We start from the raw sequence: 72,089 nt of genomic DNA on the forward strand, positions 1-72,089 counted from the left end.
TAAATTTATTTTCAAGATCCCACTTTACAAACATATCGATATTTTCAAGAAATAAATTCAATGATTTATACTTGATTCCCAAGAAAATAAAATTAACAATTTATTTCTTTTTTCGCAAAGTAAAATCATACTTTTTTTTTTCAAAAATAAATCCAAAGATTTATTTTCTTTTACAAAATAGGAAAATAAATCCAACAATTTATTTACTTTTACAAAATACCAAAATAAATTCAATAATATATTTCTTTTTACAAAACAGAAAAATAAACTCAATAATTTATTTCCTTTTACAACATAGAAAATAAATTCACGGATTTATTTCCTTTTACAAACCAAAATCATATAAAATTCTTAAAAAAATAAATTCAATGATTTATTTCCTTTTACAAAATAGAATCCTTTAGGATTCTGAAGTAAATAAATTCAACAATTTATTTACTTTTAAAAGATAGAATTTTCCATGATTCTCAAGAAAATAAATTCAACGATTTATTTTCCTTACAAAGTTAGAATCAACGCAAAGATGATGAAATAAATCCAGTGATTTATTTCTCTTTTTTTAAGTTTATATATTTGGTTAAACGACGATATTAGTAGCACTAAAATTTGAAATAGATATATCACAACAACCCAATTATGTTTAACAAATAGACATCAAAAGGAATTAGTCCTTTAATTTTAGCAACTTAATAATCAAAATGAACTAATCCTTTGATTTTAATTTTCAAAGCCCAATATTCAAAAACCTTGAATTAAACTTTGAATTCGTTTGTGCGTACAAAATTTCTCAAAATAAATTATTAATATGATAATAAAATTTACACTGTTTCCAAAACACAATCAATCATTATTATAACATTTAATAATAATTATAAATATCAAAGATATACTTTATTCATGTCATATTTAAAATTATATATTAAACGACCAAAACAATTATAATGTAATAATATCGTAACCTTTAATTTGATGACCAATATCATGATACACTTTTATAGATGAAATCTTATCATAATTTTATTATTAAATAATAACACAATATAGAAAGAGAGACATTAAATTTTTAATTGCTCTACATTTATAGGCAACAATTGTAAAATCCTAAACCAGTACAACACACAGTCAACCGATTAGAATGTCACATACTAACTTTAGACATACTTTGCACTCCATTGGTCTAAACCTACATCACTAACAAGCTCCTCGAAAGCTCCACCTACTAATCTACGTAAGAAAACAAATTCCAAACGCTGAGCTAACTAGCCCAGTTCCACACTAATAACTAGATCATACTACAAGTGTATCAGTAGAATGCTCAAGCTATCAATTCTAGTGCATTAGTTAGTATACTTGTATACTCACTCTCTGCTCTGTGGTATACATCATTATGCGGTTGAGGTTTTATATCTCGAAGTTCACGTACCCCTCTAGTCTACCGAGGATGAAACCCAAAACTCTGCATTGGTCAACTCCCTCGACTAACTCACCCTTGCCAGTGTCAAGGCTTGGCCCTAGTTAGTTAGTTTCAAGTGCTTTGTGCAGTACCTATGGATATCTTGATTGAATCTACATATTGATACTAGTATAATCTACTAAAGTGACTCAGGTATCCTGATTGTTTCCCGAACATTCAACCCAAGCTAGTTTTATGTCACCCTAATTGATTTTGTTTCTAATCTAATTACACATTATTCTTGTTCTCACTTTTAATCTTATTTGGGAGTAATTATAAAGCTTTTGGAAACCCCGTCTCTTTTAAAGTCCCTTAAAATTCATGCTCAAAAACATACTCTGATATCGATATTACTCCTTTAGTATCGATACTCTCTTAAAGGTATCGATACTCCATGGCTAATCCATATTGAAAACAAAGGAGAAGTATTGATACTTCAATGAGAAGTATCAATACCCAACCCTGGGTATCGATACTCCCTTAGAGTGTCGATAAAAAAAAATATACACTGGAATTTTGGTTTCGATACCCGCTTGGTTGGTCTCGAAACCTGACCCTGAGTATCAAAACCCTTTAAATGATTATCGATAATCCCATAACAAATCACGTTATTTTTTGCCTTTACATTGAACAGTAACAATATTGTTCTTACAGTATCGATACTCACCCTCGAAAATGCCCTATCTGGGCAGGAATTAGCCACTCAAACTCCTCAAATTTCCTACCTTAGGGTTCCCCATTTATTATTAAGTCTTAAGTGGTCATAGGGGTCATAAATAAGGTTTTTGAGCATGCTAAAGGAATCAATATGAAATCTACCATGAAATGCATCACTAAGTTTCATAACTCAACTTCTTAGCTATAATACATTTCCAATGACCCACAATTGGTAAGAGGAAGTTGTGAATGTATTATCTGCTTTCTTTGGCTTCTAAAACCTCTCTCAAGTCAACTAGGAGTCAACTTTTCTTTCCCTTTGGTTTAGTACATTCTCCTACTTCTTTTGCTAAATAAGATAAAGAATAGATTTCTAACTCAATTAGGTGTTGGATAATAATTAAATATACTCTCTAAAACTCAAATCCTCCCAAAAATAGATTGCATCACTTGATTTTTGTAAACCTCCCTGAAACCAATTTCTGCAAACTATGACCAAAACTTGAGATTAGAGGCTTGAATTGAAGCTTGAGGGATGGAGATAAAGTTCTTACCTTGGTTGATTCAATCTAGGCTTAGGATTTCAAAAGGTTTCACCTTTTTTCTTACTCTTGGAGAGAAAAATGAGAGAGAAAATAAGAGAAATGGAAGAGTGTTTTGTAGGTATTGGCTCACAATAAAAACACTTAATATAAGGGGGTTTTATCCTTTAAAACAAGAATGGTTAAAGTATCCTTTTGGGCCATCTCCTTTTATCCCATAGTAAAATCACCATTTATCTTTAACTCTTGGGCCAAATTTAAGCCCAATACAATTTAATTTGATCTAAACTATCTTAAGAGATCTAATGTGCTCGACTTAAGGGTCTCGAGTTAACCCGAACTACTGACCCGGGATTAGAAGCATTACAACTCTCCCCTCCTAATAAGAAATTTCATCCTCGAAATTTACTTGGACAAAAGAGATATGAATGTTGCAACTGCACGTCTTCTTCTGTTTCCCACATAGCTTCCTCGACCCCATGGTTCCTCCACAGAGCCTTCACTAAAGGAATCCTCTTGTTTCTCAACTCTTTCACCTCCTTGGCTAAGATTCGGATAGGCTCTTCTTTATAGGTCATATCTAAGCTCAACTCAACTTTCTCTTCCGATAAAACATGCAAAGGTCATAACGATACCTCCTAAACATCGACACGTGAAATACATTATGAATGTGTTCCAATTCTAGGGGTAAGGCTAAACGATAGGCTACAGGTCCAACTCTCTCAAGAATCGTGTATGGCCCTATGAAATATGGAGTTAACTTTCCCTTACGCTCGAAACAGAGTACTTTTCTCCATGGGGACACCTTGAGAAACACCTTGTCATCCATGGAAAAACTCAATATCCTTACATTTTAAATTTGTATAAGACCTCTGTCCATCTGATGCCCCCTTTAATTGACTCTGAATTAACTTGACCTTTTTCTCGGTTTCTCTGATCAAATTCAGTCCTACTAACTTTGCCTCACTAAGCTCAGTCCAACAAAGAGGAGTCTTACATTTTCACCTATACAATGCTTCTTTTGGGGCCATCTGGATGTTGGATTCATAATTATTATTGTATGCAACTCTACTAATAGCATATGGTATTCCCAACCACCCTCAAGATCCAAACTGACAGATCTAAGCATTTCCTCAAGAACCTAAATAATGCGATCAAATTGACCACCAGTTTGAGGATGAAACGTGATACTATAATGGAGCTTGGTACCTAAAGATTCTTGGAGAACCTTCCAAAAACAGAAGGTGAAACCGGGATCTCTGTCTGAAAAGATCAAAGTCGAAACTCCATGTAACCTAATTATCTCACAAATGTAGAGATACGCTAACCTCTCTAGGGTAAAATAAGTCCTAACTGATAAGAAATGGGTCATCTTAGTTAACTGATCTACTATCACCCAAATTGCATCATGCTTGAACCTCGTCATTGGTAATCTGGTCACAAAATCAATAGTGACTCTATCCCACTTCTATTACGGCATCTGAATCAGCTGAAGTAAACCTGAGGGAACCTAATGTTCTGCCTTAACTTGCTAGCATACTAGACACTTCACAATAAACTCAGACACTTCTTTCTTCATGCCTGGCCAAAAATACAAGGGTCGAAGCTCTTGATACATCTTGTTGCTACCAGGGTGAACTGAAATGGACTACAGTGAGCTTCATGAAGGATATTTCTATGCAACTACTCGTCTGCATAACTACTCGTCTGCAAGCACATATAGACATCCCCTAAAGAAAAACCCCTCTTCTTCTCATAACTTAAACCCTAAGGCCTAGGCTTTGTTAACTTGCTCCGCGCGAGCCCTCAAATAAATGTCTCAACTTTGCAATCTCTTAACTTCACTCACTAGCTCGGGCTCTACTCAGAGTTCGGCTAATAATCCCCCATCTCCAGATAGACTTAGGCGGATTAACATAGCGCATCAACTACAACGTTTGCTTTCCCTAGATGGTAGTCGATCACACAGTCATAGTCCTTTAACAATCCGATCCATCTACACTGCCTCCAGTTCAAGTTTTTATGTGTAAGCAAATACTTTAAACTCTTCTGATCGGTGTAGATGTGGCACTTCTCACCAGATAAGTAGTGCCTCTAAATATTGAGCGTGAAAACTATAGTTGCAAGTTATAGAACATTAGTAGGGTAATTCCACTCAAGAGATTTATGTTGACGGGATGCATACACTACTACTTTTCCTTCTTCCATTAACATACACCCAAGGCCATTTAGTAAGGCATTGCTAAACACGATAAACTTCTCACCCTACACAAAAAACACTTCTTTATAAATCAACTTAGTCATTGGGGTTATTATCGTCGAAACACCTTTTACAAAATGATGATAATAGCCAGTAAGACACAAGAAATTACGCACCTCGGTTATGCTCTCAGGTGGTTCCCATTCAAGTACTACTTGAATTTTTTTAGGATCAATTCAGATTACATCTGTTTCCACAACATGCCCTAAAAATGTGACCTCAGTAAACCAAAACTCACATTTCCTAAACTTGGCGTACAACTAATGTTCTCTGAGGGTCTAGAGAACTATACAAAGATGTTGATCATGCTCTTCTTCTGATCGTGAGTACACTAAAATATCGTCTATAAAAACCACCATGAACTGGTCCAAGTATAGGTGGAACACTCGGTTCATGAGGTCCATGAATTTCAACGTGGCGTTAGTGAATCCAAACGAAATTACCAGAAACTCATAATGGCCATAATGGGTTCTGAATGTCGTCTTTGCTATATCAGCTTCCTTAAATTTCAATTGGTAATACCTGGATCGCAAATCTATCTTAGAGAACACACACGCACCCTTTAACTGGTCGAAGAGGTCATCAATCATATGAAGGGGATAACGGTTCTTAATGGTTAACCTAATTAATTGGCAGTAATTAATGCACAACCTCATCAATTCATCTTTGTTCTTAACAAAAAAAACCAGTGCTCCCAAAGGAGAAATACTTGGTCAGATGAAACCTTTATCCAACAACTATTGAATCTGGACCTTCAACTCCTTTAATTCTGTCAGTGCCATATGATAAGGAGTAATGGACACCGGAGTGGATCCAGACATTACCTCTATACCAAATTCTATCTCTTGGTCTGGTGCTAACCCTATCAACTCTTACAAGAAAATGTCTAGGAAATCTCTCACTATTTAGATGTCCATTAACATCGGAACTACTACTCTGGTGCCGACTACGTGGGGCAAAAAGGCTTTGCAATCATTCTTCAACATCTTTGTGCCTTAATAGCCGAAACAATCCTTGAACCCTTGGACTTCTAACCAAACATCACTATCTTGGTCCTATCTTCTTTTCAAAGTTTAAGACGTCGAAGCTTACACCTTAAATCAATACCCAAAATCATGTAAAATCTCTAAAAGATAACTCCAAGAAATCGATCGAAAATGTTTCAGTATGAATCTCTATTGGGCATCTACGATGCACCTTTTCCACTAAAATATATAATCTTAGAGGACTAGATACTTGGACCCTTATATCAAGATCATCGATTGGGATATCTCTCTCCCAGGCAAGGTCATAATAGATATAGGAATGGGTAGATCCTAGGTCGACCAGAGCAGTTACTAGAATAGAAAATAGGGTAAAGTACCCGAGATCACATCGACGGTGACACAATCCTCCTAAGCTTGTACTACATACTGAAGGAAGGTGACTCTAGGCTCTGTATTACCCATATCAAGTTGCACCCCTACTGTATTGACCGAATGAAGAACTCCCTCCACTTTAAAATCTTCTTCCCCTCTGAAGTGATGAAGCTAACCATTAGGTCAACGCTGGAGCTACATCCTTGCCTCTGGGAAATCTCGAATAAAGTGGTCCAGGGAACCACAACGATAACAACATCTAATCCCCTATAGAAAAACTCATGGGTGCCTCTTTCTACAAAGAAACAAATGGGCTGAGAAGACGCCCTTGATAATCCCCAAAAACTCGATACTGAGGCAGTCAATAATAGCCTCCTACTCTGATTGGACCTACCACCACCATTTCTCAAACTCTATGTCGATATGCTAGACTGACCTGATGGGGCCTTTCAATACCCTGAGAATCCCTCGCCCTCTTGGATGATTAGGATGGTCGTAATGACTCACGTTCTCCTCTACCCTGACCATAAGTATCACCCTCTTCCATCGATTTTCTTTCCAAAACTCTTTCTACTGCATTTTCTTTCCTTACTAACTCGACTAAAACCTATGGTGGATCAGTTTCTAGATGAGTTAAAATATCTAAACAAAGGCCCTCCTTAAACCTCCTGTAGTGATGATACTCAAACAAAACTAGCTCTGGCACGTGCCGGTTCAGTTGGAGAAACTCTACTTTATATTCAAAAATGGATTTTTCCCTATTTGACAACTGAGTGAACTGGTCCCTCGATGCATCCATATGAGCCTCTCCAAAATTGTTTTGGGCACACTCCTCTAAGAATCGATCCCTGATGGGTCGCTCAGGCTCTAAAATGTCTCAACGGTCTCCCACCAGTCTATAGTGTCACCCTTCAGCAATGATGTTACATATTCTAGCATACTCTCATGTATGAGGTGTATCTAACGAATGGTTCTAAAGGTCTCTCTCAGCCACTGATCGTCTACTACATAGTCATCATATCCTGTGCTAAAGAAATCGATGGTTTGGTATCTATGGAGCCTCTCAATTGGAGATTCCTGAGGTGCTATGATGGAAGGAACTAGCCGAGCTTGATGGATAAGGGGTAGCAGATGTCTTAGGGATGGCTCTAACAATAAGCCTCAAGGTAGAAGTCAAATTCCAAAAGAAAGTCACCTCGTTGAACTTCGTGTCTCTAGGCTCTCCATACTCTGAGTTTAGGATGAACTCATCACCAGAATCAACGGCTAGGGAATCTCTACTCACATGCCTACCCTCTTGACTATGGCTTGGGCTCTCATCCATGTCTAAATTTTGAGATTAAGATGAAAACGAGGAGTACCTATTACTATTTCATATGCATAAGTGCTCTTTTCTCCTTAGTGGCATATATGCTCATAGACTCTTTACTGACATTAACCCCTGGGTCCTAACATAATCAACCGATTAGAATGACCCAATGAACCATAAGAGTGGCTAACCCATTTTTTTCATTTTCTTAATTTGAAACGATAATTTGAAAACCATTTTCATAAAAAAAATCCATCTAGAAAATATAATTGAAACTTTTACATCAGGAAACTCCAAAATAAATATATACATCAAAATATATATACCAACTTTCTAGTTAAAGTTATAATTCAATATACAACTAGGTCTATAAATATACATGCCCTTCAAAAAAAACTTGATATGTACTCTGCTCAACACTGGTCTGGACCTCGGTCACTCACAAGCTCCTCAAAATCTCCACCTACTAATCTGTGTAAGGAAACAAATTCCAATCGCTGAGATAACTAGCCTAGTGCCACGCTAACAACTAGATCATACTAAAAGTGTATCAGTAAAATGCTCAAGCTATAAATTCTAATGTATTATTAAGGTACTAAAAGTATACTTTTATGCTCACTATATGCTATATGGTAGACATCATGGTAAGGCTGAGGGTTTTGCATCTTGGATCTCACACACCCTACTAGTCTATCGAGGATAATGCCCGAAACTTTGCATCGGTCAACTCCCTCGACTGACCCACCCCTTGGGAGTGTCGAGCCTTGGCCCTAGTTAGTCAGTTTAAAGTGCCTTACGACTACCTAAGGATATCCAGACTAAATCTACACATCGATACTAGTATAATCTACTGAAGTGACTTGGGTGTCCTGATTGTTTCCCGAGCATTCAAACCATGCTAGTTTTATGTCACCCTAATTGATTTTGTTTCTAATGTAATTAGACATTATTCTTGTTCTCACTTGTAATATTATTTGGGAGTAATTATAAAGCTTTTGGGAAACCCTATCTCTTTTGAAGTCCCTTAAAATCCATGCCCAAAAACATACTCTGGTATCGATACTAGCCTCTCGGTATTGATACTACCCCTTTAGTATCGATACTCTTTTAAGGGTATCAATACTCTATGGTTAATCTATTTTTAAAACAAAAGAGAAGTATTGACACTTGTATGATAAGTATCGATACTCAGCCCTATCGATACTCTTTAAATAAGTATCTAAACCCAAAAAATTCATTGGAATTTTTGTTTCGATACCCTTTAAATTAGTATTAATACTCCCCTAAAAAATACCATATTTTGTGCCTTTACTATGAATATTATCGATATTGTTCTTACAGTATCGATACTCACCCTAAAAATGCCCTATTTGGGAGCAAATTTGCCACTCAAACTCCCCAAATTTCCTACCTTGAGGTTCCCCATTTGTTATTAAGTCTTATATGATCACAGGGGTCATAAATTAGGCTTTTGAGCATGCTACAAATATCAAATATGAAATCTACCATGAAATGCATCACTAAGTTTCATAACATAACTTCTTAGCTGGGATACATTTCTAATGAGCCACAATTGGTATGAGAAAGTTGTGAATGTGTTACATGTTTTCTTTGGCTGCTAAAACCTCTCTCGAATTAACTAGGAAGCACATTTTTTCGTCCTTGCTTTAGAACTTTCTCCTACTTCCTTTACTAAACAAAATAGAGAATGGATTACTAACTCAACTAGGTGTTGGATAAAAATTAAATATACTCCCTAAAACTCAAATCCTCCAAAAAATAGCTTGCATCACTTGATTTTCATAAATCTCCCTAAAACCCATTTTTGAAAACTATGACCAAAACTTGAGATAGGGGCTTGAATTGAATCTTGAGGGATGGAGATTAAAGTTCTTACCTTGGTTGATTCAATCTAGACTTAGGATTTCAAAAGCTCTCATCTTTTTGCTTACTCTTGGAGAGAAAAAGAAGAGAGAAAAGAAAAGAAATGGAAGAGTGTTTTGGTGGGTATTGGTTCACGTGAAAAACACTTAATATAAGGGTTTTATCCTTTTAAACAACAATGGTTAAAATGCCCTTTTGGTCCCTCTCCTTTTTTTCCCATAATAAAATCATAACTTATCTTTAAATCTTGGGCTAAACTTAAGTCCAATATTATTTTAAATTAATCTAAACTATCTTAGGAGATCTAGTGGGCTCGACTTAGGGGCCTCTAGTTGATCTATACTACTGACCCGGGATTCAGGGTGTTACAACAACCACATATGGAAGAAAGTTCATAGACAAAGAATCACATTTATTCTTAATTTTTGAATTTTTACTAGACAAAATAAACATTTTGAAACAAAATCAGTAATCAAGATTACTTTTGAGTTAATCGATCGACGAAATAGCCAAGAGGGGGTGAATTGGAAATAAAATTTTAGGTGGAAGCTTTTGCAGAAAATATAAAATATTTGCACAACGATTTAGAGTGGTTCGACTTTCTCAACCAAAGTCTACGTCCACTACCTTAGCTATCCACACTAAGGATTTTCCACAAATTCACTAATTTGTCTTTCTTTTGAGGACAAAGAGTAACCTTACAACTCCTTCAAGAATTATACCCCAAATTCTTGACAATACTCTTTCCCAAAGAGAAATACACAAATTTTTCAAACTTACAGAAAAACCTCACAAGGCAAGATGTTTGCACAATTCTAGAACAAAGAAAGAACAGTCAAGAATGAATACAATTGAGTACAAGTAGTGTTCTTGAAAGTAAAAATGAATATTGAATGGAATAGGCTTGAAAATGCTCAAACGATAAGTTCAAGGCTTTCTCTTTGATTCTCTCTCAATTCTTTTTTATTGTTATTGATCAATGGCTCCTCAACTTGTTTAAATACACCTTGAATTGATTTTGAACATTGGGGATCATTGGTGAAGTCAATAGAGTCGTTATGGTGTAATTATCATTTAAAAATCTGTTGGGAGTGTAGGTGCATCGGTACACTCTCAAGGTGCATCGGTACACTCTCAAGGTGCATCGGTACACTGTGTGTAAAATTCAAATATTTCGACTGTTATAAGACCTAGTGTATCGGTACACTCCAAGTGCATCGGTACACTAATTGCATTCGATGTTTCAATAGAGCCAAGAGTGCATCGATGCATTAGCTGTGCATCGGTACACAAAATACATTTGAAGTTGGGTTTGCATCAATACATTCAAGAGTGTATCGGTACACCCCTTTGTAAAAATAATTTTTGGCCCAATTATTGTTCGAAATACTTTGTAAAAATTGTTTCAAAAATATTTTAAGTTTAAAACATAATTTTACACTTTAGTAAGGATTGAATTTGTCCTTTGAAAAAACTTGGAGTAATATTTTGATATTCGAATAATTTAATTGAATATACTTTAAAATTGATTATAAAATCTTAAAATTCAATAACACTTAATTTGTTATATCGAAACATAAAAATGTTTTCAACAATCTCCCCATTTTTTATATAACAAAACATTTTAGTAATTTTAAATTTTTTCTTTGAAAATCGTTTTTGAAATCAATTTTGAAAATTATGAAAATTACTTCCCCTTACTTTATTCTCCCCCTTTTTGTTAAATCAAAAAGACTCTAAAAACGTTGTTAAACAAGATTTTGTAAGAATATAGCCAATTGATATTTATATAGTTTAAGCTGCTAAGATCATAATCAAGAGAAAGATTAGCCATTAGTTCCAAAATCAATATTCATAATCAATGTGAAATGGTAAATTGGTCATAATAAGTCTAATATGAGAATGATACAAAAAAATAAATTGAACCTTAAATTAATCAAACCAAATTCAATCATCCAAAACCAAATATAAACATTCATGTTCAAATTAAAATTCAAATCATTCAAACACAAATATCCAAATCATTCAAAACACAAATCCAAAAACATCCAAAATGTTTTAACAATTGACTTCTAAATCAACCTAAGAAAACAAAGCAAGGAAAGGTCTAATCATCCATAGATGGATCGGGAGGAGGAGGATAATGTTCTCGCATCTCGAGTGTAAGCGAATTTATTCATTCGTTTATAGCTTCATTGTTTACACGCATCTCTCATTGAATTTCTAATTATTGAGCCCCTATAGAGGTTAAATGGGACTATGGATGCAAACCTCATATCAAATGACTCCAAAAATGATCGAAAGTATGGAGGCATTTGATCCTCTTGCTGGATCGGCTCGTTATCGGGTACGTGATCATCTATATCGTACATAAGTACTTCAAGCTCTGGATCATCATCCACAGCTGGTGCCGGAGGAGCTCGTGACGAGCTAGCTCCCGATGTTTTCTCGGGGGATCGAACCCATTGATCCTTGTCCCCAGACCATCCTGACTTTTTCAAGGTTGTGAGATTAATTGTGTTCTTAAGTGGGATGCCTACGTCAAGTGAGACCCTAAGATTGGATTTGATAAACAAGTTGCTAAGAAGACAACCGTAAATTAAAGTTTCTACATGTTTGGACGGGACATTGTTCACGGTTTCAACTAACTCGACGAAAATAATTTGTGGCAAATTTATTTTCATATCCTTTTAGATACAATGTATCCACCATATATCTATAACTCTAAGGGAGGAGTATCTACCTCCGGATGGTCTAAATCACCAAGATATTATCAAGTGGACGAATGACAACTGTCGTTTTGGATGTCAAACAAATTCCTTTTTCTCAATTAAATAAATAAGGAAATACGTATTATAGAGAAATAAGGGTCGAATCCTCAGGGACTTAGCAAATCACAATTTTATGTTTGAATGGTTCTAACCAGGCTTGAATATTAAAAAGGGGGTTTGTAATATAAGATTTAAATAAAAAATGATTAAATAAATAAAAGTGATTACAGTAAAAATAAGAGGATAATGATTGAGAATAAATACAGTAAAACTAGCCTCAAACCTTGCTTTGACTCAATTTCCTTCTGATCATCGAATAAGATTTTCTCTTCGGGATTCACGTCGGTTACTTTGTCTACAAGGGCTATCCCTGTGACTCTATCTTGTATACCGGATACCCAAGGCAACCTTTGATTCCGGCTTTGGGAATTGATTCTATCAACATCAATTGTCGTAGATCAATTACCGTTTAAGTTCGTAGTGACCGACTCGGATTGTTGCTTCAATAAACGTTAATTTCTATCTCAATTCCCTCTTGGTGAAGCCATCTCTCCAAGTGTGTTCTCAGGAAGTTGAATTTGCTTTCTATAAGCCGAATCTTCCTCTCACACATTTAATCGCAACAACCTCTTAACAAAAGTCGATCTTTGATTTTGAAAACTGTTTTGATTTTAAAAAATAAGCGCAGAGATTGAGAGAGATATTCCGAAGATATTAAGGGCCTGTTTCAATTCACTCATTGGAATTGAGTCATCGCGACAGCTCTCAGCTTATGAAAAGTTTAGCTAAGCATGACAAAAGTCATACTTAGCATATTAAAAACAAACTTGAAAATAAAGAAAAGTAAAAAGAGAGTTTTTATAAAAAAAATCTAGAGAGAAAAGAAGAATGTAATTCGAATGATGAGTTTAGGCATACCAAAAGTGGGTATTTATAGCCTCTCAAAGACTAAAGGATAAAAAAAGAAAATAAATAAAATAATCCTAAGATATTGTTTTTTCAAATTTAAATTCAAACTTAAACTAGTCTCCTATTTCAACTCTGCTCGTCCATCTTCCAGAAGGTGTGCGGAGAAAGTCTTCTAGAAACTGTCGCTGACTGGACCTTCTAGAAACCGCCACGTCAGCCTGCGTCGTGCCCAGAGTCGTGCCCATGTCTTCAGCCGTGACCAAATAAAAAAAATGCAGAATACGCCCGTTTTTTCATTAATTCTGGAAAGTAAGAACCTGCACGAAAACAAACATAACATGACCAATTTAGCAGCAGTAATTCCATAAAACCGAAGAAATAACGAGCAAAGATTAATGATTTTGAACACTCATCAAATTCCCCCTCACTTATCTCATGTTTGTCCTCAAGTATGATTAATCAAATCAGTCAAAAAATTCATTTACTGTTCTTTGTCAAGTTTCATATCCAAGGAAGCAAGGTAGAGACCACAATAACAATTCAAGTCAAGAAATCAATCAATTGAACATCATCAATTGGAACAAGTCAAATGCAATCGTAATATCCATTTATTCATCAATCACAACGCTTATAACTCAATGCCTTACCAGGATTCACTTAAATCACTCAATGTGTTTGGGTAAAGAAACACTCAATGTCATAATCGACATGACATTACCCTAGGCCTACAAGTAAATCAAATCTCTACTACTAATGAGAACATGATGCATAAATCAAAGGGTCTTTTATTGGTTGTAACGGGCTTAGGTAAAGGTGGGAAAAGGGCTAAATATATGGCTAAATATTCAAGGCAATGAACTAACAAATAATAATTTCAACTCCATCAAAACATTAAGCACAACAATATAAAAAGACGACATATCAAACAACAAATTTCTTTTTGAAATGAATTTCTTTGTTGTTGTTTTAGTTTTCCATTTTTTCTCACGTCTTTTTTTCTTTCGAACAACTTCTTTTATTCCTTTTTTTCTTTTTTTCTTTTTTCGAACTGTTGTTTTTCTTTTTTTTCTTCTTCTTTTTTCGATGGAGCATACAATGGTTAAATTATTCACTTGCCCTGAAAAAGGTAGAAAAAAGGGATAAAATAAAAAAGGCTCGGGTTTATGAATATGGTGAAAACAAAGAAGCAGGAATAAGCTCAAAAGTGGTTAACTAAGGGGAAATGCATGGGTAGGTAATTTAGTGGGGGAACAGAATGGTTAATCCTAGGGTGCCCAAATCATCTTTAAGCATCATGTTCATGTGTAATCTCGACAGTATTTAACATGCATGTTCTAGAATATCAATGCCAAATTCGACACACTCAATCCAACAAAATGAGAGCGAAATGATATGCTCGTAAAGGCTCAAATCTCACCAAATTGTTTCATGCATTAAGATAATCATATTTCAATCAAAAAATCATGGAATATCACAAAAATACCAACTTGATCACAATTCATGCTATCCATTATCAAGAACATTCTAACCTAAACAATCATGTGTTCCCAAACAAGCATAGCATTCCAAAAAATAATCAACAAGGTAAAGAAATTCAATGAAATTTCCGTAAATTCAACCAACACATACTAGATTCAAAGCATAAAGATAAGCAAAGGGAAATTTAATCTACACTCTACTCCCCCTCATTTAAAGTGTTTTGCCTCAAAACGTAAAAATAAAATGCAAGAGAAGGAATAGAGTACTCCCTGAATTTACTGTCGACCACGGTGGGAGGCGTTGGGACGGAAAAGCGGGCTATCTAGGTTGATGTCGCGAACTGAAAACATTATCAGGTGGTGTCGTTGGTGGAAAACTAGCATCAAAATTCTTTGTAAAACCACAAACGATATAATACATTAGTAATAGTTGAACGAAAATAGGATATGAGTTTACCTTAGGAGTATTATCCGATGTCACCGAATGATTGGAACACAATAGGAAATCTAATAGGAGTGGATGAGAGAAAGAGGAAGCCACGGATGGCACGGAGATGGAAAGCATGGAAGAGACAGACGAAAAACAGTGCTCGGCTTGGGGCAGAGAGAGGCGGTGGTTTTACCCGATTGTGCGTACCATTATGAGTGGAGAGGTTGAAAACACGTTAGCAAGGGCGACAGTGAGGAGAGAAAGAAAGGATGATGGTCTCGTGCTTTTGGGGAATGAGTGATCAGGTTTGAGAAGATGAAGAGGGTTGGGTTAAGTTTGGTTTTGTCATGCGTTTGAGGGGTGGGTGTTTGAGTTTGAATGAAATTTGGGGTTTTGTTTTTAATTAGGATAATGTGTGTTGAAAATTGAAAAAGGTGGGTGAATGGTGATAGGGTAGGGTCCATAGCATAAAAAATTGGATGGGGAGAAGGTGGGGCGGCAGAGGAATCAAAAAGAAAAAAAAGCGAGGGAAAATTATTTTTGGCTTAGCTAGCGTGTGCCGAGCCTCCCTTGGGTTTTGCTAACATGCGTCGTTAATGAAACAGTGCGAACAGCTGGGCCTCTCCCTTTTTTATGCTTTGTTCGATGTATTGCTCTGTAGGTTCTTAAATTGACACTGTTCGAATGAAATTTATGCAATTCTTCATCGTTTAAGTTTGAATAAAAATATTTGGTTCCTGCAAAATAAAAATAGAAATTAAATTAAACATGCTTGAGCGAATAAAAATATAAAATAAAAATGAAAAAATAAAAATATAATGGAATTAAAAATAATGGGTTATCTCCCATGAAGCGCTTTATTTAACGTCATTAGCTCGACGACCTGGTTCAGACTACAGGTACCGTGACAAACACTTCCACTTCATTCTCTTTTTCCAACTAAAAAATTCCTTATGAGAAATTTGAAAATTCTCACAAAGATTTCTTCGGATATTTCCCAATTTTAAAATCTTGTCTAAAAGAATGGTCGTCAAAACAATTTTTTTACCAAAAAATGATTTCTTCAAACGATTCCTCGATGGTTTCAACTTATTTTTGGTGCCTGCAAAAGGGAAGGTAAATCTTTAGTGTTTAAAGGAGTTAAGATCAAATCTGAATCAACAATTGAAATATTTTTCAACTCCCTTATGTCGTCTCTTTTATCATTTGATTTCCTATATAAATCATCAAAAAAAGTTATATTCATCATCAACAAGCTCAGTAACGCCAACAAAATTAATATTATGCACGTTATCCGGATATCTCATTGCTTTATAAACCTTAAATTTTACGATCTCACCATCGAACTCCATAGTAAGAATACTGCTTCGAACGTCAATTTTTGTATTTGTTGTGCTCAGAAAGGGACGACCGAGGAGGATTTCAAAACCAATGTGGCTACAATCATTTTCCATGTCAATCACATAAAAATCAGCATGGAAAATTAAGTCTTCTACCTCTACTAGAACATTTTCTATGAGTCCTTCAGGATGAATAATTGATTTGTCGGCAAGCTGAAGTGTAACTCTTGTACCCTTCAAAGGCTCGGTGGAAATTAAATCATAGACGGAGAGAGGCATTACATTGATAGAGGAACCTAGATCGCACATGGCTCGATTAATCCTAACTTTACCAATTTTACAGGGTATTGCGAACATACCTTGGTCTTTCAGTTTCGGCGGTAACTTTCATTGGAAAATAGCTGAGACATGCTCTCCCAAATTTACCTTCTCATTTCTGGTCAGTCGTCTTTTATTAGTGTAGAGATTCTTAAGGTATCTGGCATACCTCAGTACTCTCCAGATTATATCGAGAAGCGGAATATTTATTTTCACTTTCCGTAATACATCCAAGATTTCTCTCTCCTCTGATTGTTTGTCTCTTTTAATGAATCTTTCAGGAAACGGAGGTGGAATGTCATAGGAAAATAGCACATAATTAGTTTTCGATTCATCTTCATTCTTTTCTCGGGATTCTGTGCCAACTGCTTCTTCTTCCCCCTAGGAGTTTGAATTTTCTTCTTTCTTCCGGGATCTTGTGCTTACTTCTTTTGGGTCTAGTTGTTCAATAATTGTACCTCTTCGAAGGGTGATGGCGCTAACATTCTCTATATGATTCGGATCATTTTGTGATGATGGCCTCCTTTGTGACTCTAATCTCCCCACGATTTGAGTCAGTTGGCTCATCTATTTGTCAATTTCTTGTAGGTGGGCTTCGATACGAATCTGGAATTTTTCCTGAGAAAGTGCTAACCTCTCGACAATCGACTCTAGTGAAGTCTTTTGTGGCTGTTGTGGTGGTGGAGGTGGTCTCGCTTGATAACCTTGATTCGGTCTTGAGTTCTGAATATAACTGAAGTTCGGATGATCCCTCCATCCTGTGTTGTATGTATTGCCATAAGGATTGTAAGCTCCTTGGGGAGGTCCCAGAAAATTTTTGACTGCATTGACTTGAGCTGTTGTGTCATCTTGAATCAGTGGACAATCATCTGTCGGATGATCATGTAATGCACATATTCCACATAATCAGTTTTGTCCTATCTTTCTTGCAACAAGAGAGTTTACGACTTCAGTTAACTTATCTATTTTATTTTCCAAGGAAGATGAACTTATCTCATGAACCCTTCGAGAAGGATCATTATTTGCACGAAACTGTTGGGAATTTGTGGCCATCATCGATATTAAGTCCCTAGCCTCAGTAGGAGTCATGTTCACCAAGGCTTCACTGCTAGCAACATCGATCATCTCCATTTCCAATGGAGATAATCCTTCATAAAGTATTGAAGGAGTGTTTGTTCGGTTAACCAATGTTGTTGGCAACTATAACATAACTTCGTAAACCGCTCCCAGTAGTCGTAAAGTAACTCTCCATCAAGCTATTTGATTCCAAGTATTCTCCTTCGTACTTCACTTACTTTCGCCGTAGGGAAAAACCTGTCAAGAAAAAGATGAGTCATTTGAGCCCATGCAGTAATAGAATTAGGGGGAAGATAAAATAACCACTTCTTAGTCGAATCGACTAAGGAAAAAGGAAAAGCTCTGAGTTTTATTTGGTCCTCGGTTGTGGTCTCATGCTGGAGCAGACCGTATGAAATTCCTTGAGATGTTTGTGTGGATCCTCGTTTGGCAATCCACGAAATGTAGGGATGAGATGAACAAGGCCGGTTTTCAACTGGTAAAGAGTTTTGCCTTGGGGAAAATCAATGCACATAGGCCCTTGTTTAGTGGGTGCCGCGACTAACTCCCAAATAGTAGGTTCGGCCATCGGAATTGTGTTAATGGATTTACCTGAATTTGATTCTTCTTCTGGATTTGATTGTTTTCTTCTTCTTTCCCGAAGTGTCTGTGCGTGGGGTCTCCAAACTTTTTCTTCGATTTCTGGGTCGTACTCCACTAATGCGCCCGGATTAGTCCTGGTCATAAATCAAAAACAGACAAAAAAATTAGTAACTTTGGCGAAGTCCCCGACAACGGTGCCAATTTGACAACTGTCGTTTTAGATGTCAAATAAATTCCTTTTTCTCAATTAAATAAATAGGGAAATATGTAGTATAGAGAAATAAGGTTCGAATCCTCAGGGACTTAGAAAATCATAAATTTGTGTTTGAATGGTTCTAACCAGGCGTGAATAGTAAAAACAGGGTTTATAATATGAGATTTAAATAAAAATGATTAAATAAATAAAAGTGATTAAAGTAAAAATAAGAGGATAATGATTGAGAATAAATACAGAAAAACTAGCCTCAAGCCTTGCTTTGACTCAATTTCCTTCTGATCATCGAATAAGATTTTCTCTTCAGGATTCACGTCGGTTACTTTGTCTACAATGGCTATCCCTGTGACTCTATCTTGTATACCGAATACCCAAGGCAACCTTTGATTCCGGCTTTGGGAATTGATTCTATCAACATCAATTGTCATAGATCAATTACCGTTTAAGTTCTTGCCGACCGGCTCGGATTGTTGCTTCAATAAACGTCAATTCCGATCTCAATTCCCTCTTGGCGAAGCCATCTCGCCAAGTGTGTTCCCAGGAAGTCGAATTTGCTTTCTATAAGCTGAATCTTCCTCCCACACATTTAATCACAACAACCTCTTGACCAAAGTCGATCTTTGATTTTGAAAACTGTTTTGATTTTAAAAAATAAGCGCAGACATTGAGAGAGATATTTCGAAGATATTAAGGGCTTGTTTCAATTCTCCCGTTGGAATTGAGTCATTGCGACAGATCTCTTCTTATGAAAGTTTAGCTAAGCATGACAAAAGTCATACTTAGCATATTAAAAACAAACTTGAAAATAAAGAAAAATAAAAAGTAAAAAGATAAAGTTTTTATAAAAACTGGAGAGAAAAGAAGAATATAATTTGAATGATGAGTTTACCCCAAGTGGGTATTTATAGCCTCTCAAATCCTAAAGGATAAACAAAGAAAATAAATAAAATAATCCTAAGATAATTGTTTTTTCAAATTTAAATTCAAACTTAAACTAGTCTCCTAATGCTACCCTGCTCGCCATCTTCCAGAAGGCGTGCAGAGAAAGTCTTCTAGAAACTGTCGCTGATTGGACCTTCTAGAAACCTCCACGTCAGCCCACGTAGTGCCCATGTCTTCAGCCTTGACCAAATAAAAAAATGCAGAATGAGCCCGTTTTGTCACTAATTCTGGAAAGTAAGAACCTACACGAATTTTGTCTATGACTAGGCTCATTAAAACAAGAGTTTAGAATGGTTATTTCTGGTTCGTTCGGGTTTGGATTTGGATTGGGAGGTAGAATAGGAGGTCGATTTTGAGTTTGGTTTGAAGACCGACTAGAGGTTGACCTAGCGCGTTTAGATATGATTAGAATCAGAATGTATAGGGTTACCTGTAATTTTGAAACACATGTATGCAATATAATCAATCCCAAAACTCAATATGAGTCTGCAATATTCAAGGTTCTCTAATTAATATCCTAATCGGCAAAATTTGAAAACTATTTTGAAAACAATGTTTGAAAAATCATATTATGTATAGTTTTCATGAAAACAACATAATTAAATCAAAAACATCAAATTTTAAAATCAAAACAAATTTTTTATTTCAAAATTAAAAAACAATTTGACAAAATTGTGTGTTTTTTGATGAATTTTTTTTGTAGAATCTAGTTTATAATTAAAATATAAGAAATGCCCGATCTTTATTTAACACTAGAACTAACTAAAACTAGTCCTAAGTTCAAAATCAATAAAATAGTGGTTTTAGAAAAATACCTTGAAAATTTTCGGATTTTAGTGAGAATAGATGTTGTTTGCATGATTGTGTTGAATGTAGTAGGATTAGGAGTTGAATTACGAAAGAAATCTGACTTGTAATCGTTGATTTGAAGCAAAGTGGAGATTTGGGCGATTTTGAGAAGGAACGGTGCAAGACAGAGTTTTTAGGTTTTAGCCAAAAATGATAATTTTTGAGATTTTAAGCCTAAATCCCGACGAGTGTATCGGTACACTCCTGAGTGTATCGATACACATTCAATGAATGCATCGGTGCACTTTCATAGTGTATCGATGCACATTCAATGAATGCAACGGTACACTTTCATAGTTTATCGATGCACTTTGCACAAAAATGTCAAAAATATGTTTTAAACAATTAGAATGCTAAATTAATTAGCTCTAGTGGTATTGGTAACTCATATATCGAAAATTAACAATGTTCAATCAATCAAATCTATCATTAAATTTTATTTGAACATATAATTAATTTTCACTAAAGAAACATAAACTCCCCCTAACTATTAGCAAAGAATGCAATCAAAAATATTATTTTTATAAGCATTTTCAAAACTAATTAAAAATGCTAAAATTATTTTAAACACTAAGTCAAGGTAGGTTAATTAAACCTAATTCTCTCCTAAATATCCAAAATCTCTCTTTATCTAATGGTTTTGTAAAAATATTCGCTAATTGATGCAAAGTATCAACATATTCTAGAACTATATCTCCTTTTGTGACATGATCTCTAATGAAATGATGTCTAATTTCAATATGCTTAGTTTTAGAGTGTTGGATGGGATTTTTAGTGAGACAAATGGCACTAGTATTGTCACACTTGATAGGTATGGTACTAACTACAATTCCATAATCTAAAAGTTGTTGTTTCATCCATAAAACTTGTGCACAATAACTATCGACTGAAATGTATTCCGCTTCAGTGGTAGATAATGCAACACAATTTTGTTTCTTTGAAAACCATGAAATCAGCATATTTCCTAGGAATTGGCAAGTACCGGAGGTGCTTTTCCTATCTATTTTGAATCCTCCATAATTTGCATCAGAGAAGGCATGCAAGCTAAAGCTAGAGTCTCTATGATACCAAAGTCCTAAACTATGAGTTTCCTTAAGGTATCTAAAGATTCTCTTAATGGCTTTTAGATGTGATTCTTTAGGACATGATTGAAATCTAGCACATAAGCAATAACTAAACATTATGTTTAGTCTACTTGCAGTTAGATAAAGCAAAGAGGCAATCATAGACCTATAAAGTTTAACATCTACACATTTACCTTATTCATCTTTGTCAAGCTTTGTAGATGAGATCATTGGAGTGGCTTGGGGTTTTTCATCTTCCAATCCAAACTTTTTGAGCATATCCTTGACGTATTTTGTTTGATTGATGAAGATACCATCTTTTCTTTGCTTGATTTGGAGTCCGAAGAAAAATGAGAGATCCCCCATCAAGCTCATCTCGAATTCACTCTGCATTAGCTTAGAATATTCTTGGCAAAGAGCATCATTTAATAGAACCAAAAATTATATCATCAAAATAAATTTGAACTACTAATAAATATTTATCTTTTCTCTTTAAAAACAATGTAGTGTCAACATTCCCTTTTAAAAAACCTTTTTATATTAAAATTTTTGACAATCTTTCGTACTAAGCTCTAGGAGCTTATTTTAAACCATATAAAGCTTTTTTCAATTTAAAAACATGATCTGGAAATTTTGAATCTTCAAAATCAGGAGATTGTTCCACATACACTTCTTCTTTTATAAAACCATTTTAAAATGCACTTTTAACATCCATTTGATATAATTTAAATTCATTGAAACATACAAATGCTAATAACATTCTAATTGCTTCCATCCTAGCTACGGGAGTGTATGTTTCATCATAGTATATGCCTTCTTCTTGAGTATAGCCTTGAGCAACAAGTTTAGCCTTGTTCCTCGCTATATTACCACTTTCATCAAGCTTATTCCTAATACCCATTTAGTACCTACAATATATTTATTACTAGGCCTTTCAACTAATGTCCATACTTTACTTTTCTCAAATTGATTTAACTCTTCTTGCGTAGCCATAATCCAATTGTCATCTTTTAATGCTTCTTGAATATTCTTAGGCTCTATGCATGAGATAAATGCAACATAATTACATATATTTCTAAGAGAAGATCGAGTTGTTACTCCTTTAGATGGATCACCTATAATTTCACCATCCTTGACATAGTTATATTCTCTTGGGTAAGAGACTTCCCTTTCTTTAATGGTTGGATTCTCGAGAACATCATGAATTTCCTCATCTTTTACTTCTTCCTTCGATGATGGTTTTCCAACGTCATGTGTTTTTACAATACCTACATCATCATTCACTCAAGAATCCTTCCTCGAAAGGGTATTATCATCGAAAACAACATGTATAGACTCTTCTACCACTAAAGGTCTTTTATTAAATACTCGATAAGCTTTAGAATTTAAGAAATAACCCAGAAAAATTCCTTCATCACTTTTAGCATCAAATTTACCAAGATTGTCTTTATCGTTGATTAAAACAAAACATTTACATCCAAAAGGATGAAAATAACTAATATTAGGCTTTTTATTTTTGAAACGTTCATATGGAGTTTTCTTTAAAATTGGTCTAATCATTACTCGGTATATAACATAACAAACGATATTTGTGGTTTTCTTCCAAAAATATTTTGGCAAATTGTTTTCACAAAGCATGGTTCTAACCATTGCTTCTAAAGTTCAATTTTTCCTCTCAACAACTCAATTTTGTTGAGGGGTTATAGGTGCTGAAAAATTATGGCTAATACCATTTGAATTACAAAAATCAGTAAATCCAAGATTTTCAAATTCAGTACCATGATCACTTCTAACATTAGTTATGGAGTAACCTTTTTCGTTTTGGATTACTTTTGAAAACATGATGAATTTTTCTAATGCTTCATCTTTAGTACTTAGAAATAGAACCCAAGTATATCTAGAATAGTCATCTACCACTACAAAACAATATTGTTTTCCACCCAAGCTATCAGTTCTAATTGGCCCAAAAAGATCTATATGGATCAATTGTAATACTCTACTAGTCGATACATCATTAATGGATTTAAAGGAAGCTCTTCTATATTTTCCTTTAGCACATGCATCACAGATTTTATCATCATCAAATTTTAGTTTTGGCAATCCTCTTACTAAATCTCCTTGCATTAGTCTTTGTAAAACACTCATGCTAGTGTGTCCTAGTCTCCTATGCCATAACCAACTATCATGTTCATCCTTAGCAACTAGGCACAAGTTAGTCATATTTATTGTATCTAAATGCACCATGTAAATGTTTCATATTCTATGACCAACAAGCATAATTCGATTAGATGCAATGTCAATAATTTTACAACCATTTGTTTCAAATAAGACATTGTATCCTTTATCGCATAATTGACTAATACTCAATAGATTATGCTTCAACCCATTCACATATAAAACATTTTTAATTTTTATGGAAGAGGTATTGCCTATAGTACCTATACCTTCAATGTGACCTTTTGAATTATCACCAAAAGTCATCGCTCCTCCATTTTTGTCGTTAAGCTCTATGAACCGGCTCTTGTCTCCGGTCATATGTCTTGAGCATCCACTATCAAGTTACCATGAGTTTGAACTTGTTTCTCGTGCCTTGTAGCAATGCTCTTTCTCCTACAAACATAGATTAATTTTTTATTTTTGGTACCCAAGTTATTTTGGGTCCATATTCATTAGTTTCTATAATTCTAGTCCCCTTGAGTATCCACTTGTATAGGATATCCTTATCTTTAGTAGTACTGAGTTCTTTAGAAACCCTATCTTCTAACGATTTTTCCATTAGAGGTTCTTCGGGGACCTCTATGATTGTAGTTTTTAAAACTTTTTCTAACAAATTTGGATTTTGAACTTTCTCCATTTTTAAAAAGTTTTGTTCCAACTTTATCAAAAGAATCTTTAATATCATCAATTTCTTTTTGATGATTGTCACTAACTCTTGAAAGTAAATTATGCAAATCAGTGTTTTTCTTTTCAAAATCTTTAATTTTGATTTGTAATTCTTTAATTTTACTTTCAAGATCATTGTTAATCTTGGATAAGAGATTATTTTCGTTTTTCAATTTTGAAATATCCTTCTTATATTTCAAAAATAATTTCTCATAATCCGAAGCCAACCCTGTATATTCCTCTACTAACTCATCAAAAGAATAATCTTCAAAATTGGATGAGTTAGAGGTTACCTGAGAGTTTTCCTCGATGGCCATCAAGCACAAGCTTGCTACTTCTTGTTCCTCTTCATCGGATTGTTCATCATCGCTTCATGTAGCCATGTATACCTTGTGTTTTTCTTCGATTGACCCTTCTTCTTCAATTGTGGGCAATCGTATTTCACATGCCTAGGCTTTTTGCATTAATAGCAAATAATAGGGTCTTTCTCCTTCGGTTCATTCTTGAAGCCTTTATTTCGTTTGATTTTTCTTCCTCGGTTGGGCTTCATCAGTTTTCTGAACCGTTTGGAAAATAATGTCATTTCCTCGTCATCTTCATCTTCATCCGAATCACTCTCATCTTTTGTAGATTTAAGAGAAACTCCAACGGTTTTCTTCTTCTCTGTCTCCTTCTTTGGCTTTTCCTTTTTCTCGAGGTCTACCTCATCTTGAATCATCATTTCATGCATGAGGAGAGAACCGATGAGTTCATCGAGAGTTAAAGACTTTAGGTTTTTAGCTTCGATGATCGTCATCTTCTTTGATTGCCAAGCTTTAGGAAGAGAATAAATTAACTTCCTTACAAGTTCTCGTTTGGAATGATCTCTCTATATGATTTGAGACCATTGACAATCAAGGAAAATCTATTTGTCATATCTTTGATGCCTTCATCTGGTTTCATTCTGAAATTTTCATAGCTATGAGTTAGAAGACTAATTTTAGATTCTTTTACCTCGTTTGTGCCTTCATGAGTGACTTGTAGTTTATCTCATATCTCATTGGCGGTTGTAAAAGATGAAACTCTGTCGTATTCATCTGGTTCAAGAGCACAAAATATAATATGGATAGCCTTTGAGTTGAGCTGGAACATTCTTGTTTCTTCTTCACTCCACAATCTTGAATGAGTGGAAGGTATGATGTATCTGTCTTCCACGATATTCCATGCTCCCATGTCATTTTCTTGAATGAAGTACCTCATTCTATTCTTCCAATAAGCATAATTAGCTCCATTAAAGAAAGGAGGCTTGTTGACAGACGTTGAATCAAGGCCAAATTCGAAGTTTGAAGTGGAGGCCATTGATGACTTGAATATCGATATAACTCTTCCCGAATCGACTCAAGAGGTGGTTAAACCTTCAAATGAGTGTAGCTCTGATACCAATTATTGAGTTAATCGATCAACGAAATAACCAAGAGGGGGTGAATTGGCAATAAAATTTTAGGTGGAAGCTTTTGCAGAAAATAGAAAATATTTGCAAAGCGATTTAGAGTGGTTCGACTTTATCAACCAAAGTCTACGTCTACTACCTTAGCTATCCACACTAAGGATTTTCCACAAATTCACTAATTTGTCTTTCTTTTGAGGACAAAGAGTAACCTTACAACTCCCTCAAGAATTATACCCCAAATTCTTGAGAACACTCTCTCCCAAAGAGAAATACAAAAATTTTGCAAACTTACAGAAAAACCTCACAAGGCAAGATGTTTTCACAATTCTAGGACAAAGAAAGAACACTCAAGAGTGAATACAATTGAGTTCAAGTAGTGTTCTTGAAAGCAAAAATGAATATTGAATGGAATAGGCTTGAAAATGCTCAAACGATAAGTTCAAGGCTTTCTCTTTGATTCTCTCTCAATTCTTTTTTATTGTTATTGATCAATGGCTCCTCGGCTTGTTTAAATACACCTTGAATTGATTCTGAACATTGGGGATCATTGGAAGTCAATAGAGTCGTTATGGTGTAATTATCATTTAAAAAATCTATTGGGAGCGTAGGTGCATCGGTACACTCTCAAGGTGTATCGGTACACTGTGTGTAAAATTCAAATATTTCGACCGTTATAAGACCTAGTGTATCGGTACACTCCAAGTGCATCGGTACACTAATTGCATTCGATGTTTCAATAGAGCCAGTAGTGCATTAATGCATTAGCTTTGCATTGGTACACAAAATACATTCGAAGTTGGGTGTGCATCGATACATTCAAGAGAGTATCGGTACACCCCTTCGTAAAAATAATTTTTGGCCCGATTATGGTTCGAAATACTTTATAAAAAAAATCAAAAATATTTTAAGTTTAAAACACAATTTTACACTTTAGTAAGGATTGAATTTGTCCTTTAAAAAAACTTGGAGTAATATTTTGATATTCGAATAATTTAATCGAATATACTTTAAAATTGATTATAAAATCTTAAAATTCAATAATACTTAATTTGTTATATTGAAACATAAAAATGTTTTTAACAATTACTTAAACGACAATTTCTATTAAATAGATTTTTTTCAATTCAAGATTAAGTAAACACGTTAAAATGACAGGATAAACCTCGAAAATGAATTTATTTGCTTAATACGATTTTCCCAAAATTTCTGAATCATCTCAAATTTTTCAAAAAGGTAGAAGATGGAATTTTGTCTTAAGACAAAACTTTAATCCAAAATGAATCAGTAAAATAATAATGATAATATTCAACTATTATTATAATTGAATCAAAAACTTAAAAGAAATAGTTGATACCAAAGGTATTCAAGTTTCATAAACCTTGTGTACTTCAAACCATATGTGAAATTAGAGGTGTATTCAGTTCAGTTCGGTTTTTTACTAAAAATTGAATCAAACCGAAATAAATAGTTATTTAAAATTTAAACCGAAACCAAATGGTTAAAAAACCAAAAAAATCGAAATCGATTTTTTCGGTTCGGTTCGGTTTTTTAAACAGTTCGGGTTTTTCGGTTCGGTTTATCAGTTTTTCAATGATAAAATCACTTGAAACTATAAATATTTTTAAAAAAATTGCCTATTCGGTTCAATATGAAACAAATGGGTTCCATATGGAAAACCGGAACCGAAACGATTCAAAAGAATTGAGACTTTAAACCAACCCAAAAACCAAACCGTTTAATATCAAACCGAACCGAACCGTTTTACTCAATTCGTATCGGTTTTTCGGTTTTCTCGTATGTGAAATCACCTTGCACCGCACACAAGTCCAAATGAATCGCAAAGGACAAAACCAAGCAAATTTTTAGAAGCCAACAAAAGCATATTCACGTATGGATGGAATACCCTTGCTTGTCCCAACGATTCGATCTCGCAGCTAAAAAAAACGTTAATAAAGAACAAAATAAAATAGTATGTAGATATTGAACAAGGTCGTATGAATTACAACCACAGCTACACTTTTTACATTTATTTGATCGATCGCCTTGGATATAAAAATATGTCTTAATATTTGTTAGGAAATATAACAATCTAAGATGATAAAATAAAATAAAATAAAATATTTTATTAAATAATCAGAAAATAATGGTCAAGAAATATAAAAATCCGATTTAGACATAATAATCGATTGGAAATGAGTTAAGATAGATTTTTAGCCACTTCTATGGTGCTTGAGATCGTTGGTCGTCTATCTTCTAGGATACAACAATGAAATGATCAGCGTTTAGTAGCACAACTGCAGAGATCACGAAGTATATATTGCTTAAGGCTATCTGAAAACTGGAGAAGAATAAAAGATTTTTGAGTTAAGTTTAACTTAGTAGGTTTACATAGTATTTATAGAGTTTTTCAAGGGAGAAGAATTGAAAAAAAAAATATTCTGAAAAGTAAGGTCATAAATGAGTATTTGAATAAATTCGGAATAATCAATTAATTATGCACTTCATAGAATATATTCGTGAATTGAAAGATATATCATGTTAATATTCGAATTAAAAGAAATCATATAATATCCTTTTTAATTCAAAATATCAAAAAAGATGTCACATTTAAGAAAAATAATTAATTCATACTGGGTAAAATATTTTTAAGCTCCCCCAGAGGGCCCAATCAGTCTGAACATTCATGTCGCCCCACATCTTGTAGGTGCGCTCCCAACCCCTATGGGTTTAGCAAGCTTGAATTTGTACCCTCTTGAGTTTAGGCATAAAACATAGTTTCAACCTAAATCATTCAATCACCAGCAAGTGGGTTGGTGTATATAAATCATTCTCATGATTTTTATCCCATAAGTTCTGGATATGGGTTTTCTTATTTTCCTTACACAATACAATTCGAATGTATCCTACTTTGAGCATCAACTTCTCATTCATCACTCAACCGTTTCGAGCATATGAGATATTGTTGTAAGAATCTCTTGGAATAGAATATGAGTCAATAAATTCATTATTCGAATCTCCATCTTTACCCTTATAAAATATGACTCAAATTTTTCCAATTTATCACAATTTTTCCAACACTTGACACATGGCCTCATCTTTGATGTCTATATTATAATTATAGTATTTTCCAAAAAAATATTATAATTATAGATATGCATGGAATATATAACATTGCTTCTTTGATTACACTTTCTAGCATGTTTATATTATGAATGCATATAATATAGTATAGTTATTTATGTGACACTGATCTTATTAACTCAACGTTTAGAATGTGTTTTTGTTTGTAGGTATTTAAGAGTGGATCGAGAAGCACCATCATCAGGTTAAAGTTACAATTGTTATTGATTTAAGTGTGTCTTGATTTATTGTAGCGAACATATATATCATAGACCTTACACTATAATATTATAGTTGTAACTCTATTTTGTAAACTTAATATGATTATTCAATCTCGTAGTTTTTAGAGCTTCACGTTTTGTAAACTCAAATTAAATTTATTTATGTTGGATTTAATGACTATTCCTTTATGAATTGGTAAATGGTTTCAAGAAAAATGGAAGAAATGCTCGCTCACTGAAATGATTTGGTGTGACACTTAAGTTCTCCGAATCTAGGTTGAGTTAGATTATAGCGTTATAGGAGGCGACCGACCAATGAAAGTTCGACAAGAAAAGAGATAACAAACGGTGGTTGATCAGCGATGGCATGTGGGTTTTAGAGTTTGAGTTTTAAAGAATTTAGGGATTTTGATTATTTTAGGGGTTTTAGAAAATTAATAATTTTAATTTTTTAGAAAAAAAAAAGACATGTTACATGCCAACCACCGATTAGATAACGTGTTTTTTAACGAACTTTAGCAATTACACACCTTAAATGGCAGTAGAATAAAAGGTTAGATAACTAGTTTAATAAGCTTCAAAAACCTAAAGAAAATAAGAGGTATAGTTTTGACATTTTGAATTTTTTATTTTTTATTTAAGCTAACAAGTCTTAAGTTAATGATAAGGTTGAAGTATCACGACTTTTAATAAGAATTTTATTCTTAATGGATATTCAACACTCAATTTAAGGGAGAAGGAATATGTAACTGAGAGCTTTTTAACTTCTTACTCTAGATGTTATTGACAACATCCTAAGTTTTTTAAGTTTTAGTTACATCATGCAAATATTATACATTGTTCTCGATTCGTATTTTATTCGATTTTAAATCTCAGTATTAAATTTATATAAAATCAATTTCGGTCAATATGCACGAGATTAATATATATTATGTTTGTTTAAGTCTAATTGGAAGTATGAACTTCAAATTTTATCTAAATCAATCAATGTAAGCATCTAACTTAAGCTTGTTTTTTACATGTCCGTTTTATTTTTTAAAATTGTTTATTTTATATTTAATTTAGTTCTTAATAATTTAATATATATATATATATATATATATATATATATATATATATATATATATATATATATATTATTATTTATTTATACTATTTAATACACAGACAACTTAGTATATTTTTAATAAGTAGAATATAATATTATAAATTTAGTTTTATGTGATATAAACTATATAAATAATATAAAAATGGGTTGGGTCTAGCTTTGATTTTGAATGTTAGAGCCTAAATTCGTAATTTAAATAATTTAAATTTTTTTACGAGATTATTTTTTTTCGAACCCTTTTGAATTTTGAATAGGCTTTTAGGTCTCGACGGTTAATCAATTTTTTAGGGGAAAAAACTGATAATCGAATTCTTGAATTGGTCTATCAACCTTGTATATGCCTTCTACAGATATATTTCGATTATTAATCTAATTGTAGTACGTTATTGTAAATTTTTATGATAATTATTTAGATATTATTTATTTACGTTTATAACTGTGATTATGATTATAATTAGGCTTAAACTAAAAAAATTACTCGAACTATGTCATTTTTGTGCTTTAAGTACTTAAATTATTTTTTGGTCAAACTAAGTCATTAAAATATTATATGTAACCATTTTAAGCACCTAAATTGTTTCTTTGGTCAAAATAGGTCCCTAAATTATGAATTTTTTTTTTGCTTTAAGCCCCTAAATTATTTTCTTGATCAAAACAAGTACATAATATTATACGACGTGTCAACATCTTACTGGTCAAAAATTTTCAAACTAAAAAATGATAAGACTTAAAATGATTAAATATAATAGTTTAAGGGCTTAATTTGACAAAAAAATAGTTTAGGTCAATGTTGGCTTCCCCAGTCCGGCATACTTAAGGCCCAATTGAGATTTATATAAGAATTTACAGATTGTCAATGACAGTGGTAAGATTCAAACTTGGTCTTACAAACTTAAATTATTAAATTTCAACTACTTGTACTAACACTCGTTGACATAATAAAATCATATTTTGAATTGAAAGAAAAAATAAGAACACTCAAATAAAATATAGCAAATGTAAACGAGCTACTACAAATGGAATCAATCACGACCCGTGACATAGACCCAACATGATTTTTTCTTGTCGATTAGCTGAGAGGAAACTTGTGGTATAAAATCAAAATGTTAATAGAGGAAGGAACAATTGAATGATTGGTTTTGGCCCTATTTTCGTTTCTTGATGAAGGGGCACTGTACGTGGCTGCTAACAAAACCTACCACCAGATTTGTGGTCCTTCACATTGCTTGGCTGTCAAGTTTATATACATATATATCAACTACACATTGTAAGATTTTTTTTAGTTTTACTCATATTTAAGACCGTTTGATGAATAGAAAAAAAAATTAACATTCAACGGTCTTATATCTATATAAAATTAAAATAATTCACATTGTGTAATTAGATCTGATCATATATATATATATATATAACTAAAAGATATACTTAAGCAACACAACAATGTTTTCTCCAAGTGAAAGCTAGATTTGTCTTCAAAGAATTTCTTACAGTTGGAGTCTTTGTAGCCTCACAAAATTCGAAGAGTACATGTTTCTGAACTCGACAAAGAGTAATTTTTAACGATTGTAAATGTTAGACCGAGATGAACAAGTAGGTGTGAATATAATGGAAAAAATAAGTGCCAGATGGGGAAATGAATGGGTTTGATGCACGTAGAACATAAGGCTCTGATAGAAACTAGAAAGTTATGGGACCACTGCCAATGGTTATGGCGTTAGAATTTGGAAGTCTCTATTTATGGAACGTTATCCTCATGTTGACCTTTTTTACTCCTTTCTTTTACATCTAGGGATGGCAAGCGGGTACAATTTCGTGGATTCCGTACCGTATCCGCTCCAATTGGGGCGGGAATGGGTATAATTTCAGTAGATAGTGGGCGGGTGTGGATTTAGAAAGTGGTACCCGTCGCGGGTAGTGGGCGGGTAATGGGTTTGAGACCTTACCCGCCCCGTATCCGCACCGCATCCACCCGCCCCGCATCCGCCCTCCTCACATCCGCCCGCCCAACTAAATATCCATTAAATTTTGGATCATCATGAATTTAGATGTAATTTTAAGAGACTAGTTTATAAATCCTAATATTGTATAAGATATAACTTGTAATTTAACCAAGTATTAGGGATAAGTTTATGCATAAATTTTTTTCTTTCAAATCTCTTGTCTTCACTCTCCAGCTTATTCATGTATGTTTCATCCCTTTTTACTTGAAATTTATTTTTTGTAAGAGTCATTTCCGTAGTCATTTCGTTTTAAGCTCATCTGTATTTAGTTTTAAGAGTTTAATTTTTATTTGCTCGTACTGATTTTTAATTATTTTTTAGATTCATCTTAATGTTTGTTTTAAGTTTAATTTCTTAATATTCTACAAATCAGTATCTTGTGACTGAGCACCCACGTTTTTGGCTAACAGAGTCAGATCGTTGTTTCTCAAATCTCCATTTATAACGCCACTGAATAGAATTAAGTGTTTCACATGTGCTTCTCAAACCTCCATTTTTAACGCCATTGAAACTGACTTTTTCAAATTCAAATTTCAACCGAGTATTTTGCAATACTGGTGTTTTATTATGGTGTTTTATGAGAATGATGATTGTAATACTAGAGTATCAGATGTCACAAGTATTGCTTGAAATTTTAGAATGTTGTGCCAAAGAACAAAAACATTATGTGTTTGTCATTTATGTTTCTAGACTTTAATTATGTCTTTTATTATGATGTTTTATGTACTTTAAGATCTATATTAACACTTAACTCAGATAATCATTAGTTTATTTTATTATGTTTCTTAATAGATGTGTTTGTTTTATGTTTGTTGCTTATGTATAACTTAAGTTTGTTGTCAGGCGGGTCTAGCCGGGTACGTCTCTAGTGGATAATGAGTGTGGGGATGAATTTGAGAATGTACTCGGGTGTGGATTTAAAAAATTTTACCAATCATGGGTGGTGGGCGGGTGATGGATTGAAAAATATTAGGTGGGTATGACGATGGGGAAGGGGTATCCGTACCCGACCCGTCCGTTTGCCATCCCTATTTACACCCAACCAGAACCAGAAACTGAACAGATATGTTTCATGTTAGATTTCATGTGTAGAGAGAAGAAAAAAAGAGTCTTGAACGTGTTTGACTTTTTAACAGGACCCTGCAGGAAGCTTCTGCTGCTTCATTTTCCTCATCCATTGACCCACTTGTTGTTCAAGTTTGAGCTCGTTTTCTTCAGAAAGTACCACTGCAGTTTGCTTGTTATCTAAGTTTCGTCTGCTAAGGTCATTACCACTGTAAACTCTTTTCAATTCTCCAGCCACAAGCTCCCTTTTAGATTTACTGTTTGCTCCGAATTTCGATTTTTGTCGAGAGTTATTAGTAGATGGGTTTATATGTTGCAGAACTGAATCAATGTTGCATAACTTTTCTGCATATCTAGTTCTGACCCTAATACTCATTTATACTGATTCTGACTCAGTGTTATACGCAGCCTCGCGTTCAATTATTCACCGAAGAGAAGTAGGAAATAGAGGTACCAATGGCCGGGGGACAGCCGAGTTCATCCGCAGGTACTCAAAATGCTGGACAATCTAGTGTTACAGTTGAGGGTTCCCGTACAGTGGCTCTGGAAGGATCATCGACCGACACTGTTTCTGAAGCAAGGAAAGAGCCTGCGGACAAGTGGATGGCTTTCGGAGGAGAGGTTGTCGGCAAGTCCAACATCATGAGCTTTGACGACTCCGTCAAAAACTTGATTGGTGGTGGAAAAGATCCAAATGAGAAGTCCTCTCATAGAATTCTAACTGAAGCCAGCATAGCTGAAAGAACTGCAGAATGGGGTCTTGCATTGCAGACAAATGCTGGAGATGGTAGCTTCAAAGTGATCAGCAAAACGATGAGGCAGAGTGGAGAAGGCAATCCCAACAAATACTCATTAGACAAATTTTCGGTGGGATCGGCAAGGACATCAGATGAACCAAGTTGTGGATTGGAACAAGTTCCTAGGGTGTCACAGGAGCTGAAGGATGCTTTGGCATCCTTGCAACAAACTTTTGTTGTATCCGATGCCACGAAACCCGACTTCCCTATAATATATATGCGAGCAGCGGATTTTTCACCACGACTGGTTATTCCGCAAAGGAGGTCATAGGAAGAAACTGGTAAGTTCTTGCTTCTAAATATGTACAGATATGATTGGAGAGTCTTCCAACTTCCTAGGGGACAACCTGCAATCATTCTACAGCACAGAATCATTGCAATTTCATATGCTTGTCCATAACACATGATTTTTCATTTAGCCGTTTTCTACAAGGACCGGACACGGACCAGAATGAGGTCGCCAAGATCAGAGATGCAGTTAAGGATGGAAAAAGCTATTGTGGCAGGCTCTTGAATTACAAGAAAGATGGAACTCCTTTCTGGAATCTACTCACTGTGACTCCCATAAAAGATGATAATGGGAAAACCATCAAATTCATTGGGTTAGTTTTCCTTAATTTTTCTTCATAATTATCTTCACACGGATATCGAATTTTGAACTACACTATTCTTTTTTTTTTTCTTTCCCAAATGCATGCATAGCTATTAAGTGCTGTTTTATGCAGAATGCAGGTGGAGGTCAGCAAATACACAGAAGGTGCCGTTGAAAAGGCATTGAGGCCTAATGGACTGCCACAGTCATTAATTCGTTACGACGGTAAATTATACTCCAGTTGTTGGGGGTGTTTTGTGGTGTGATTTCAGTTCTGATATGTAATAATTCTACATTTTGGAACAGCTCGACAGAAGGATAAAGCTTTAGATTCCATCACAGAGGTTGTCCAAACAGTGAAACGCCCTCAATCTCACATTCAAACAAGCAGCAATGATGCGACTAACAAGCTTGAAGAGCCTGAAAAATTCAACCTTGATTATGTTCTGCCTAAATCTGCTGAAATTGAGAACAGCAGTGCCCATGGAAGATATACTCCTCGGTCCGACTTCAGTGCTGCTACTCCTATGCAGGATATTGACAAGAAAGATCGAAAATCAGTGCGTTTTTCTTTAGTTGGGTGAGTTTTTCTGGCTTAGGTTCTCTTAAGTATGCATTACTTTGCCACTCAAATTCGGTTTAACAATGAGTGCCATTGCGAATCTGAAATCGGTATATCTGATGCATGATATCTTCCCCCAGGTCAAAAGGCAGGTCTTCTAGCTCTGAAGCCGCGCAGGAAAAACAACCAATTGTTGAACAAGAGGCATTAATGACCAAAGACATCGAACGCACCGACAGTTGGGAACGTGCTGAAAGGGAAAGGGACATACGCCAAGGAATTGATTTAGCAACAACATTGGAACGCATCGAAAAGAACTTCGTTATCACCGATCCTAGACTCCCTGATAATCCCATTGTAAGGAAGACTCTTTCAGTATCATTTTCCTCACCCAACTCAATCACAATTCACAAGGTAAAGCACATATATTGTATCTGAAAACCACTACAATGTTGCAGATATTTGCATCTGATAGCTTTCTTGAATTGACTGAATTTACACGAGAGGAAATCTTAGGAAGGAATTGCAGGTACATAATATGTACTATAATAAATTTGACATCAAACTACATCAATCAACCGTAAAATATATGTTGCTTTCCATTGTTTGTTAGATGAATCGTATCAAACCAATAACATGGCATTTGTTATAACAGGTTTCTTCAAGGACCTGAAACTGATCAAGCAACCGTCTCAAAGATAAGAGATGCTATTAGAGAACAAAGGGAAATCACTGTTCAGTTGATCAACTACACAAAGAGCGGTTCGTGATATATATATATATACACACATATATATGTATGTATGTATGTATGTATGTATGCATGTATGTGTGCATGCATACTGACGGAAACATCCTCTGATTGAATTGTTACAATTTGTATGACTTGCAGGCAAGAAATTTTGGAATTTATTTCACTTGCAACCTATGCGTGACCACAAGGTGGTTACAGTTACATCTGGCAAGCCATGTATCTATGTCATGTTTGTGTTTTCTTTACATGACATGATGCTTTTCACATTTTCGCGTGATTTTTTTTTAATGTTGTGTTTTAGTTATTCTCCTCGGTGACAAATTCCCGGTGATTACAGGGTGAGCTTCAATATTTCATAGGCGTCCAACTTGATGGAAGTGATCATGTCGAACCCCTACGAAACCGCCTCTCCGAGCAGACAGAGCTACAAAGTGCAAAGTTGGTCTGTAATCATTTTCTTCTTCTAATTATATACATATTGGAAATGCCTGCCCTATAGACTCTTATTTTTTCGTAACATATGGTCGATGCTGAACTAGGATATCATTTTCTTTAAACAGGTCAAAGCCACAGCAGAAAATGTCGATGAAGCAGTTCGCGAACTTCCTGATGCCAATTTGGTAAGGTATTCTTTCTTTCTCGTAGAAATATTTAGAGCATTGTCTTAATTATAGATGTAAAGGTAACAAATATGTTTTTCCAATTGGACTGAGAACTCAAAATCTAAGTGTTTACGTTGTTAATTATCGTTGTTAATATTGTTAACATTGTCTTAATTAACGTTGTTAATAGTGTTAATACTGTCTAATATGATCATAGTTGATGAGACTTTATATATATATTGATAAAATGTGCAGAGACCAGAAGATTTGTGGGCAATCCATTCTCAACCAGTCTTCCCAAGGCCTCATAAAAGAGAGAGTCCTTCTTGGCTAGAAATTCAGAAGGTACCCCTTTTTCCATTTTCTCAACTCATTATTTCTTCTTGGATGTGGTCTCTGATATTCTATATGTAATACAGATCACTTCTCGTGGCGAAAAAATCGGGCTGCATCATTTTAAACCCATAAAACCTTTAGGCTGGGGTGACACTGGCAGGTAGGGTAGGTCCTTCATGCCACTGTTTGCTTTTACCTCAAATCATTAGTTATGCCATGAATTCTTACTTCATTTCCCTGTCTAATCTAAATTGGGTTGCAGTGTCCATCTGGTGGAACTGAAAGGTACTGGAGAATTATTTGCTATGAAGGCAATGGAGAAGTCCGTGATGTTGAACCGTAACAAGGTCTGCGTATTGCATAATTTCTACATATAAATACTCATCTCGAATCCGGGTTGGATTATGTATATGAATATTGATGTAAGCAATTGTACAGGTTCATCGAGCATGCGTTGAAAGGGAAATCAGCTCACTCTTGGATCATCCTTTCCTTCCCTCTTTATACACCTCTTTTCAGGTTTTCCTGTTCAAATTCTTAGCTTATCCTGTAGTTTACAAGTTTTCTGGATTCTTAAGTTGTAATTGAGTACCACTAATGATTTCTTGATCTCCTCAGACTCCCACACACGTTTGTTTGATAACGGACTTTTGCCCTGGTGGCGAGTTATTTAACTTGCTCGACAAACAGCCTATGAAATTATTCAAAGAAGATTCTGCAAGGTACACCTAATTCTCACTGGCCTATTACCCTTATTTCCTCTAGTCAAAATCAGTGGGATATCTGGTATTTCTTGTATGTTCAATTCTTATGCAGCAGAGGTTGTCTAAGTTCACGTTGTTTTTTCAGGTTTTATGCAGCAGAGGTTGTCATTGGTCTGGAGTATCTTCATTGTCTAGGTATGTATAGTAAATCTACTATCTAAATTTTGAAAACTTATTCAACTCACAAAAATCGAATCGAACAATGCCTCTATGCAAGATTTAGCAACTGTGATCTAATACAATGCTGACTGTGGTTTCATTTGTAATGGCTTGTGATAGGGATCATATATCGAGATCTGAAGCCGGAAAATATTCTACTGCAGAAAGATGGACATGTTGTGTTAACAGACTTTGATTTATCATTTATGACTCCCTGCAAGCCCCAGGTATGTCTGTTGTCAATTCTGGGTTAGAATTTGGATATATGGGGCATTTGATAACATATTATATAGTTTTTGCATGGAATTGAAGGTGATGATGGTTTTTACAGGTTTTAAAGCAGCCCTTGCCTAAGAAGAGGAGATCCAAGAATCAACCTCCTCCAACGTTTGTTGCAGAACCAACCACGCAGTCCAATTCATTTGTTGGAACTGAAGAATACATTGCTCCGGTATGCAGTATTCGATTTCGATCGAACACGATGAGTACCGGAAAAAGAAAGAGTTTCGAAGCAAAATAATGTTTAGTCCTTACTTGTAGTGTTAAAACATGGTTAGATTTTACAGGAAATCATTACAGGTGCTGGACACAGTAGTGCAATCGATTGGTGGGCAATGGGTAAGTACAGCATAGTATAGAGGGTGAAGACATAACTTGTTATTTTGAAACTGCATTCACGTGTACATTGATGGAACTATATAGGTATTTTGCTGTATGAGATGCTGTACGGGCGTACGCCTTTCAGAGGTAAAAACAGGCAGAAGACATTCTCCAACATCTTGCACAAGGACCTCACCTTCCAAAGCAGCATCCCCGTAATATCTCTACCCCAATCTTAGTATTTAAATTTTTGGTCAACTATCATTTTTGTTCCATTTTAGTTCACTCGCCAATTTTTTTCTTTCAAAATCATATCTAACGTTTAGTTTTGGTTTCATTTTATTCACCCACCATTAAAAAATTTAACTATGATTTTAACATACAATAAGGTAATGCTAAGTCATCATTGAAAAATTTTAAAAATATCACATCAGTAATTTTGTTAATTTTTTTAACAACATATGACTAAAATGTAACATTTGATATGATTTTAAAAAAGAAATAGTAGAATGATCAAAATGGAATAAAAGTGATAAATATGATACTAAAAATATATTTTCTAGTTGTAGCTAAAAACATAGCTACTTTTGCAGGTTAGTCTTGGAGCGAGGCAGTTGATTAATGCATTGTTGAACCGAGATCCACGCAGCCGGTTGGGATCGACCACAGGTGCCAATGAAATAAAAGAACACCCTTTCTTCCGGGGCATCCATTGGCCTCTAATACGCTGCATGGTAATACATATATACATCCAAAACATTCTCATTCACTAACAAGGAGGGATTTAAATCATAGTTATGATTGTGTTTATAGTTGTATATATAGCAATTTTGACAATAACAAATCATATTGTGATTATTATGAGTATTGTAGTTAGGGAAGGACGCATGATTCTATATTAGGGGTTAAACTTGAACTTATGGGACGAATTTGAATTTATAAAATTTCAAGGGTCGAAAACAAATTATTAATAGAAAATACATAAAAAAATTAAAATATAAAGTAATTTTAAATTCCTAGGAGGGCGCCACCTGCCTATTTGGTCAATTCCTGATTGCAGTTATAAAATAATAATTTCAAATGACATTTTACTATTATATAACGGCTGTTATTCTAATAATATACCGTTATTTAAATCCTGACATGTTCTTTGTTTTTCATTCTTAGATGTTCCTTTTGTTGTATTCTATAATGATTGTTGTGTTTTATTATTTTGGTTTGCAGAGTCCACCGCCATTGGAGGTACCTCTTGAATTAATAAGGAAAGACAGTGAAGCCAAAGACGTAAATTGGGAAGATGATGGGGTGCTCCTTACTTCTGTTGACATGGATCTTTTCTAAAGGTTCCTGTGTTGGCATACCCACTAATCTTCATTGCTTCAAATATTGTTAATTTTCTAAAAAATAAATACACGATAATAAATTTATCTCTTCATGTTATAAATTTTATCAATTTCGTATTTATTTCTTATTTTAGTAAAGTTGACTTCAACATTAAAAAAGAGAATGAATCATCGTTTTTAATATAAATATTAATTAAAATATTAAAATTTTAATATTATTATGATACTTACACAACAGTTTGTTTTGTAGTTCATTTTTCTCGAATGTTGTACGTTTTTAAACATTTGAATAATTTTAAATTATTTATTGATATGAAATATGAAATAAAGAATGTTATTTTAACATAAAATATATGTGAATTATTATGTATATTTTCAGTTCAAAATTATTAAAAAAATTAACGGTCTAATTAATATTTTATTAAAAGATTGATTATTTTTTAAAGATTTAAGGTTAAATTTAAATAAAAAATATAATTTTTTGAAAAAACAATATTTTATTTTTGAATAATTCTACATAAAAACTTATTCATTATTTGATAGTTTTACAAATAATTAGTACTAAATAGATTTTAATTATTTTTATTGATGATAATATTTTTTTACGAAATAAGTAAAAATGATGTTATGGATAAAGAAAATATACATGTAGATTTACCGAACTTGGTTGCAAAATATTGGCAACAGGATAAGCTATAGATTATAGTGTACTGATTAATGTTCCATCGAGGAGGAGGGTACAGACATCGACAGACAAAATGCTTCCAAAGCGGTTTTCAGGATGAAGTTGCCTTTTGTCTTCATCCAACTCATTTGGAGGCCCATAGCCCATAGCCATTGTGTATTATTTTCATAGTGAAGTTGTATTCTAAATAAAATGTTTTATTTGGAGAATAAATCACTGTTAAGATTTCTTCGTTTTCTTTACACTAAAGCTCTCCCGGATAAATTTAATGCTACAAAATTTTGTTTCGAAATAATCATATTTGCACATAAAAAAACAATTTCTCTTAAAAATAAATGATATTTAAAAATATATAAATATAATACTAATGAGAAAATGGATCAAATTGAGCCTTGTAATGCCATTAAGATGTGAAGATATAAAAACATGATTTTATTCTCCATATGATTTAAGACTAGAATAACAAGAAACTATTATAGTTAAAAGAAGGTGAAATAAAAATTTATGTACTTAAAAGTACATTGAAAATTTTGGTTTGACTCATGTAAACCAACTTCGACCATTCCTGTATAATCATGCTTTATATATTATAAATTATATAAATAATTATTTAGAACTGCCATGTTCAAATCTTATAGCCAACAGATTCATACTTAAAACCAAAATGTATGATACCTGTCATTTTACAGAATATACTTCCCTAACATAGAAATTCAGTTCTCAAAACAAGAATCGAAAAGAATTTGGCAGATATCCCAAAATCAACGAAGACAAAAGGCAGGGCAGGTATAAAACTTACTTGGTGGCCTGTGCAATTATATTACTAATGGAACTGGCCTGCTCTTTTGCAGTTTCCACCAGTGAATCCTACAACTCAACAAACTTGTTCCCTGAGAATTACACCAAAACAAACAGAATGGGACAGTGAAAAATTATATTTTACCTGTGCAGACACTAAACGTGCAACAGTTTTCTTGCCCGACTCTTGAAGTTCACCAGCAAGCAAGAGTTCATCCAATATAAAGTAGGCCTTCAATGTCAAACAGTTAAGCAACGACCCTAAGTTCAGATCCGTGCTCTATAACAACTGATAACAATGCTGTTTACTTGTCACATTTTGATATGACCATTAATAACATAACTCCGTCTTTAAGAAAAAGGGTAAACAAAAAACACAACATAGTTGGGTCGATATATATGGATTACACATGTACATCCTACTTTCAGAAACACATTTTCCTCTAAAACTAGAGCAATTATTTGGAAACCAATACTTTTGCTGACAAAACCATCATAAATCAAGTTGATATAACACACAACTTGCTTGGATAAACCCAAAAAACCCACATGTAAATATTGCTACATAGCAACCTGAAGGATAAAGGTGCCAATCAATACAAGTATTACACTTTTTGGACAATGAGTAAATTTATAAGAAATGTTTTAAAAAAACAACAGAAAATATTATTTTTCTTAGATATACCAGACTCGGAAATTCCCAATTGAAGCAGCTAACCAATACAATTCTCAACTACATAATTCTGCTCCTCAAACAAGGTTAACAAGCCACAAGCCCTTTTTGGGGAATCATTAGAAACGTGGAAGAAAGTTCATGGTGCCAGTCTAGAAGAAAAGGCATATGAACCACTCAATAACAAGCATTATGCACACTCAATTTAGAAAGATATAAGGTAAATTTCTTAAAAATGATTGAGACTGGAGAGATACCCTGGAATGGGAGCATGGAGAGTTAATAGTTTATTGTTTCAAGAAATATAAAGGGAAGAAAAGGAGGATACAGATAGTGTGTTAAGGGATGGGAAGAATGGAAAGGTAGTGGAGTGGGATGGTAAGTTCTGCTAACAGTTGTACAGAATGAGAACAGAATGACAAATTGAACACAAGAAAATATGTGTCTTACCGCTAGAAAAAAAATGCACGCCTAAGGCCCAAGGATTTAAATTGCGGTTGCGGTTGCTCTTTCGGTTACATTGCGTTTATTACGATTGCTGCGTAGCAGACCCTATTGCAGTGACTGTGGGTATCGCGGTCTTGCAATAACGATTTCGGATGGAACCTCTCGTAGTATTAAATTGCGGCCGCAACGCAGTGTAACGACCGCATCGTAACATTTTTCAAGGTCAATGCGACACCGCAAACCGCATCCGCAACATAAAATCATAATTATATTTAGGAAATAAATCCCACCACAACATCCGCAACACCCGCAACCACGATATCGCAGTCGCAATTTAGTATTGTGGCACCGCTACCCCTATATAATGGGTGCTATTGTGGTAGCAGACCGCTATTTAAATTCTTGCTAAGGCCATATTATCTAGCACCAAGAGTACATCTTGTGCTCTCAACGACACTAACGTACCTTATGAAAGTTATATATCAAGTCCAATTCACAAACCTGGATATAAAATGAATTCACAATCAATTGTCAATATAAAAGAGCCATTAATACTCCCAGGAAAGGCCAAGTTTAATATTCACTCACACTGCCAAAGTATCGATCGAGAACTTCCACATAGTGATGAATAATTTCTAGAATCTCCAATTCATTGTCATCCTCGTCAATGCACATGCAGAAGTAAAGACTAGCATATCTGCATAATTTATCCCAGCACAGTTCCTAAACTTTGAAAAGGTCAAATCAAATCATGGTAAAATGAACACATTGTAGCATTACCTTTTATAAACAACTCTGAGTCCTCTCCATTCCACAAAATTACAGAGTTTTGGCCCTCTTGTGAGAATCAGTCCACTAAGCTCACGGATAACCTTCACAAAATGCATTCTCGTAAAGCATAATACCATAAAGACGAGCAGATTCAAAAGAACATCAAGAAAATACTAAAGACAAAAAGCTGAAAAAGAAAAAAAAAATAGCACCTGGATCTTATAAAGACTATGACCTTTATGGTGCAAACTTAGCATAAACAACGCAGAATTGAATCAAATGCATTGTCCATACCTTTGTTCTTTCTTTCTGAGAATAAGGAGAATACCATTTTGTCAATCTAACTTTCCCTTGTCGACTAATTAGAAGTACAAAGTGAATCTGAAACACAAAAGGGCTAATTGGTTCCAGATAGAAGCAATACAACAACCTAAAATGAAGCTTGGTTTTAAGTTTCTGAAGTAAAATTAAAGCAATACAACAATGTTTTTAAGTTTCTGAAGTAAAATAAAACAGAATAGTACTACCAGTGATAATCAAGCGCAAAATGAATTAAATATCGCATTTTGCTAGCACTATGAGAGCTGAGAGTTACCCCGTATAACGTGTAACTTTGCAGTAGGAACATAAAAGATTTCTAGTCCTAACAGATCTTCAAGAAGCCCTAATTCTTGCTCGTAATGTTAAATATATATAATGTTGTGGTCATTATAATTACCACATTTAGCTTAGTCATCCTATAGCCGGTGCTTCACTGATAAATTTTTGGAAAATTAAAGCATACATCATGACATTTCCGTTATATATCAACAATAGTTTCAACCCACTATTTCTAGAAACAAAAAAAGGAGCAAATTGACATAACAAGTAAAGGCGCCACAGCTATCATTGTAAAACCGCAAACAGAATATTTTCATAGAAATCACTTGAACTAACAAAACCTAGTTCAACCGATGAACATTCAAAATAAACCACGAGCTGAAATGTTTGAGTATAATTTAATATCATAAGAAATCAGAAGAAAATTTCAAGTAAATAAGTTGAAATAAGGAAATAAGCTGGATATAATAATAATTCGGAAATACCATCCAAATGAAGCAATTACAATACACGGGAAAACCCCTTCCATCAAAATCTGTAATTCATAGAAGAAATTAACAAGAATCATTTACCGTTCATTTTTAAAATGGTAAGTCAACAATTTATTTATCCCATTTAACAAACAAAGATGTGTGGTTAAGATGATGTCTGTAACTTCAAAAAGAAATTACACAGTGATCTAAGTAAGTCTATACATACACCACGGATGAAAAGACAAACGTTTGAACCAAGGTGCAGATCCAATGGGATACGAAGAGACATAAAGCTTGGATTCAATCAACGACAGAACAAAAAGACATTTCAAATCACGGGAACAAACACACAGAAAGAGTATATAATAGAATTCATGATAATGCGAATCATGAAACTAATATATGAAAAGGACGAAACTCTATTATAATTCAGCGAAATAAATCATAACAAGAAGATCAAATATATGAAAAGGAGAGTTTGTTTACCATCTTTGATGAGGTTAGGCAGCTGGGAGTTCCAAACAAAAGGCTCACATACCAGTTTCCCCGTTACTCAAACTTTTTTTTATAGTTGTTTGGAATTTGGATTAAACAATTCTGTTTATTCGAATGGATTATTTGAGCCAAACCCAAAATGAATCACCTTATGGCCCGTTATTTGTAGCCCACCCTGCTCACCTTATTCGTTCTAGTAAATGGTTTAAAGGTAAGTAAATTTCAAATTATAAAAAAAAAATCAACCAAATAAATTCTCGTTACTCATAATTTTTTGTTTGAATTTAAATCATCGCTCGCTCCGTTTTAATGTCTCCTTTTTAGTATATTCTTAAAGCATTTATTTTTTGTATGCTTTTATGTCACGATTATTCATTTATTTTTATGACATGATTTTCTTTATTATTATGATAGTTTAATATTTTTAAGGGTGGATGCACTAAGTTTTATAGGAGGTAAGTGCATCTCATTGTTTAGAAAAAATTGTGAAATTAATTTATTATGATAAGGAAAAATAATAAAATAATAAAAAATTTGTACACCCAATATTTTGAAATAATAGATATTAAAATTTTGGACATCTATTTTTAATCTTTTAGATCCGTCACTGAGCGTTTCATATTCCTAATAAGAAAATGTCAATAGTCTTTCATAGTTAATTTTTTTTATAAAAATTTATCTATGCATGCATAATCATTTGCAGGATAATATGTTAGATTAGTTTTCTCAATCTTCACAGCTGCACCAATATTGTACCTAGTTTTGAACAAGAACATGAAGGTTATTGATAGTTGCAATGTTCATTTTAGAAGATGAAACATGTATTCAAGAGAAAATTTTTATTTTATTTTCTTTATGCTCTTTAAATTTTGATGGTGGATTATGTTATATTTATTGTATCTTATCTTTTTATTTAATAAAAATATTTTTTATTTAAAAAATACTTAAATAGAATAATATAATTTTATCAATTAAATATTAACTCTTAAAAAATATATCTTAATAGGCTTCTATCAAAAGCATATATAATTTAATTTAATACACACGTGCAGAGCAGGGTTTTTTTTTGGAATAATAAAATCTAAGAAAAGGAAGACCATGAATGTCCCTTTGCAAGTAAGAGCTAATTCCCGTGGGAGGTTTCATGAAAACTCTAGTAGAGTCATTGGAGGAAGATGATAGCTTTGCCATAAAATCAGCTGAGAAGTACGCTTCACGCCGGATCAAGATGAATTCTACAAACCAAGTCTTCGAGACTAAGTTAGCGATAGCTCGGACAAGAGAAATAGGGCTCAAATGCGCTGAGGAGGAAATAACAAGATTTATCGCTTCACAACAATCAGTTTGGCATTGTACTCTTTCAAAGCCATTGGACTAGGAGAGGAGGAGACCTTCTAAAATATCCCAGAGCTCAGCATGAAGAAGCTGGGAAAACCCAATGTTTTTATTAAAGCCTATTAACCAGTCACCATAATGGTTTCTGATTAAGCCACCTGCATAGCTAGCCGAAGAGGAGGCTGAAACCGAACCATCAATGTTTAGAGTAACCCAACAAAAGCCAGCAGACTTCCATTGGATTAATTCTTGAGCACAGGGAAAGCTCGAACCCGGTTGCAGAAGCGTCGAGTAACAGTATGAGGCCCAGGTTTTGCTTTGTCAAAGGAGAGCATCATTTGGTTGAGTTTTCCCTGGAGAAGATCATAGCATTTCTTCGCTTCCAAATCTGCCAAACTAGAGAAGAAAATACGATATTCCATGGAAGCTAAGAACCTGGAAGAAGGAAACATGACTGAAAATTCAATAAAATACGTGCATCAATTGGTAGAGTAAAAGAGTTCCGGAGCCGATTCAGTGGCAAAATGGATGTCCAGAGAGCCTTTGTTTCCACGCAGTCCCTCAGGATATGAATGGAGGATTCTTCAACAACATTACAAAAGGAACATGATGGGTCGTCAGTAATATTCCGATGCCAACGACTTTGATTATATAGGAGCTTATCTCTAAAAGAAATCCACAAGAAATATTTAACTCGTTCCTGGATCAGAAGTTTCGAAATTAGGCTCCAATTGGGGTTGACAGCATCCTAGTGTTAGGAAATAAACCGAGTACAAGTAATTTCCCTATAACCAGATTTGTGAGAATGCGAAATAAAAGAGAAAAAATAATACTCGAAAAGTTGATAACGGAGTTCAGCCAATTGTGCTTACGTCTCCGGACTGCTGCAGATCTTTTACTAAAGAGAAAATTTACAGGTGTTTACAGACACACACTTTAGAGAGAACTGGAAGATTTTGGGATGATTTTGAAGCTAAATGAGCTAGGGTATTTATAGTTGAAACTTAGGGATTAATCTTTGTAAATACCCTAAAGTTCAATGATTTAATTTTGTAATTAACCCTATTACAAAATAATAAAATAATAAGTAGCCCCCCCATTGATTTAATAGTAGCCGTCGGCTACTTGAATATTCAACAATCTCCCACTTGAAGACTGATTTTAATCTGTCTTCACACCTCGATCAATGCAGCAACATTTCTAGTCTTGTTATTCTAGCATGCCAACTGAAGTTGAACACAACTTCAGTTTGTCCGTGGTCACCGTCTTTGTCAACATGTCTGCAGGATTTTGAGCTCCACTAATCTTTTCAAGTTTCAAAATCTCATCTTCCAGAAGAGACCGGATAAAATGATATCGCAATTGTATGTTCTTTGTCCTGGAATGAAAAGACGGATTCTTTGCTAGATGGATAGCACTTTGACTATCGCAATACAAGTCATTGTTTTCTTGTTTCTTGCCTAACTCTTCCAAGAAACTTTAGAGCCAAACCATCTCCTTACTGGCTTCCGTAACAGCGACATATTCTGTTTCAGTTGTGGAGAGAGCAACTATCTTCTGTAGTTGAGAAACCCAACTCACTGCAGTACCTCCTAGAGTATATACATACCCTGTAGTACTCCTTCTGATGTCAACATTTCTGGCTAAGTCAGCATTTACATAGCCTGTCAGTATCGTATCTCCACCTTTGAAACAAAGTGCTTTGTTTGTGGTACCCCGCAGATATCTGAGGATCCATTTGACTGTTTCCCAGTGTACCTTGCCCAGATTATTCATGTACCTGCTAACAACTCCCACTGCATGAGCAATATCTGGTCTGGTACAAACCATGGCATACATCAGACTTCCAATTGCTGAGGCATACGGCACCTTCACCATGTCTGCACGTTCTTCCTCCGTCTTGGGTGATTGGTCTTTGGAGAGTCTGAAATGAACACCTAAAGGTGTACTTACTGGTTTAGCATTTTGCATGTTGAACCTTGAGAGTACATTGTTGATGTACTCAGCTTGTGATAACATCAAAGTCCCCGACTTTGTGTCTCTCTTGATCTTCATCCCAAGAATCTGCTTTGCAGTGCCCAGATCTTTCATAGCAAACTACTTCGACAATTTTTGCTTCAAGTTTATAATCTCTTGCATATCTGAGCCTGCAATGAGCATGTCATCAACGTATAATAATGAAGCTATTGTCGAACTTCTTGATATAGCAACAATGATCTGCTTGGCATCTGGTAAAACCACTACTACTCATGAAGTTATCGAACTTCTTGTACCACTGTCTAGGATCTTGTTTTAAACCATACAAGCTCTTCTTCAACCTGCATACCAAGTTTTTCTTGTCTGCCTCTATGAAGCCTTCTGGCTGCCTCATATAGATTTCTTCCTCCAAATCACCATGAAGGAAAGTTGTCTTTACATCTAACTGCTCAAGATGTAAATTCTCTGCAGCTACAACTTTCAACACTAGTCTGATTGTAGACAGTTTTACGACTGGAGAGAAAATTTCATTGTAGTCAATACCTTCTTTTTGCTGAAAACCTTTGATTACCAATCTTGCTTTGTAGCGTTTGCTCCCATCGTGCTCTTCTTTGATCCTGTAAATCCACTTGTTGTGGAGCGCTTTCTTACCTGGTGGTAATTCAGATAATTCCCACGTCTGATTTGACATAAGCGAGTCCATCTCATCTTTCATGGAAGACTCCCACTTGACTGAATCCTCCACCTGCATTGCTTCATCATAGCACTCTGGTTCACCATTATCAGTCAACAACAAGTAGTGCAAAGAAGGCGAATAACGTTGGGTTGGTTTAGGAATTCTGGAGAAGCGTCTCAGTTCTGGTGTACGTGGTTCTTTTTGAACTGCTTCAGGATTGATCTGAACATCATTTCCAGAAATCTCCTCGAACTTAGCAAATTCCTTTGTTTCAGCTTCGGTATTACTCGATTCTGCGGTTGACCTGTCTTTGTAAATCACATTTTCATTGAAAATGATGTCTCTGCTTCCGATGATCTTTCGATTTTCGTAGTCCCAAAACCGGTAACCGAACTCATCACCACCGTAACCAACAAAGACACATTTTTTGGACTTGGCATCAAGTTTACTTCTTTCAACAGAGTTTATGTGTACATAAGAAATACAACCAAACACTCTTAAGTGTGAAAGGTTTATTTCTTTCTTGCTCCAAGCTTCCTCTGGTATTCCGACATCCAAGGGAACTGAGGGCCCACGGTTGATCAGGTAAGCTGCAGTGTTGATAGCTTCAGCCCATAGCAATTTGGACAATCCGACATGTATCCTCATGCTTCTGGCACGTTTATTCAGAGTTTTGTTCATGCGTTCTGCTACGTCATTCTGCTGTGGTGTTATGGAACAGTTGTCTCCATCTTGATCCCATTGTTTGCGCAGAAATCTTTGAATCTACTGTCTTTGTACTCTCCTCCATTGTCAGACCTCAACCGCTTGACTTTCAAACCAGTCTCATTTTTCACCATGGCCTTCCATTTTCTAAAGGTATCAAAGACTTCTGATTTCTTCTTCAGAAAATAAACCCACACCTTCCTTGTTGAATCATCGATGAATGTGACATAATATAGTGAGCCTGCAAGAGATGGAACTGGGGATGGTCCCCATACATCAGTATGAACCAATTCTAACCTTTCTGCCTTGGGAGTCTTGTCAATCTTTGTAAAGCTGACTTTTTTTTGTTTGCCAAAGATGCAATCCTCGTATAGTCCGACATCTACATTCTTTAGATCCGACAGCTTCCCTTTTGACAGAAGTATCTTCATTCCTTTCTCGCTCATATGGCCAAGCCTTTGGTGCCATAGGTTTGATTTTCCATCAGCATCTGCTGTAGCAATGATATTCTCTAAGTTTGAGGTTACATAGAGAGTACCAGTCTTCTTACCACGAGCAATAACGAGTGCTCCTTTTGTAATATTCCATTCACAGCCTGAAAAGGTTTTATTGTATCCTTCTCCATCAAGCTGTCCAACAGAAATCAGATTTCTTTTGAGGCCAGGAATATGTCTCACTCCTGTCAGCTTCCAGGTGGTCTGGTTTGGCAACTTTAGTCGGATGTCTCCTTTTCCGACAATCTTCAAGGTTTCATCATCAGCTAGATGAACATTCCCAAAATCACCACTGACATAGTTCTCCATGATTTCTTGGCACGGGGTGGAGTGGAAAGATGCTCCTGAATCCAAGATCCATGATTCAATCGGACTGTTGACGCTTAGAATCATTGCATCACCTGTCTCCTTTATCATGTTGGCAGATTCTTGTGCACCGGTACTTTTCTTCAATGCTCGGCAATCTCTTTTGAAGTGACCCTTCTTACCGCAATTATAACAGGTAAAATCTTTATTTCCTGTTCTTGATTTTCCCTTTCTGGATTTCGATCTGCCACGATTTGAATTTCTTTATGAAGTTCTCCATCTAGACTCCGTGTGCAAGGCTGAGGAGGTTGATGCTTCACCCGATTCTCTCCGTCGAATTTCTTCACTCAATACCAGGTCCCGAACATCGTCGAATTTTAATTTGATGTTTCCCGAAGAACTGCTGACTGCTGTAACAGTAGCATTCCAACTGTCTGATAGAGATGATAAGAGAATTAAAGCTCGAACTTCATCATCGAATTCAATTTCCACTGAACTCAACTGGGTTGTGATTGTGTTGGGTTCATTTAGGTGTTGTGCCACCGATGCCCATTCCGTCATCCGCAAATTGAATAATCGCCTCATCAAGTGCACTTTGTTTGAGGCTGATGGCTTCTCATACATACTGGAGAGAGCCGCCATAAGATCCGCCGTGGTCTTTTCCTTTGCTATGTTGAAAGCAACATTACGGGATAACGTCAGTCGGATAACTCCGAGGGCTTGTCTGTCGAGAAGAGCCCAGTCTTCATTCTTCATGCCCTCTGGTTGTTTTCCTGAGAGAGGTTGATATAGATTTTTCTAGTATAGAAGATCTTCAATCTGCATTTTCCAGAAGCCAAAGTACGCACCGTCGAACTTTTCAATTTTCACATTCCCTTCGTCTGCAGCCATCGCTCTCACTCGAATCTGGCTACGTTTGGATCGTTTTTGACAATTCTTACGAACCACCGTGTATTAGAACACCTCCGTCGAAATTTTTTTTACTATTCACGAAATTCACTATTCACGTGAATAGTAATGAATAGTAACCTCGCAAAAAATTGACAAAATTCACAACCAAAAGCTCTGATTACCAGTTGTTAGGAAATAAACCGAGTACAAGTAATTTCCCTATAACCAGATTTGTGAGAATGCGAAATAAAAGCGGAAAAATAATACTCGAAAAGTTGATAACGGAGTTCAGCCAATTGTGCTTACGTCTCTGGACTGCTGCAGATTTTACTAAAGAGAAATTTACAGGTGTTACAGAACACACTTTAGAGAGAACTGGAAGATTTTGGGATGATTTTGAAGCTAAATGAGCTAGAGTATTTATAGTTGAAACTTAGAGACTAATATTTATAAATACCCTAAAGTTCAATGATTCAATTTTATAATTAACCCTATTACAAAATAATAAAAGAATAAACACCCCCACTTATTTAATAGCAGCCGCCGGCTGCTTGAATATTCAACACCTAGGTAGGAGTAGACAGCTTCTGGTAGGCAGACTTAACAGAAAATTGACCATGTGTACCTGGTTCCCAATAGCAAACGTCAGATCCCATATTGGGATTAGGATGATGAATGTTCATGATATACGGAATAGCTTGGGGAACTAAGAGTTGCTTCAGGAGAGACAAGTCCCAGGAATCAGCGGGGGAGAAGATGTCACAGACAAAGAGATCGTCCGCGACAATAACCGAAGAAGCTTTCCAATTGATAAGGCGGCCTAATTGCGGTATCCAATTATCATGTCAGAAGCGAGTAAGAGATCCATCACCAATCGACCAAGCAAGGAAATCATAGAACGAAGGTCAGATTCTTCCAAGAGCACGCCAAAGGTGAGAACAACAAGCTCTGTTGATGGAAGCCATACAAGAGTGAATCCTATATTTTTTCCGTAAAAGTGACCCAGAAGCTGCTGGTGTTAGAAACAAGATTGTAACATAACTTTAGAAGAAAATCTATGTATTGATTGTGGGGATTGCGCACACCAAGGCCCCCGTTAATCCGGGATTGGCAGAGAGATTTCCAACGAATAAGCGGTACAGCACGATTATGAGAATTAGAACCCCAAATGAAATTCTGAATTAACTTATCAATTTCATCACAGATGTGTGTAGAAAAATGATATGTTTGCATATAATATGATGGTAAGGCATTCAAAACAGAATTGGCCAAGGTCACTTGACCGGCAAAAGAAAGTGAGCGAGAGGCCCACCTGGACAATTTTTACCGAATCTTATCGAGAATGAAATTAAAGAATTCACAAGGGGCACGCTTATGCATGACAGACATTCCAAGATATACCCCAAGATCGTTCATTTAACTGATTCCAAGATGAGAAGCAACAATATTAGTTGAGTGCGTGCTCGTAATTCTAGAAAAGAAGACTTGGGATTTCACTCTATTGACTTTGTGGCCCAAGTATGAACCAAACACATCAAGAATATTGTTGATAAGAGTAGCTTGAGGAAGAGTAGCCTGGGCAAACAAAATGAGATCGTCAAGAAAAGAATATGAGAAATAGGCAAGCCACCACGACAAAGGTGGAATGGCAGCCAATCGCCATTTTCAATAGCCTTCATAATACTATGACCGAGCCTTTCCATTGTCATAACAAATATGTAGGGTGAAAAGGGATCACTCTCTAATACCCCTCTCAGGAGTAAAAGCCGAGCCAAAGTCACCATTAATCTGAATTTGAAAAGTCAGAAAGTGACGCAATGCATGATCAGTCGAATTAAATTCGGTGGAAAGCAAGCTTCATGCAAAGTGTCCTTTATAAAATCCCATTTGATACATCGAAGGCCTTTTCTAAATCAATTTTAACGGCCATCCAGCCCTCCTTCCCTTTTCTTGATTTCATTGAGTGGATGATTTCCTGGTTAATAATCACATTATCCGTGATATTGCGACCATCAATAAAGCTAGTCTGATTGGGAGCAATAAGATGAGGCAAAATATGTTTAAGCCGTCATACCACAATTTTTGTGATTAGCTTATATAAAATTGAGCAAAGCGAGATAGGTCAGAAGTCTTTGAAAGAAGTCGGATTTGGCAACTTAGGAATAAGCACAATGATTGTGCGATTGCGAGCAGGTTCAACGTCCGCTCCAGTAAAAACAGATTGGACCATGCCAGTAATAGAAGGGTTGACGATGTCCCAATGCTTCTGGTAAAATTGGGCATGAAGGCCATCAGCAACCGGAGACTTGAGAGGATACATGTCAAAGAGCGCATCTTTGATTTCCTCAAAATCTGGAATTCGATCAAGCTGTTGAAGGTCAACAATATCAATGATTGGGAAGCATCCAGAAAGCGGAAACCTTCCTGAAGGGACATTATCCACAGAGTAAATATTGCGAAAGAACCGTCCCCCTTGCCATTGTCAAAATATCCGCCGTCGAATGGTCACCCTCGCCGTACATCCACTGCCAACCGTCCCCCTTGCCATTGCCAAAATCCCTCTAAATTCATAAATCCCAAAACTTAAATCTCTAATCCTAATCCCAAATACCCATCATCAATCGTGTAATTTGCAGCCGTTATACGATTTGTAATAGGTTATTTTTGTAGGATTTGAAGAATTGTAGGAGACTGCACAGTGAAGGGAGAGGGGGTGAACAAGACGGGAGAGGGAAGGGAAATGGGGGAACAGGGACGGGGAGGGAAAGGTTTTCTTATAAAAAAATCGTTTTTTTAAAAAATATTATTTTTATTATTAAAAATTAAAAAATATTACGGTATTACATAAAAGTATAACGAAAAAAATATTAGGCATAATAAAAAAATTATTTAGAAATTAAATCATATTTTGATGAATAATTTAGACATTAAAAATATATTAAGCCTAAAAAATAGTAATTCAAAACAAAAGAAATAATAAATTTATTTGTGGAGACAAATTGATGAGGTAAGTAATAACCCCCATGCCTCACCTCACCTGCACCCACAAAAAGTTTCTATTGTTTAAAAGAATTACTCCTTACAAACAGATTATGTTTACATGTAAAAGACAAAATTAAAGTTGTACATGTGAAACCTGAATAGATGATTAAACAAATGATTAATTAATATCCAACATCAACCTATTCTAAAGATGTAGTGTGGGATCTTGTTGGTCCCGGTTCATGCCTTTAATTTTCCAAGTCTCATTGGAGTCTCTACTTTTAGCTGATCATTGTGATCTAAGCATCCATACGAAGATGGAGTTAAAAAACCTACGGTTGCCTCGAGTTCTTCCTCGATGTCGCCATTCCGACACTATCTTGTGAAGACAACGCCAAGCTGGAAAGCGAGTTCTCGATCGAGCTAATAGATGAAGGAGGACCAGAAGGCCATTGAAACACTGGCTTGAATGGAGGTACGATAGGGACCGGCAGCGTTCCGTTCATAATTTGAAAGATGTCTTGAGTTTGGGGCCTTTCTGTAGCAATTGGATGTGAACATGCCAGCCCCAAAAGTAACAGCCTCCTCACTTCGTCAACGTCGAATTCACCACCGAGGCGTTCATCGACGGCTTCCATGAGTCTCCTTTCGCGATGTAACATCCAAACCCAATCGACTAAAGTATAAAGATCTTGTTGGTGTGGGATTTTGATTCCAGGATGTTTGCCACAAACAACCTCAAGCACAACTGCCCCGAAGCCGAAAACATCGGATTCGACCGTTGCTTTCCCCGTATGAAAGCACTCGGGGGCGACATAACCCATGGTACCAGGGACACCAGATAACCCGAGCTCAGAATACGAATGCCTTTCATTTTCAATGGCTCGGGCGAGACCAAAGTCACCTAGGCGTGCATTGTAGTCGAGATCGAGCAAGATGTTGCTGGGCTTGAGGTCTCGATGCACCACCTTTTGATCATACTCATTGTGCAGGTAATGCAAAGCTGATGCAATACCTGTAAGTATCTTGTACCGATGACTCCAATTCAGTGTGCCCTGCCCGGATTTGCCATACAGGTGGTCATCCACGCTGCCGTTTGGCATGAAATCATACACTAGTAGGAGCTTCCCTTTCTCGTAGCACCATCCTGAAATTCAATCCACACTTATTATTAATCTTATAATCCACACATACCGATCAAATTTAATAAATATTTCTGAAATAAATTATTTGATACGTCTTAAATATTATTCTTTTCACAATTTATTCCAAAAACTACTTTACCCTTCACATATTAAATCCACAAACTATCACACTATCTAACTTGGAAATAGATTGATGTATTATCTTTTACAAGATCAACGATTGAATTGAAATTAAATTTCTATATTTACAGTTAAATTAGAATAAATATTTCATTTATTATATTTAATGAATATTTATATATCAATTAAATATTAAAGTTAAATTGAGTTTCACTAACCTAACAGTCCGCCATTCCCTAATTAATTTAAGAAAAAATTCATGATTATTTTTATTTATAATTAAATATAAATATTGACTACTTAACCCTTGAATATTAACTACAAGTACTAAATCTTAAAGCTAAATACCATAAAATTTTAAATATTAAACTCTAATAGTAATTCTTCAAAAAAAGTATACATTTTAAACACTAAACTCTAAATTATATTTATTAAAATATAAATATTTATTTAATCTAACAATTGAGAAAAAACAATTGATAAATTCTTTGAATAATTATAAAATTTGAACTAAAAAATGGTTGAAATAGTCAAAATTTGAACTTATTTATTTTTGCGATGGAAGAGTGTTGTTTTCCCTTGAAATCATAGGTTAAAACAGTTACATTTGTATTACATATATAATATTAATAATTAAGGAAAATTAGTCCATCTAAGCTTAGTTGTAAGTCTTGGATTTAATCCTATTTTTTATTATTTATTTGTTTGGAAAGTTGGATGGGTGAGTTTAGGAGGGGCCTACACATTAGAGAGATACCTATATATAAGCTTGTTTGTATATGACAACTTGCACGTCATGGTTGATAAATACTACTCTATCTATGACCAATGGCGCATCATCATTAATAAAAGGCTTAATGCCCAAACAAGTCCCCAAACTATGCCTTTTTCACTAAATAAGTGTCTATATTTTATTTGTTTCATCCAAGTACCTAACGTTACAAATGTTACCCTTTTATGTGTCCAGACCATTAACAGTGTTAATTTCTCATTAAATAACACGTGTCATAACTTGTTAATTTTAAAAAAATTATATAAAATTAAAAAATAAAATTATATATAATATATATATATATATATATATTTATTTAAAAGAAAACACACAAATTTTGAAATAATTCATAAACTTTGAAAACCTTCATTTCAACTCCTAAACCAGCGCTGACTACCTCATTTTGCCTTTGAAGAAGCTCCACCCGACCTTCCCTCCCCCAGCGAACAAAACCCCTATAAAATTATGATCGATCGACGACGATCAACGACAAATCGATGTTTTAAATCCCGCGAACCCTAGGATGAAAATTTTAATCTCATGCGATTTCGAAGGTGAATCGGTGACAATTACGACGGCATATAACTAGGATGATGGCAATAACTATGTCGGCGACACTGGTCATAGCCGAAGAGGGCAGTGATGACAGATTAAGGTTATAATTTGGGATTTTGGGGTTGTTTTATAATATAAGAAAAGTTTAGTTTTTTTATAAATATAATAATATTTTTAAAATAAATTTTAAAATTACCAGGTTGTGACACGTGTTACTTAACGGTAAAAACTAACGGCATTGACGACCCGAGCACCTAAAGTGTTAACGTTTGTAACGTTAGACACCCAGATAGAACAAAAAAATGTAGTCACTTATTTGGCACAAAAGACATAGTTTGAACACTTATTTGGGACTAAGCCATAATAAAATACTAAAATAAAATCCAGGACATGTGATTTCGAGAAGTACCAACTATTTTAGTTTCCGAATTGGAGCATATCATTTTCAAAGTTAATGGATTAGTATGGAGTATAAAAAAAGAGAAAAAGAAGGAACTTACCAACCAAGCGGACGAGATTTTTATGGCGGATCCGATGAATGATGGCGAGCTCGGCCAGGAAATCATCCTTCCCTTTAATGCTGTCTCTTAAGAACTTCTTGACGGCCACCTGGACGCCTTGGTTCTGATTGTTGAGATTGAGGACGCCTTTGTAGACTATTCCAAACCCACCTTCCCCAAGCTTCAAGCTCTCATCGAACTTATTGGTGGCCTTCTTCAACTCCTTGTACTTGAACTCTCTGGGCATCCCAGGCAACCATTTCAACGACCCGAACCGATCATCTCCCTCCTCATTCCGCCTCTTTCTCCTCCTCCTCCTCCTCATGTACCACACAATGGCAAGTACCAAGATCGTGATGGTCACCGATGGCACGCCTATTGCGAGACCAATCATTAGCCCATTCCCTTCTTCTTCCCTGGGAATCATATCTATGTCCAAACTCCATTGCAACACGCAGTTCAACTCGATCTCTGGATCGCCCGTTGAACCGGTGAACCCGAAGAATGAATCTTGTTTCACGTGTTCTTTCAGGTCGATGGTGTCGTTGAGAATGGGATCTGTTGGCCTGGATTCCCCTTGTCTCGCCATGTAAACCTCCATGACCATCGAGGTACCATTGTAATCAACCCAGACTAAGTAATTGGTGCCTACTTGAGGCGATAATGTAATATTATAATCGTTAAGAGAAGCAACTTTCTTTGACTCCACGGAGTTGATGTTTAGCCCGATATGGTTGTCATCTGGATCGAGCTCCAGATCCGGCTGCCTTAGGGTATCAAACTCGATGGCCACGATTTGGTTGTCCGCGCTACCATCGGTGGAGGCGTTTGTGAGACCAAGCCATTGACCGTAACTGAACTCCGGCATGGCTGAAATATTGGGGGCGATGAGAAAAGCAAGGCCGTGACCGGCGGTCCAGTTCCCGTTCCTGAAGATATTGATGACGAAGGAGGAGCTAAAAGAAGCCAATTCGTGGTTTGAAGACCAAAGCCTGAAGGGTTCGTTGAACATAATGCGACCGGATTTGTTGTGGTGGATGGAGAGCATGGCGTCGTTGATGGTGTCGGGCGTTAGCTGAAGAGCTCCGAATTGAATTCGGGAATAGCCGCCCATGAAGGTGAGTGATGAACTATGGCTATCGCTGAAGCTATCAAAATGAATCGCTCTTTCCCTCTTGAATGAGGCTGCGGTTAGATGCAAAAGGGTGAGAAAGATTATCAACATGGTTTGGATGGAATTTCCATTTAACAAGACCATCTTCTTAAAGCTTTAGCTAAATATTTCAAACCACTTATGGGAGCTTTATGTAGGACGAAAAGTTGCAGGAAAAAGAAATGGAAGGAGAGAGAAGATAAAATAAAAGCTAGGTGATCCATCTCTTATGTGTTAGTGTATATATTAAAAAAAGTAAGCTTTCCCCTCCCTTGTTTGACTCCCTCTTCACCATCCGATTATATTCAAAAAATACAAAAATATAATCACACAAGTTTTTTCAACTTTTGTACAAATACTTTTATAATATTCATCATGTTATATTTTTATATATATTTAAATATTAATGTGGTATATCACGTCATTCAAAGTGATAATATGATATATATTATATCGTCAAAATAATAATATAACTTATGCCACGTTAGTAATTGAATATATGTAAAAATATCGCGTCAATAATATATATTAACTGTTAATCAACTAATAATTTTAATTTAATAAAAATTATGTTAACAAAAATTAAAAATGATAAAAATTGAATTATATATAAGAAAAAGTAAATTAATACTCTGAATTTATTATAAATGTCATTAGGATCCATTCTTTGTTGCTTCCCATCTAAGACCAGTAAGGCAGACTAGGTCTGGCCAGTTGATGGGTTGGATTTTGGATAAAATTATCTCTTAATTTGTTATTATTATTAATTTTTTATTTTACTTACTTATAAAATAATATATTTTAGAGAAAAAAAATGATTCAAGCCTGTGTTGAATCAAATCAAACAAGGAACTTTAAGTTTTTTAAACCACCAATTCATTCATGAACTTCTACGTGATATTCTTTTCATATTGCAATTAACATTTAACACATCATTTTAGCATCTTCTATAAAAAAAAACACAGCTTTTTTTTTTTAAAAATTAGTGGCATAATAATAAAATTACCCTCCAACATTTGCATAAATGGTTACTTTGTCCCTTGCCTTTTTTTTTTTTTTTTTTTGAGCATTTTAGGCTCCAACAATTCATTTTGGAGCAAAATATTATATGTTGGATGAAAATTGTTAGTTGACTAATTGTCAATGTTTCATACGGACGAGACAAGTACATGTGTAATATCACTTTAGCAAAAAAAACTTATTTTTAAAGTAAAATATATTTATAATTGATTACATATATATATACTTATAAAAATATATTTAAAAATAATTTAAAAATATTTTTTGATGACGTGGTATCACACATGAACCTACCATATCAATATGAAGAGTTGATACTTAAGTAATGATTTCCATCCACCTAAGGGCCATTTTGCTCCATAATAAAATGTTGGGGGCAAAATTATCATTTTTATAAATATTAGGGTGTAATTTTATTATTATGTCAAAATTAATTTATTCTGTACATAAAATAAAATTCTATAAAGATTAAATGGTATTTTAATACTGGAAGTTTTATCTAATGGAACCCTTGCCCTCAAATTGTGCCCATCTTTGTTTCTTACTGAAAAATGCACCACGTTTATAATTTTATTTTTTCACTTTTTATTAAAAGATAGACTTTTCTAATTCTAATATAAAAATAAAAAATTACAAATAATAATAAATAGGAAACAAAATAAAATAAATCAGTTATAAGATTTTTAATCTATATTCAAACATTACTAAATATAATTTATATTAGAGTAAACTACATATTTAGTCACTCTCCTATTCATGTGATTTCATTTTGGTCACCCAATTATTCTTTTCAAAATCACATCTAATTTTAGATTTGGTCACCCACCATTAAAAACAAATGAGACTGTTGACGTGATAAATTATTATTATTATTTTTATTTCCACATTTTTAGTTAATTTTAATCAACCAATTAAATGTGACATTTGTTCTAAATTCGTTCAATTGTTAAGAGAAGAATTGTTCATTTCACTGTGTATTGATTTTAAAACGTTCACTAGTACTTAAGTAGCTAATTTCATTGGTATGTAAAATAATTAGTAGGGATTGTGAGTGATAAAAATAGCGAGAGTGAATTTGAGGAGTGGTATTTATCATTTGATAATTTTGCCCTGGGGTAGTCCTTATCCATAATTGATACACATGATTGATGGTCCATTCACTTCTTCCCGAAATAATTTTATGCCATAGAGAGCAACAAAAATGAATTCTACTTTCTTATTTTGGGTTATACGGTGTCTGAAAGGCTCTTTTAATCCTTAGAAGGCAACGTTCATTATAGTGACTACATCAATTTAAGTAAGATTGTTTTTAAGACGGTGCATTCTATCACGACACAATAAATTATTCTATTTTTATTATTACTTGCCAGTTAATATTAACGATATTATTTTGCCAATACATTTAGTAATAGATTCCTCTCACATTTTAGTGCAGATATGTAATTTGTTGGCACTGTAAGTCATTAAATATAAATTTAGTTGTTTTAGTAAGACGAGGCATTACAATCTTTTAATAAGGTCAAAATTTTAAATTTTAACATTGTGAATGAAATAAACTAGATCGAGAGGATCATTCTTAAATATGCATGTATATTATATAATTCAAATTAGTTAGTTAAAGATAGATACAAATCCAAAAAGGTGTATGAATAATTTCAAAGGCGATAATATGAAGAAGTGCAATACTGAAATTCTTTAATATGGAAGTCAACTGCGAATATGGGAGAGAAAAATTCAAAGGAGAAGTGGCAGTCATGGATTGAATTGGGTTATTTTACTCCAAATGGATTAAAAAAATGAGAAGCTTCCAAGCATGTAGGGATAGCTTTGTTTTCAAGATTCAACATTAGGGGACCGTAGGCAGTGCGCAAGAAAGCCATCCACTATACTATTACAACCTTTCAATGGGGAGAGAGAGATGCCTTGATTCGTGGAAGATGCTAAACCTAGACTTTCAACCATAGTTATCCGCACCTTTTATTGACTGAAAATACAATAAAATAATGGATAAATTACACATTTAGTACATTGACTATTATTTTTATTTTGTTTTAGTCTTTTAGCTATTTATTTTTCAAAATCATAGTTATTGTTTGGTTATTGTTTTATTTTGGTCACCCATCATTAAAAATTAGCATAACTATTAACATGGTATTTTTTGTAACACCCCAACCCGTACCCGACCCGAATACGAGGTGTCACATTGACTTTTAAAACCTTGACACTTAAAGAAAATTCCCGGGAAATTTAAAACTTTATTTAAAACAAAATACTTTAATTTACATAGAAGAGACTACAAAATACAAACTCGATCAGAGTGCTCATAATTAACGACTTATTACATGCCAACACTCTATACACAACAAAATACATACTTTGTCGATTACTTCTGATCTGATCTTCTAGTAAAAATACTATCCTTGCCACTTCTATTCTTGCTCTTCACATTTCTTGGTACCTACGTGTAAATCACTTACACGCTAAGTCATAGACTTAGTGAGGCAATAAATAAACATGTAACAATAGTTTCATGAATATGCATTCTTACCATTTGATCATGATATTTCAATATGCATGGATATATTTCCTATGACATATATAACCAAGTCATGCACACATGAAACTTACCTTTATGCATCACTTTCACTTTAATTTATATTTCAATTGTCGTTGTTGTTGCCCATGTATATTATTGAGAATAGAGGTATGTGAGTATATTGAGGTTGTGCACCAATGCTGTCACCACAGCTCGTATAAATTCCCTTATGGGGCACCGAACATTTGTTCAGTATTCGTCCCGAATGACTGCTATATATGTCCCGTAGGACCACTACGTCCCGAAGGACTACGTCCCGAAGGACTACAATACCCTCGACTCTTGGCATGCCAACTATACCTATAGCTCTCGTATCATATACTATGGGCATTTACGATGAATACTTTTCTCATCACTTGTTCTTTCTTTTCTGTCACATACCAAATGTATGTGTAACCATGTATTTCATATCATATCACATGTATCATGTATTGCATATTCATATATCATTTCATATATTCACATAACTTATCTCATTTCACATTGATCATGTCTCATAGCATATATCACATATGCATATAATCATGTATATCATATCATATATCTTATGTTTCATGCTCTTATGTCTATGCATATCATATAACATATATAATAACCTATACCCATTTCATGTATTTCATGCTCTTATGTTTCATGTATTCATATAACATATATAAGAATCACAAATCAATTAACATTTTAAGAGTCACTTTTTACCATAGTAACTCCATCACTAGCTCATCGCAAGCCAATGTTTAATAATATAAGTACAATTAAAATTGCACTCACCTTAGCCTTGCTTTGATTTGATTATAATCCTTTGATTATTCCAGAACTTGTTTAGGCTCAATATCTACATAAATATAACATTTCAAAATAACTATCAGAAGCCTAAACCTTAAACTTGATGTTAACAACTTAAGCCAGATTATTGAACCCAATTTCATTTTTCCTTTAGGGGGGAATCAATACCCCCCAGGGGGAATCGATACCCCCTGGACATATTGGAAATTTTCTCGTTCTAGAAGGGGAATCGATTCCCCTTCATAGGGTATCGGTTCCCTATGCCCAGAAATTGTATTTTAAGCCCGAAAATCATCAATTTTCACTTAATTCTTCTATTTTAAACTCCTATCATGTCATTAAACTCAACTACCATTACTTAAACCAACTTATATCCATGAAAATCATCTATAACTTCAAAATCCTATTCTTCATATGAAATTCAAGAATCATACTCAAATTTCAATATGTTCTAAATACAATTCTAACACTTCATATTCCTTAATTAGCATGATGACAAGTCAAATTTAACTTCAAATTCAACTTATCAGCTCTATTTCAAGATTTCATATAAAAACTCGTTTTCTTAAATCTCTTATAACTTCTTCATCTTTTGATTATAAGACAACTTAAGCTTTCCTTAAGCTTAGTTATCATCTAATAATCAAAACCTAACCTTTAATTTAACAAATAACCAACAAATCAGAAAACCCTTACCTTTGCTATGGCTTTCTCTCGTATGGAAGAAAAAGAGGAGAATAAGATATATTCTTCTTACCCCTTTCCCCCATATATATCATCCACATAACACAAATTAATCATTTAATGGTTAAATGACCATTTTTCCCTTTAATTCTTTGGATAATTACTAAAAACTTTCAGGAAATATTTCCGAACAAATCATCGGACTATACAAATATCCCACTTAAATCACCAAACTCTGAAGTTTTATGTTTTAGTCACTAACCCGTATTTTGGATGTTACAAATCTCTCCCCCTTAAAAAAAATTCGTCCTCGAATTTTCATTGTACAAAGAGATAGGGATATTGAATCTTCATGTCTTCTTCACGTTCCCACGTCGCTTCTTCCACCTTGTGATTTCTCCACATCACTTTGACTAATGGAATAGTCTTGTTCCTTAATTGCTTGACTTCGTGAGCCAATATTTGAACAGGTTCTTCCTCATAAGTCAAATCTGATTGAACCTCGATCTCTTCGGTAGTCACTATATGAGATGGATCGGATCGATATTTCCTAAGCATGGAGACATGAAAGACGTTGTGAATTTTCTCCATTTCAGGTGGCAAAGCTAATTGATATGCCACTGGTCCTACTCTCTTAACGATTTCATATGGTCCAATAAACCGAGGACTCAATTTTCCTTTACGTCCAAATCTCAATACTTTCTTCCACGGAGACACTTTCAAGAACACTTTATCTCCGATTTGAAACTCAATTTCTTTCCTTTTTAAATCATCATATGATTTCTGTCTATCAGATGCAGCTTTCAGATTATTCTGAATTACTTGGACTTTCTCTTTCATTTCCTGAATCAACTCAGGACCAATAACTTCTCTATCCTTAAGTTCATACCAATTCAAGGGTGTACGACATCTTCTCCCATATAAAGCTTCATAGGGAGCCATTTTGATGCTTGACTGATAACTATTGTTGTATGCAAATTCAGCAAGTGGCAAATATTTTTCCCACGATCCTTTAAATTCAATAACACAAGCTCTTAACATATCCTCCAGAATTTGGATAGTTCGCTCAGACTGACCATCTGTCTGAGGATGAAACGCTGTGCTAAAATTCAGTCTTGTGCCCAATGATCCATGTAAAGACTTCCAAAATCGTGACGTGAATCTAGGATCCCGATCAGAAACTATGGAAACAGGTACACCATGTAACCGTATAATCTCTCTGATATACAACTCAGCATATTTATCCATAGAGAAATCAGTTCGTACCGGAATAAAATGAGCTGACTTAGTCAACCTGTCTACAATCACCCATATTGAATCTCTTTTTTTCGGAGTTAAAGGCAACCCCGTCACAAAATCCATTGTTACATTCTCCCATTTCCATTGAGGAATTGAAATTGATTGTAACAGTCCCGACGGAACCTGATGCTCAGCTTTAACTTGCTGACAAATCAAACATTTTGATACAAATTCCGTAATGTCTTTCTTCATTCCCGGCCACCAATATCGACTCTTGAGATCCATATACATTTTGTTTCCTCCTGGATGCATCGTTAATGGACTACAGTGAGCTTCCATTAATAAATCATTCTTTAATTCATTAACATCTGGAATCACTAGCCTCCCTTGATAATATAGGTTCCCATTAGTTTTCATCTCATAATCTATATATTCTCCATTCTTTATTTGCTGCAACTTCTTTGAACACTTTTCATCTTTGGTTTGCAATTCTTTAATTTGATCTAACCATGATGGTTTGATATTTAATTCCGCACAAATTGCACCATCTCCGCCTAATGATAGTTTAGCATCCAAAGTTCATAAGGCTGCAAACGTCTTTCGACTTAAGGCATCCGCTACCACGTTTGCTTTTCCGGGATGAAAATCAATCACAACATCATAATCCTTGAGAAATTCTACCCATCTTCTCTGTCTTAAGTTCAACTCTTTCTGGGTCATCAAGTACTTTAAACTCTTGTGATCTGTATACAAGTAGCATTTTTCACCATACAAGTAGTGACGCCAGATCTTAAGAGCAAACACTACTGCAACCATCTCCAGATCGTGTGTCGGATAATTCTTCTCATGCGGCTTATTTGTCATGAAGCATAGGCCATCACCTTGCCTTCTTGCATTAACACACATCCCAAGCCATTATGAGACGCATCACTATACACTACAAAATCCTTGCCAGACTCAGGTTGAACTAATACTGGAGCTTCTGTCAAAATCTTCTTTAACTTTTCAAAACTCTCTTGGAATTCTTGAGTCCAAGTAAATTTTACTTCCTTTCTCAACAGCTTAGTTAGGGGTAATGCTATTATTGAAAAGTTTTTAACAAACCTTCGATAATAACCAGCTAACCCCAGAAAACTTCGGACTTCTGACACATTCCTTGGAACTTCCCACTCCAGAATAGCTTTAATCTTTTGAGGATCCACTCGAACTCCTTCTGTAGAAATTACATGTCCAAGAAATGTCACTTAATTCAACTAGAATTCACATTTAGAGAATTTAGCATAAAGCTTCTTATCTCGTAAATTCTGCAAGACAGTCCTCAAATGAGAATTATGCTCTTCCTCTGACTTTGAATATATTAAAATATCATCAATGAAAACCACTACGAACTGATCCAAATAGGATTGAAAAATTCTGTTCATTAAATCCATGAAAGCAGCTGGTGCATTCGTAACTCCAAACGGCATTACAATAAACTCATAGTGACCATATCTTGTTCTAAACGCCATCTTTGAACATCTTTCTCTTGAATCTTTAATTGATGATAACCCGAACGTAGATCGATTTTTGAGAACACTGAAGCTCCCTTTAATTGATCAAATAAGTCATCGATTCGAGGAAGTGGATATTTATTCTTGATATTCACTTTATTGAGTTGCCTGTAGTCAATGCAGAGACGCATTGAACCGTCCTTCTTCTTAACAAACAAAACTGGAGCTCCCCAAGGTGATACACTTGGTCTAATAAAACCTTTGTCCAGCAATTCTTGTAATTGAATCTTTAACTCTTGCAACTCTTTTGGAGTCATTCTGTATGGCGTCATTGCAATGGGCGTTGTTCCCGGCATTATCTCAATCTGAAATTCTACCTCTCTGTCCGGAGGTAAACCTGGCAATTCTGCAGGGAATATATCAGAGAACTCTCTAACGATAGGAATTTCTTCCATCTCTTTGTCTTTGGCTCTTACATCCAACACACTAGCAATGAACCCTTGACATCCTTGTAATAGTAACTTCTTTGCCGTCATCACTGAGATCACATTCGCCAATGGATCCACCCTTCACTAAACACCACGATTTCTACCTCTTTTGGACTTCTCAACGTTACTCTTTTCAGTCTACAATCGATATTAGCATAATAACAATATAACCAATCCATTCCTAGTATCACTTCAAATTCTTCAAAAGGTAATTTTATCAAATTACCAGGGAATTCAATTCCCTGAATTCGTATGGGACACCCTCGACTCACCATATTTACCCGAGCACTGTGTCCTAATAGATTCGTTACTATCATTTCATTACTAGTAGCTTCTAACGGAATGCTCAATTCTCTCACTAACTTACTAGTAATGTATGAATATGTAGACCCCGGATCGATCAATACCATAACATGTTTATCAAACAGCAGAAAGGTACCTGTTATAATTTCTGAATCATCCCGATCTTCATTGGTCCTGAGATTATACACTCGAGCAGTGGAACGTATCTCTTGTTGAGCAGAGGACTCTGACTGATTTCTTCCTCTGCCTCTACCTCTTCCCCTTTGGTCCTGAAGAAATAGACCTCTCTGGCTGTGCAGATTCATCGACTACTCTAGGACAATCCCGAATAAAATGTCCGGTCTCCCCACATCTAAAGCAAGCTCCAGAAATTCTTCTACATATCCCAGAATGATTTTTTCCACAATGTGGGCATTGTCTGTCTTGACTCTGGTTAAATCTCCCAGTTCCAGATCCTGCTGACTGAGTTTGTTTTCCTCTCATCGGATTTAATCCTCTAGCTGAGGATACCACTAACTCCGATCTAGCTTGAGGTCAAGAACCAGCATCTTTACCTCTTTTTGACGGTGTGGAACTCGAAGAAGCACCCGTTCTCTTGACTGTTTGAGTCCTTGAATTTTCAAATCTCTCATTCTGAGCTCTTTCCAAATCTTTGGCATGATTGACTACCTCTTGAAATGAGGATAGATTCAATACAATCAGCATCTCCTTCAACCAAGGACGTAACCCCTCTACGAACCACTCACAAGCATCATTCTCAGTAGGAACAAGCTTGGCAGCAAAGCGGCTCAACTTATTGAATTCACACTCGTACTCATATACAGTGCGATTCCATTGTTTTAGATTCATGAACTCTTACTTCATTTGTCAAACAAATTGATCTCCGATGTACTTATGTTTGAATTCTTCTAAAAACAAAGACCAAGTTACTTGATCATCAGACATTCTCAATGTAACGTTGGTCCACCAAATTCTCGCTTGCCCTTGAAGCAAGGAGATGACTCCATCCAACTTGTCAGCATCGAAACAATGAAGTCCCTCAAGCATGATTTTCACATCATTAAGCCAAAGGTCCATAGTAACAGGACCTTCATCAGCTTCCCCTTTAAACTCTGGAGCTCCTAAACCCTTCAACTCTTTTGCAACATTCATTTTTGTAGTTGAAGTAACAGGAGGTTGAAAACGCGTCAATACCGCGTCTAAAGTTTTAAAGAATACATCTTGATCATTCACAGGCACTCCAGAGGGTGTCTGTTCTTCACTCTGCCTGGCCAGGACAGGTGAATTACTGCTTTCAGCAGGTATATCATTTCCCACTTCATTTCTTGAACTACCTTGTCCGGACATCTATAAAAATACAATCATATAGTTCTATTAGCACAACAATATACTTACTATTCCATCAGATCAGAAGTTTTCACTATTTTGTTGGCATGTATACCTTATAAAACACTCAAGACTCCGGTTTATGCCGAGAATCGACTAAACCTTAGCTCTGATGCCATTAACTGTAACACCCCAACCCGTACCCGACCCGAATACGAGTCCGAGGTGTCACATTGACTTTTAAAACCTTGACACTTAAAGAAAATTCCCGGGAAATTTAAAACTTTATTTAAAACAAAATACTTTAATTTACATAGAAGGGACTACAAAATACAAACTCGATCAGAGTGCTCATAATTAACGACGTATTACATGCCAACACTCTATACACAACAAAATACATACTTTGTCGATTATTTCTGATATGATCTTCTAGTAAAAATACTATCCTTGCCACTTATATTCTTGCTCTTCACGTTTCTTGGTACCTACGTGTAAATCACTTACACGCTAAGTCATAGACTTAGTGAGGCAATAAATAAACATGTAACAATAGTTTCATGAATATGCATTCTTACCATTTGATCATGATATTTCAATATGCATGGATATATTTCCTATGACATATATAACCAAGTCATGCACACATGAAACTTACCTTTATGCATCACTTTCACTTTAATTTATATTTCAATTGTCGTTGTTGTTGCCCATGTATATTATTGAGAATAGAGGTATGTGAGTATATTGAGGTTGTGCACCAATGCTGTCACCAGAGCTCGTATAAATTCCCTCATGGGGCACCGAACATTTGTTCAGTATTCGTCCTGAAGGACTGCTATATATGTCCCGTAGGACCACTACGTCCCGAAGGACTATGTCCCGAAGGACTACAATACCCTCGACTCTTGGCATGCCAACTATACCTATAGCTCTCGTATCATATACTATGGGCATTTACGATGAATACTTTTCTCATCACTTGTTCTTTCTTTTCTGTCACATACCACATGTATGTGTAACCATGTATTTCATATCATATCACATGTATCATGTATTGCATATTCATATATCATTTCATATATTCACATAACTTATCTCATCTCACATTGATCATGTCTCATAGCATATATCACATATGCATATAATCATGTATATCATATCATATATCTTATGTTTCATGCTCTTATGTCTATGCATATCATATAACATATATAATAACCTATACCCATTTCATGTATTCATGCATATATAAGAATCACAAATCAATTAACATTTTAAGAGTAACTTTTTACCATAGTAACTCCATCACTAGCTCATCGCAAGCCAATGTTCAATAATATAAGTACAATTAAAATTGCACTCACCTTAGCCTTGCTTTGATTCGATTATAATCCTTTGATTATTCCAGAACTTGTTTAGGCTCAATATCTACATAAATATAACATTTCAAAACAACTATCAGAAGCCTAAACCTTAAACTTGATGTTAACAACTTAAGCCAGATTATTGAACCCAATTTTATTTTTCCTTTAGGGGGGAATCGATACCCCCCAGGGGGAATCAATACTCCCTGAACATACTGGAAATTTTCTCGTTCTAGAAGGGGAATCGATTCCCCTTCATAGGGTATCGGTTCCCTATGCCCAGAAATTATATTTTAAGCCCGAAAATCATTAATTTTCACTTAATTCTTCTATTTTAAACCCCTATCATGTCATTAAACTCAACTACCATTACTTAAACCAACTTATATCCATGAAAACCATCTATAACTTCAAAATCCTATTCTTCATATGAAATTCAAGAATCATACTCAAATTTCAATATGTTCTAAATACAATTCTAACACTTCATATTCCTTAATTAGCATGATGACAAGTCAAATTTAACTTCAAATTCAACTTATCAACTCTATTTCAAGATTTCATATAAAAACTCATTTTCTTAAATCTCTTATAACTTCTTCATCTTTTGATTATAAGACAACTTAAGCTTTCCTTAAGCTTAGTTATCATCTAATGATCAAAACCTAACCTTTAATTTAACAAATAACCAACAAATCAGAAAACTCTTACCTTTGCTATGGCTTTCTCTCGTATGGAAGAAAAAGAGGAAAAGAAGATATATTCTTCTTACCCCTTTCCCCCATATATATCCTCCGCATAACACAAATTAATCATTTAATGGTTAAATGACCATTTTGCCCTTTAATTCTTTGGATAATTACAAAAAACTTTCAGGAAATATTTCCGAACAAATCATCGGACTATACAAATATCCCACTTAAATCACCAAAATCTGAAGTTTTATGATTTAGTCACTAACCCGTATTTTGGGATGTTACATTTTTTCCCAAATGATGACATTGACATCATCTTATGATGACACGCCAATATCACCTTTAATTTTTTAAATGTGTTTGATGAAAATTAAACCAAAATTAAACATTTTACATTAGGTATGATTTTTGAAATAAAAAATTGTGGAGTGACCAAAACGGAACAAAAGTGACGGTTGGGGTACTAAATGTGTAGTTTACCCTATTAATTATCATTTATAAAAATATTTTTATTTATTTTTTAATTGAATTGATATTCGATTAATAGTAATATCAACTTAGTCGATCATTAATCTAAATATGTTTATATAAATATCAATCATAGATATTTATATTCCAAAATATTAAACATCAAATAAAAATACAAAAATATTAAAGGTATGGTAATTTTTTTATTAAAGAGGTTAAACAACATAATTTAAGAAATTACATTTCATTTTTTAAACATAAACATAAAAGAGTGATGAAGACAGAAAAATAGAAATAGACTTAAAAAATCAATAAAAAAATCAAGAAACTCAATGGTTACGACCTTGTAATGCATGACCAACTGTAGCCATTGAAATCGATGAAAAACAGTGAAGGAACTCTTAAAAATCGACGACCCTTAACGGTGTTTTCACGACGATCAATGCAGTTTCAAAGTGGGTGGGGAAATGAGTTTTGGTCACGATGGCCAGACTGTTATGATGGTGTCAACGATGACGGCTACGGACTGAGTGGTCGATCGAGAGTAGAATCTAGGGTTTTTTTGTTTTTTAAAATTAAAATATTAAATCTTTTTTTAAAAAAATTATTGAAATTTTATATGGGTGACACGTGTCAGATAACGGCCAAATTTAGCGGTCGTTACGATCATGACACCTAAAAATGTAACGTTAAAAGCATTAGACACTTATTTTTAACAAAAAAAATTTAAGCATCAAAAGTTTAATTTAAAGTATAATTTAGGAACCTAAAAATGTATTATAAATATGTTTTTATCTTTTTGGACTTATCTTTGTCCATTAAAAACAAAAATAACAAAGTCCACAATACAATCTTGGTTACTTTGTTCCCAAGTTTAATAAACAAAACTCGATTAACTTCTGTTAAAAAAAACAATTGAATTTTTACAATAGGATGACTCTGAAAACTAACCAAAGAATAAAACCTAACCAAAAAGCTTAAACAAAATAAATATACGAACAAATCTGATTGTATTGGCAAACAAACCATAAAATAGGATGAAGCTACTAAAAGACCACTGACAAATCATAAATCAGAGTCGAGCGACGTGATAAAACTATCGACAAACACAAAACGCATATCCAAATCAATCCGAGGGTCCAAAGCAGAGAAGAGCAATATGATAACAAATAAACACCATCTTGATTAGTTGTGACGGTGTCAGATCCAACCATGAGGAAAAAGATAAATGAAAACAATGACCAAATGACCAAAAACTACCAAAAGGCAGAGAAAACGTGTCACAAAGATAGAGATAAATGTGCC

At 34.7% G+C, this 72,089-nt stretch overlaps 2 protein-coding genes and 1 pseudogene across 3 annotated transcripts; 1 reads left to right on the forward strand and 2 right to left on the reverse strand.

Annotated features, from left to right (window-relative positions):
* The first annotated feature begins 33,291 nt into the window (after positions 1-33,291).
* Positions 33,292-39,893, forward strand: LOC120136766 (annotated as a pseudogene).
* Positions 39,894-41,140: 1,247 nt separating this feature from the next.
* LOC120136777 (AP-1 complex subunit sigma-1-like) lies at positions 41,141-44,746 on the reverse strand. 2 transcript variants are annotated; one of them, XM_039152741.1, is made up of 7 exons: positions 44,706-44,746; positions 43,441-43,527; positions 43,156-43,247; positions 42,964-43,072; positions 42,841-42,876; positions 41,401-41,487; positions 41,141-41,324 (listed from the first exon to the last, which is right to left on the reverse strand). In XM_039152741.1, exons 1-7 carry the CDS (start codon positions 44,706-44,708, stop codon positions 41,253-41,255), a joined length of 486 nt encoding a protein of 161 aa, XP_039008672.1. In that variant the 5' UTR covers positions 44,709-44,746; the 3' UTR covers positions 41,141-41,252. The 2 variants fall into 2 exon arrangements, with proteins under 2 accessions (XP_039008672.1, XP_039008677.1); XM_039152746.1 differs by lacking the exon at positions 44,706-44,746 and adding an exon at positions 44,232-44,255.
* Positions 44,747-54,330: 9,584 nt separating this feature from the next.
* Positions 54,331-58,445, reverse strand: LOC120136795 (probable L-type lectin-domain containing receptor kinase S.5). Its single transcript, XM_039152758.1, has 2 exons — positions 57,173-58,445; positions 54,331-55,227 (listed from the first exon to the last, which is right to left on the reverse strand). The coding sequence occupies exons 1-2, from the start codon at positions 58,428-58,430 to the stop codon at positions 54,413-54,415; spliced, it is 2,073 nt and encodes a 690-aa protein (XP_039008689.1). The 5' UTR covers positions 58,431-58,445; the 3' UTR covers positions 54,331-54,412.
* Between the last annotated feature and the right edge of the window lie 13,644 nt (positions 58,446-72,089).

This window comes from Hibiscus syriacus, unplaced genomic scaffold, assembly GCF_006381635.1.
Source record: "Hibiscus syriacus cultivar Baekdansim isolate YM2019G1 unplaced genomic scaffold, ASM638163v2 tig00001869_pilon, whole genome shotgun sequence".
Taxonomy (NCBI): domain Eukaryota; kingdom Viridiplantae; phylum Streptophyta; class Magnoliopsida; order Malvales; family Malvaceae; genus Hibiscus; species Hibiscus syriacus.

What these genes read in the sequence shown, in the direction of transcription:
- LOC120136777 (XM_039152741.1), bottom strand. An exon ending in CTCAGAGTTGTTTATAAAAG is followed by an intron (nt 43,073 to 43,155) that starts GTAATGCTACAA and finishes TAAATTATGCAG; the next exon opens with ATATGCTAGTCTTTACTTCT. An exon ending in TGATATATAACTTTCATAAG is followed by an intron (nt 41,488 to 42,840) that starts GTACGTTAGTGT and finishes TTGACATTGAAG; the next exon opens with GCCTACTTTATATTGGATGA.
- LOC120136795 (XM_039152758.1), bottom strand. Translation starts at nt 58,430, where the DNA reads ATGGTCTTGTTAAATGGAAATTCCATCCAAACCATGTTGATAATCTTT. An exon ending in AAATCTCGTCCGCTTGGTTG is followed by an intron (nt 55,228 to 57,172) that starts GTAAGTTCCTTC and finishes ATTGAATTTCAG; the next exon opens with GATGGTGCTACGAGAAAGGG.